The sequence below is a fragment of the Triticum aestivum genome, chromosome 5D, assembly GCF_018294505.1.
Source record: "Triticum aestivum cultivar Chinese Spring chromosome 5D, IWGSC CS RefSeq v2.1, whole genome shotgun sequence".
NCBI lineage: Eukaryota > Viridiplantae > Streptophyta > Magnoliopsida > Poales > Poaceae > Triticum > Triticum aestivum.
In genome coordinates, this window is record NC_057808.1 from 566,795,782 (window position 1) to 566,867,870 (window position 72,089).

General features: G+C 47.9%; 3 protein-coding genes across 4 annotated transcripts in view; 2 read left to right on the top strand and 1 right to left on the bottom strand.

The window, feature by feature from the left end:
* Nucleotides 1-15,556: 15,556 nt before the first annotated feature.
* On the top strand, nt 15,557-16,733 carry LOC123126294 (mucin-1). Its single transcript, XM_044546659.1, has one exon. The coding sequence runs from the start codon at nt 15,702-15,704 to the stop codon at nt 16,347-16,349; it is 648 nt and encodes a 215-aa protein (XP_044402594.1). The 5' UTR covers nt 15,557-15,701; the 3' UTR covers nt 16,350-16,733.
* A 4,913-nt stretch (nt 16,734-21,646) lies between these two features.
* LOC123123969 (muscle M-line assembly protein unc-89) lies at nt 21,647-43,046 on the bottom strand. 2 transcript variants are annotated; one of them, XM_044544635.1, is made up of 6 exons: nt 41,622-43,046; nt 39,854-39,938; nt 39,055-39,096; nt 38,871-38,939; nt 22,090-22,093; nt 21,647-21,657 (listed from the first exon to the last, which is right to left on the bottom strand). In XM_044544635.1, exons 1-4 carry the CDS (start codon nt 42,939-42,941, stop codon nt 38,878-38,880), a joined length of 1,509 nt encoding a protein of 502 aa, XP_044400570.1. In that variant the 5' UTR covers nt 42,942-43,046; the 3' UTR covers nt 21,647-21,657; nt 22,090-22,093; nt 38,871-38,877. The 2 variants fall into 2 exon arrangements, with proteins under 2 accessions (XP_044400570.1, XP_044400569.1); XM_044544634.1 differs by lacking the exons at nt 21,647-21,657; nt 22,090-22,093 and having other exon boundaries at nt 38,564-38,939.
* A 25,412-nt stretch (nt 43,047-68,458) lies between these two features.
* LOC123123970 (derlin-2) overlaps nt 68,459-72,089 on the top strand; it is a 4,170-nt gene continuing 539 nt past the window's right edge. Inside the window, exons 1-5 of the mRNA XM_044544636.1 lie at nt 68,459-68,765; nt 68,907-69,006; nt 69,767-69,981; nt 70,136-70,219; nt 71,255-71,308. Coding sequence (XP_044400571.1) covers nt 68,667-68,765; nt 68,907-69,006; nt 69,767-69,981; nt 70,136-70,219; nt 71,255-71,308 — 552 coding nt within the window. The 5' untranslated portion in view covers nt 68,459-68,666. The remainder of the gene's footprint in view (nt 68,766-68,906; nt 69,007-69,766; nt 69,982-70,135; nt 70,220-71,254; nt 71,309-72,089) is intronic.

The window sequence follows — 72,089 nt, forward strand, 5'->3', positions numbered from 1 at the left end:
GGCTTTTGAGCCAGCCAAGAGGTGTAGCTATGGTTCGAATACGACCAAGCCCCCAAGTGACTTACTGTCGTGGCTTTTGAGCCAGCCAAGAGGTGTAGCTATGGTTCGAATACGACCAAGCCCCCAAGTGACTTAATGTCGTGGCTTTTGAGCCAGCCAAGAGGTGTAGCTATGGTTCGAATACGACCAAGCCCCCAAGTGACTTATATTGAATAGATAGCTGTAAACCGGATGTTGCTTCACAAACAGAATCCTCTGTGTAACCACTCATGATATGAGAAAAACAACAGATACCCCGCTTTAGCTGGGGCTCCGGTTTATTGCATTGATCATAATATATACATCATCAAAATATGTACATGATAGGAGCCTATGGCTCAGGTGTAGTACGGCCGTAGATGAGCTATGTTCCACGGCCGGATCGTCTCCTCCTCTGACTTGCGTGAGTCTTTATGCTCTCGAACATCAATGAGGTAATATGATCCGTTGTTCAGATTCTTGCTGACCACAAAGGGCCCTTCCCAAGGCGGGGATAACTTGTGCATATCGGTCTGATCTTGGATAAGCCGGAGCACTAGATCGCCTTCTTGAAAAGTTCTGGTTTTAATCCGGCGACTGTGATAACGCCGCAGGTCTTGCTGATAAATAACCGAGCGAGCTGCCGCTACGTCCCGTTTCTCATCCAACAGGTCCAACGCATCCTGGCGTGCTCTTTCATTATCTGCTTCAACATAAGCTGCCACTCGAGGTGAGTCATGACGAATATCACTTGGAAGGACAGCTTCCGCTCCATAAACCATGAAGAAGGGTGTATAACCCGTAGATCTATTGGGGGTGGTGTTAATGCTCCATAAAACGGAAGGCAGCTCCTCAACCCAACAACCCGGTGTCCTCTGCAAAGGAACCATAAGCCGGGGCTTGATCCCCTTCAAGATTTCCTGATTAGCTCTCTCCGCTTGACCATTAGACTGGGGGTGGGCCACTGAAGAGATATCAAGACGGATGTGCTCTCTTTGACAGAACTCCTCCATAGCACCCTTGGAAAGATTCGTGCCATTGTCTGTTATAATGCTGTGTGGATAACCAAAACGGAATATCACCTTCTTCATAAATTGAACCGCTGTGGCTGCATCACATTTGCTAACTGGCTCTGCCTCCACCCACTTGGTAAATTTATCAACCGCCACCAAGAGGTGGGTCTTCTTATCCTTAGATCTCTTAAAGGGTCCAACCATATCAAGCCCCCAGGTTGCAAACGGCCAGGTAATTGGAATCATCCTCAGCTCCTGAGCCGGAACATGAGCCCGGCGTGCAAACTTCTGACAGCCATCGCACCTTTTGACCAAGTCCTCAGCATCAGCATGAGCCGTCAGCCAATAGAAACCATGACGAAAAGCCTTAGCCACCAAGGACTTTGAACCGGCATGATGACCACAATCACCTTCGTGAATCTCGCGTAAAATTTCACGACCTTCTTCAGGAGAAACACAACGTTGAAAAGCCCCTGAGATACTGCAATGATGTAGCTCGCCGTTGACAATAGTCATGGACTTGGAACGCCGGATTATCTGCCTGGCCAGAACTTCATCCTCTGGTAATTCACCCCGGTTCATATACGCCAAATATGGGATCGTCCAATCCGGGGTGACATGAAGCGCCGCCACCAACTGAGCCTCCGGATCAGGAATAGCTAAGTCTTCCTCCGTGGGTAGCTTGACCGACGGGTTATGCAAAACATCAAGAAAAACATTGGGCGGCACCGGTTTACGCTGGGAGCCCAACCGGCTTAAAGCGTCCGCCGCTTCATTCTTTCGCCGGTCTACATGATCAACCTGATAACCCTTGAAATGACCTGCAACAATATCCACCTCTCGACGATACGCTGCCATGAGGGGGTCCTTGGAATCCCAAGTACCAGAAACTTGTTGAGCCACTAGGTCCGAGTCACCAAAACATTTAACCCGGCTCAGATTCATCTCCTTAGCCATCCGAAGACCATGGAGCAGGGCCTCGTACTCAGCTGCATTATTAGTACAAGGAAACATCAAGCGGAGAACATAACAAAATTTGTCACCTCGAGGGGAAGTAAGAACCACTCCAGCCCCCGAGCCCTCCAATTGCCTGGATCCGTCGAAATGAATTGTCCAGTATGTGTTATCCGGTCTATCCTCCGGCACCTGCAACTCTGTCCAGTCATTGATGAAGTCCACGAGTGCTTGAGACTTGACGGCCGTGCGAGGCATATATTTTAATCCGTGAGGCCCAAGCTCAATAGCCCACTTAGCGACCCGGCCGGTCGCTTCTCTGTTCTGGATGATATCTCCCAAAGGAGCAGAACTGACCACAGTAATGGGATGGCCCTGAAAGTATTGCTTCAGCTTCCGGCTCGCCATAAAAACCCCATATACAAGCTTCTGCCAATGTGGATATCTCTGTTTTGACTCAATGAGCACCTCACTGATATAATAAACCGGCCGTTGAACCGGATACTCCTTTCCTGCCTCCTTGCGCTCCACCACAATAGCCACGCTGACAGCTCGAGCATTAGCAGCCACATATAACAGCAATGGTTCCTTGTCCATGGGAGCAGCAAGAACAGGTGGTTCGGCAAGCTGCCGCTTCAGAGCCTCAAACGCTTCATTAGCCGCATCACTCCAGACAAAGTTGTCCGTTTTCTTCAGCATTTGATATAAAGGGATGGCCTTCTCCCCGAGACGACTTATAAACCGGCTCAATGCTGCAATCCGGCCTGCAAGTCGCTGAACATCGTTGATGCACTTCGGTTTAGTCAGTGAAGTAATAGCCTTGATCTTCTCCGGATTAGCTTCAATGCCCCTGTTAGATACCAGAAAACCCAAAAGCTTGCCTGCTGGCACACCAAAAACACACTTGGCCGGGTTGAGCATCATCTTATAAACCCGGAGGTTATCAAAGGTCTCCTTTAAATCATCTATTAATGTTTCCTCCTTCCTGGACTTCACCATAATATCATCCACATAAGCATGGACGTTGCGCCCAATCTGGTTATGAAGACAATTCTGAACACAAGCTGATAAGTTGCATGGGCACTCTTGAGCCCAAAGGGCATAGACACATAGCAGAAGGCTCCAAAGGGAGTTATAAAAGCTGTCTTCTCTTGGTCCTTAACTGCCATCTTAATCTGATGATAACCTGAATAAGCATCCAGAAAACTCAAACGCTCACAACCCGCCGTAGCATCAATGATTTGATCGATACGGGGGAGGGCAAAAGGATCCGTCGGACATGCTTTGTTCAAATCCGTGTAATCTACACACATACGCCAGGTGCCATTCTTCTTAAGCACCAGCACCGGATTAGCCAACCACTCCGGATGAAAAACTTCAACAATGAACCCTGCCGCCAAGAGCCGGGCTACCTCCTCACCAATAGCCTTGCGCCTCTCTTCATTGAACCGGCGAAGGAATTGTCGGACCGGTTTAAACTTGGGATCAATATTAAGGGTGTGCTCAGCGAGTTCCCTCGGTACACCTGGCATGTCAGAAGGCTTCCATGCAAAGATATCCCGATTCTCACGGACGAACTCGATGAGCGCGCTTTCCTATTTCGGATCCAGATTTGCACTGATGATGAACTGTTTAGATGAATCGCCGGGCACAAAATCAACCATCTTAGTCTCATTAGCCGATTTAAACTTCAAGGCCGGATCATGCTTCGTGGTTGGTTTCTTCAAGGAAGTCATGTCCGCTGGATCAACGTTGTCCTTATAGAACTTCAACTCCTCTGCTGCACAAACCGACTCAGCATAGGCCGCATCACCTTCCTCACACTCCAAAGCGATCTTGCGGCTTCCATGTATTGTGATAGTCCCTTTATGACCCGGCATCTTGAGCTGCAGATAAACATAACAGGGTCGTGCCATGAATTTAGCATAAGCTAGCCGCCCAAACAGGGCATGATACAGGCTTTGGATTTTCACCACTTCGAAAGTCAATGTCTCTGATCTTGAGTCATACTCATCTCCAAAAGTGACCTCCAGAGCTATTTTACCAACCGGATAGGCTGATTGCCGGGCACCACACCATGAAAAACAGTGTTCGACGGTTTAAGATTCTTATCTGTCAATCCCATACGACGGAAGGTGTCATAATATAAGATGATGATACTGCTGCCTCCGTCCATGAGCACCTTAGTGAACTTATAACCTCCAACTTGAGGCGCCACCACCAACGCCAAATGACCCGGATTGTCAACCCGGGGCGGGTGATCCTCTTGGCTCCAGACAATAGGCTGCTCAGACCACTGTAAATAACGAGGCACTGCCGGTTCAAACGAGTTCATTGCTCGTTTATGAAGCTTCAGATCGCGTTTGCATAGGCTGGTGGTGAAAACGTGGTACTGTCCACCATTCAACTGCTTTGGGTGACTTTGGTACCCTCACTGTTGCTGCTGCGGTCCTTGTTGGCTATAACCACCCTGGTTGCTCTGATTTCCTTGATTGCCATGTCCGCCCTGATTGCCTTGGAATCCTGAACCGGGGTTGCCTCCTCCATAACCCGGCCCATAGGACCCGGGTCCTGAACCGCCGGATGGTCCATGATCATTCCAGAAGAGGTCTGAATTTTTGAATTCTCGCATGATATAACAATCTTTCCAGAGGTGCGTGGTCGGTTTATCCGGCGTTCCAGGATGCTTCAGGCAGGGCTGGTTCAACAGGTAATTCAGGCGCCCCGGATTAGGACCGGGCTCTGCCCTTCTCGGGGGCGGCTTTCCTTTATGACGCTGACCATTACCCTGTGTATTGGTGTTAGCCACAAAATATGAATTATGATCTGCCTTGCGCCTACCATTATTATTGTGGCCCGTCGGGTTATGCTGCTGCCCCTTGGCGTTGCCGCTCTTCTTTCCCTTCCCCGGCTTGTCATCGTCAGACTCGGGGTCCTTGGTACTATCAGAATCAGCATACTTAACCAGAGCAGCCATAAGTGTTCCTATATCATTGCAGTGACGCTTGAGCCGTCCCAACTTCAACTTTAAAGGCTGAAAACGACAATTCCCCTCCAATGTTATAATCGTCGAGTCGGCTTTGATGCGATCCAAAGAGTGTAAGATCTCTGAAACCCGGCGCACCCAATGGGTCGTTGACTCGCCTTCTCCCTGGACGCAGGCGGCTAAGTCCACAATTGACATAGGTTGCTTGCACGTGTCTTTGAAGTTTGCTATAAACCGGGCTTTCAACTCAGCCCATGTCTCGATGGAATTAACTGGTAAGCCTTTCAACCACGTGCGAGCTGTTCCATCCAACATCATAGTGAAATATTTCGCGCAGGCCGCTTCATCCACATCTAACATCTCCATAGACATCTCATAACTCTCGATCCATGACTCGGGAGGCAAATCAGCGGTGTAATTAGGCACCTTACGGGGGGCCTTGAAATCCTTGGGCAGCCGTACATTGTGCAAACCCGGGACGAGGCAGGGCACCCCCCAAGAGCTGAAAGTAAGGCCTTGCTCTACGGAAACCATCGGACGAGCCGGAGTGAGCTGACGGTCCTGCGCAGCTAACTCGGCTTCACGACGTGCTCCATTGTTCACCACATCCTGAGCATGCGCCCCACCACGCGTCGGATTAGGCCCTCGAGGAGCATCTCGGTTCCGCGCACTGCTTGACACAGCCAGTTCATCAATGTGCCTGCTATAACTCCGGCTCGGGCATGGGTTTGAGTGAATTCTGTCCCGGCTATATGAATAAGCCTGCTGTTGCATCATAGCCTTCTGAAAAGATCCCTAGCACGCCGCGTCTCAACTGCCGCTGGGGATTCACCCTTCATTGGGATAGCAGCTAATCGTGATGCGGCCGCGATCATATTATCCAAAGGGGTGGAGAAGTGACCCGGCGGTGCCGGTACAATCTGCAGCGGGTTATGGGTCCTTCGAGGGGGATCCGTCATCCGTGGCTGATCCGGTGCTCCGGTCCTCGGCGCCTCAATCCGGTTCACCATTGCCGGATTACTGGTTCCTGCTCCTGGCGTTCCAAAGAGATTCATTGCCTCATAAACCGGTGGTAGCCGTGACTGATGCCTTCTCCTTAACACGTCGTTTGAAGCGTTCTGATCCAACATGAGTCGATAATTTTCCGCCTGAATTCGTTGTGCTTGTGCCTCTAAAGCGACCCGCTCCTGAGCCATCCTGGTTTCTTCAGCCGCTAAGTCCTCCTTAGCTTGAGTTATCTGATCCTGCAGTTTCGCCACCTCCGCATTATGCTGATCTTGCGTTTCGGTGGTAACTTGTGTGGTCAGTAAGGCCGTCCAGGCGTCCAATAAATCGGACAAGATTTGGGCCGGCCGGCGCGCGGGGCCTCCCGATCCAGCTGCCGATCCGGAAATTATTGCTGCCGCGGTTGAAGATTGCAACGTGGGCTGAGTTCCAGCCATGAAGATCGCAACCCGGTTTGCTGGTTTAAAGGGGTCTGGAATGCTGTCGCAATCGGAATAGCCCCCAAACTGGCCATCTTGCAGTTGGTACAGTGACTCGGTCTCCCCGGTGGGCGACTCGTCATCTGAGTGGACGACGGTCTCGCCATCGGACGTCGGTTCAAGTTCCGCACCATTGATGAAGCCTACGAACGCCCGCTTCACGGCGGGCTGAACCCGGGCAGGGCTTGCACGCTGAGCCGTCTCGATGAGGTCGGTGCAGATGTCCGGCTCAGGGCCCGGTTCGCCAATCTTGCCGATGAAGACGTGAATTCCTCCAAAGGGGACCCGGTACCCGTACTCGATTGAGCCGGCCTCGGGGCCCCAGCCTACGTCGTCGATGTAGAGCTTGCCGCGACGACTCTTGGTGATCCGGCCCACGCGTATCCCTTGAGCCCTTCGAAATTGCCCTTCAAGAACTCGAAACCATCGCGCGATAGCCCCACGGTGGGCGCCAACTGTCGTGGAATTGTCACGGCAGATGTCCTAGTGAAAGGACTTAGTCGTGGAGCCATCGCAATGGGTTAGCTTAAAGGGGTTAAACCGGACAAGGGACACGAGAGTTTTATACTAGTTCGGCCCCTTACGATGAAGGTAAAAGCCTACGTCTAATTGTGATGGAATTGCTGGGGTCTCGATAATCAGGGAGCAAATATGCTTCGCCTGAGTCTTGAGTTGTTATCTGTCGTCCTTGAACCGCCGCCGGGTCGTGCCTTTATATACACAGGTCGACGCCCGCTGGCTTACAGAGTCCCGATGCCGGTTTATACACATACCGGCCCGGTCTCTACTTCGTCATACCTTATAATACAAGTCATGAATTACATGGCGGTTTAGAACTACAGGCCTTAATATACCTTTGAGCCTTGGGCCTTCAAGTCTCTGTAATAATCCGCTTTATCCTTGTATTCATGGGCTTTAAGCATAAACAATCCATTATGGGGATAACCCGGCTATCTCGGCCGGTTTACACCTAGTAGTAATATCCCCAACAGAACCAGTATCAAATACCCAGGCGCTACTATGAGCATTAGTAAGGTACACATCAATGACATGTATATCAAATATACCTTTCACTTTGCCATCCTTCTTATCCGCCAAATACTTGGGGCAGTTCCGCTTCCAGTGACCAGTCCCTTTGTAGTAGAAGCACTCAGTCTCAGGCTTAGGTCCAGACTTGGGCTTCTTCACTTGAGCAGCAACTTGCTTGCCGTTCTTCTTGAAGTTCCCCTTCTTCCCTTTGCCCTTTTTCTTGAAACTAGTGGTCTTGTTAACCATCAACACTTGATGCTCCTTCTTGATTTCTACCTCCGCAACCTTTAGCATTGCGAAGAGCTCGGGAATTTTCTTATCCATCCCTTGCATATTATAGTTCATCACGAAGCTTTTGTAGCTTGGTGGCAGTGATTGAAGAACTCTGTCAATGACACTATCATCAGGAAGATTAACTCCCAGTTGAGTCAAGTGGTTGTGGTACCCAGACATTCTGAGTATATGTTCACTGACAGAACTATTCTCCTCCATCTTGCAGCTGTAGAACTTATTGGAGACTTCATATCACTCAATTCGGGCATTTGCTTGAAATATTAACTTCAACTCCTAGAACATCTCATATGCTCCATGACGTTCAAAACTTCATTGAAGTCCCGATTCTAAGCCGTAAAGCATGGCACACTGAACTATCGAGTAGTCGTCAGCTTTGCTCTGCCAGACATTCATAACTTCCGGAGTTGCTCCTGCAGCGGGTCTTGCACCTAGCGGTGCTTCCAGGACGTAATTCTTCTGTGCAGCAATGAGGATAATCCTCAAGTTAGGGACCGAGTCCGTGTAGTTGCTACCATCATCTTTCAACTTAGCTTTCTCTAGGAACGCATTAAAATTCAAAGGAACAGTAGCACGGGCCATTTATCTACAACAACATAGACATGCAAAATACTATCAGGTACTAAGTTCATGATAAATTAAAGTTCAATTAATCATATTACTTAAGAACTCCCACTTAGATAGACATCCCTCTAGTCATCTAAATGATCATGTGATCCATATCAACTAAACCATGTCCGATCATCACGTGAGATGGAGTAGCTTTCAATGGTGAACATCACTATGTTGATCATATCTACTATATGATTCATGTTCGACCTTTCGATCTCAGTGTTCCGAGGCCATATCTGCATATGCTAGGCTCGTCAAGTTTAACCCGAGTATTCTGCGTGTGCAAAACTGGCTTGCACCCGTTGTATGTGAACGTAGAGCTTATCACACCCGATCATCACGTGGTGTCTCGGCACGATGAACTGTAGCAACGGTGCATACTCAGGGAGAACACTTATACCTTGAAATTTAGTGAGAGATCATCTTATAATGCTACCGACGTACTAAGCAAAATAAGATGCATAAAGGATAAACATCACATGCAATCAAAATAAGTGATATGATATGGCCATCATCATCTTGTGCCTTTGATCTCCATCTCCAAAGCACCGCCATGATCACCATCGTCACCGTCTTGACACCTTGATCTCCATCGTAGCATCGTTGTCGTTTCGCCAACTATTGCTTCTACGACTATCGCTACCGCTTAGTGATAAAGTAAAGCAATTACATGGCGATTGCATTTCATACAATAAAGCGACAACCATATGGCTCCTGCCAGTTGCCGATAACTATTACAAAACATGATCATCTCATATAACAATTTATATATCATCACGTCTTGACCATATCACATCACAACAAGCCCTGCAAAAACAAGTTAGACGTCCTCTACTTTGTTGTTGCAAGTTTTACGTGGCTGCTACGGGCTTCTAGCAAGAACCGTTCTTACCTACGCATCAAAACCACAACGATTTTTCATCAAGTGTGCTGTTTTAACCTTCAACAAGGACCGGGCGTAGTCAAACTCGATTCAACTAAAGTTGGAGAAACAGATACCCGCTAGCCACCTGTGTGCGAAGCACGTCGGTAGAACCAGTCTCATGAACGTGGTCATGTAATGTCGGTCCGGGCCGCTTCATCCAACAATACCGTCGAATCAAAGTAAGATGTTGCTGGTAAGCAGTATGACTATTATCGCCCACAACTCATTGTGTTCTACTCGTGCATATAACATCTACGCATAGACCTAGCTCTGATACCACTATTGGGGAACGCAGTATTTCAAAATTTTACCTATGATCACGCAAGATCTATCTAGGAGATGCATAGCAACGAGCGGGGAGAGTGTGTCTACGTACCCTTGTAGACCGAAAGCGGAAGCGTTTAGTAATGCGGTTGATGTAGACGAACGTCTTCGCGATCCAACCGATCCAAGTACCGTACGTACGGCACCTCCGCGATCAGCACACGTTCAGCTCGATGACGTCCCTCGAACTCTTGATCCAGTTGAGGCAGAGGGAGAGTTCCGTCAGCACGACGGCGTGGCGATGATGATGATGAAGTTACCGGCGCAGGGCTTCGCCTAAGCACTACGACGATATGACCGAGGTGTGTAACTGTGGAGGGGGGCACCGCACACGGTTAAGAGAAACTTGTGTGTTCTAGGGTGCCCCCTGCCCCCGTATATAAAGGAGGGGAGGGGAGGTCGGCCGACCCTCCTAGGGCGCGCCAGGAGAGGGGAATCCTACTAGGACTCCAAGTCCTAGTAGGTTTCCACCTAAGGAAGAGGGGGGAGAAGGAAGGGAGAGAGGGAAGGGAAGGAAAGGGGGTGCCGCCCCCTTCCCCTAGTCCAATTCGGACCCAAGGGAGGGGCGCGCAGCCAGCGCCTTGTGGCCCTTCCTCTCTTCCCACTAAGGCCCATGAAGGCCCATTAGTCCCCCGGGGGGTTCCGATAACCCTCCGGCACTCCGATAATTATCCGGTACCTTTCGGAACTCATCCGGTGTCCGAATGACATCGTCCAATATATCAATCTTTATGTTTCAACCATTTCGAGACTCCTCGTCATGTCCGTGATCTCATCCGGGACTCCGGACAAACTTCGGTCATCAAATCGCATAACTCATAATACAAATCGTCATCGAACGTTAAGCGTGCGTACCCTACGACACATCTTAGGTCAATAACCAATAGCGGAACATGGATGCTCATATTGGTTCCTACATATTATACAAAGATCTTTATCGGTCAAACCGCATAACAACATACGTTGCTCCCTTTGTCATCCGTATGTTACTTGCCCGAGATTCGATCGTCGGTATCATCATACCTAGTTCAATCTCATCACCGGCAAGTCTCTTTACTCGTTCCGTAATGCATCATCCCGTGACTAACTCATTAGTCACATTGCTTGCAAGGCTCATAGTGATGTGCATTACCGAGAGGGCCCAGAGACACCTCTCCGATATACGGAGTGACAAATCCTAATCTCGATCTATGCCAACTCAACAAACACCATCGGAGACACCTGTAGAGCATCTTTATAGTCATGCAGTTACGTTGTGACATTTGATAGCACACAAGGTGTTCCTCCGGTATTCGGGAGTTGCATAATCTCATAGTCTGAGGAACCTGTATAAGTCATGAAGAAGGCAATAGAAATAAAACTAAACGATCATAAATGCTAAGCTAACGGATGGGTCTAGTCCATCACATCATTCTCTAATGATGTGATCCCGTTCATCAAATGACAACACATGTCTATGGCTAGGAAACTTAACCATCTTTGATTAACGAGCTAGTCAAGTAGAGGCATACTAGGGACACTCTGTTTGTCTATGTATTCACACATGTACTAAATTTCCGGTTAATACAATTCTAGCATGAATAATAAACATTTATCATGATATAAGGAAATATAAATAACAACTTATTATTGCCTCTAGGGCATATTTCCTTCAACAGTGACCCCAAAGAAGAAGGACAAGGGACAGAAAGCGTCGACCCCAAAGAAGAAGGAGAAGAAGGGCGGCTAGGCGGCGGAGCCCGGATTCAAGAAGTAGGAGCCATCTGGCGAAGCGGGCAAGCCCAAGAAGACAAAGCAGCAGGCATCAGACGGGGAAGGAAGGAGACACCCAGCAAGAGGAAGCGTGACCATGCGTGGGAACCCCAGAAGGCGGCGAAGAGCGCGAAGAAAGCGGAAAAGGCCACACCCACCAAGAAGAAGCAGGCCTGAGAAGGCCGCGCCCACCAAGAAGCAGCAAGCGTTCGGCGGGGCGGAGAAGGCCACGCTAAGCAAGAGGAAGCATGGCGATGTGGAATCCCCAAAGGCGGCGAAGAGTGGGCAGAAAGGTTCGCTTGCGAAGAAACAGAAGGGCAAGGCGGTGGTGACACCGGCGGTGGCTACTGACTCGGGCACCTGCAGCTTCCTGATGTCACGGGTGCGGCTGCTGATGCGGGACAAGGACTCCACCATCCGATCGACTCCCTATGTTCCTAAATATAAGTCCTTTAGATATTTTAATATTGACTACATATGGAGCAAAATAAGTAAATCTACAGTCTAAAATATGTTTATATACATTCGTATGTAGTTCTTATTGAAATCTCTAAAAAGGCTTATATTTAGAGATGGAGGGACAATGAGACCGTCTTCCTCTCAAAAAGGACTCGGTACTACTTAGAAAAAGGTTAGAAGAAATTTACGGGGGAAGAAGTGGGCGGAGGAGAGGGGGAAGCGAGAAGGTGTGGTAGCCAAGCTGACGGAGAGGTTCGAGGACATCTTGGTGAAGAAGGAGGCATGCATGAAGCGCTCGGATATCAAGGAGGAGAGGAAGGCGGAGAGGTTCAAATTGTTGATGGAGGCAACTGACAAGAAGATCAAGCTTGATGAGAGAAGGATCATGATTGAAGAGAGAAAGGTCGCGCTCGAGGAAAAGAGGGTGAAGATCGCCGCCAATGCGGAGGACACCAGGATGTTGACCTTGAATGTCGACTCTTTGGATGTCGATGCATGAATAATCGTGTAATCGGTCCGCTACTAGATGTTGCAGCGGCAGATAGATGAGTTGGCGGCGATGGACTATGAGGACGCGGCGGAGGCTGCCTACGCGGCGGCGACGACACCACCTTGGTCGGGGAGCAGACGGCTTGGATTGCCGGTCCGGCAGGCAGAAATGCATGGACTGCCGGACTGATATTCTTTTGGATTCGGACATGTAAAATCTAAGTATACTTACCTCTTTTTGGTTGTGATCGGGCATGTGATCCGGCGCTTATGTGATCCGACGTGCTATGTGGATCGGAGCACATTTAAATTTGAATTTACTGACGGACATATACGGGATAGCTTCGAATGGCTGTCTCCTGCATCCGTGTCTCCGGCCGGTCCTCCTCTATCCGCGGACGAATGCGAGAGGAAATTTGCGGGTTACCGCTCGAGATGCCCTAAGTGCTTTGGATACTGCTAAATTCAACGCGTGCGTGCAAATTATGAGCGTCCCGACCTCTTTCTGTGTACAATGTGCATCCCTTTGCTTCTGTAGGGAGGATATGGTTTGCGATCTTTCCATTACCTTTCCTTTTTGCAGGGTAAAACACAGTTATCTTTCTCTTTATAACAAGTACTGCCTCCGTCCCAAATTTTTTGTCTTAAATTTATCTAAATACAGATATATCAAATCACGTTTTAGTATTAGATATATCTGTATCTAGACAAATCTAAGACAAGAATTTTGGGATAATTAGATTTATGCCCCTAGTTGTGTCCCACTCGTCTGTTTTACCCCTAATTCCCAAAAGTCACCGGTTCTATCCAAGTCACTTTGATCCTCTTATGCTTTTGCCCTTTGACCGTTTGACCGTCAGTTTGAAAACTTCATAACTAATTCATACAAAATCAAAAAAATGCAAATAAGATACCAAAATGTTCAGAAAAACATCACCTATATGTCAGTGTCATTTGCATTCATGAAAAAAGTGTTGGAAAGTGCACATCCGAGTTTTAGCTCTTTTGATACCACCATGAATAGTAAACTCTAAAAAATTCAAAAAAATTCAAAAAAAAAATATGGTGGCAAAGAACGACAAGTGTTCTAAGTGCTTGCCAAGTTTCATTAGGGAACGACATTCGTGGAAGTTGTGGCAAAAAAATAATCTATTTTGGAGTGCTGATTGTTTTTTTTTTTGCTGCGGCACCCACGAATGTTATTCCCTGATGAAACTTGGCAGGCACTTAAAACATTTGTCATTCTTTGCCACCAAATTATTTTTGAATTTTTTTAAACTTTTTTAGATTTTACTATTCATGGTGGTAGCATAAGAGCTAAAACTCGGATGGGCACTTTCCAACACTTTTTTCATGAATGCAAATGACACTGACATATAGGTGATATTTTTCTGAACATTTTGGTATCTTATTTGCATTTTTCTGATTTAGTATGAATTAGTTATGAAGTTTTCAAACTGACGATCAAACGGTCAAAGGGCAAAAGCATAAGAGGAGCAAAGTGATTTGGACAGAACCGGTGACTTTTGGGAATTAGGGGTAAAACAAACGAGTGGGACACAACTAGGGGCATAAATCTAATTATCCCAAGAATTTTAAGACGGAGGAAGTATAATGGGTGTACAACCATGAATTCGCCTTTGGTCACATGCTAGAGGATAGGCGTTAAGTTGTTGACAATTTTGGCTAGTGTTTCTAAGGAAATGCCAACATTTAACAATTTTTGGCTAGTGTTTGCTTAGAGGAATATCCAAAGACTAGAGCCTAACAAATCAGCTGCCAATTTATAAGGGTTCCCAAAAAAATTTGACTCCTAGTCTTTGATTTGAAGAATTGCCGAAAATTGGAGCCCAACAAATCGGCTGCCAATTTATTAGGGTTGCCAAAAAAAGTTGACACCAAACCAAGCAAGCTCTAACTTCTTTGGATATCCCCGCGTGCCCGGTTGAATTGCTGAATCTAAGTCGCTTGAGATTTTCTCGTGCCTCGAAAAGGTCGGCCAAAATTCATGGCATATGGCCATGTGCAATGATGAGCTGTTTGATAGACAAAATGTGGAGGCCTCACGCGCCTTGTGAGCCAAATTCAACCGAATTCCTTCAAAGCAAATCAAACTCACATGGCCATTGTTGAGCCTGGTTTACGCCGTCCCAACCGTCCACCTGTCCTTTCTTCCGCTACACTAGTGTTGGCCGTTGATGTTGTTTTTTCACTTCCTCAGGGAGTTTGATTTGTATCTCTTTCCATTCACATCATTTTTCCTTTTTGAGGAACCATTCGCTTCCTTTTACCATTACAAGCAAGAGGTGTACCGTACGATGCAGCGTGTTTTCTTTGGTCACGCGCTAGAGGATATATGGTAAGGGGTTGCTTTTGAAACCAAAAATTGGCAAATCTCGAACTTGTTAACATTTTACTATTTTGGCAAGTTGGTGGTGAGAAGAATTGCCAAAAAAAAGTTGGAGCCCAACTAATTAGCAGCCGATTTACCAGAGTTGCCAAAAAATTGTCCTCAAACCAAGCAACTATTTGGGCATTTTCCTGCTGATGTTGTTCTTCCAATTAGGTGTACGGAGATGAATGTCGCGCGGCCCCTTTGGCCACATGCTATAGGATAGACGGTAATAGGCTCAGTGAACTGGAGCCAAAATTCGGTAAAGCTCTGACAAAACTGTCAACATCCTACAATTTGATTAGTAGAAGATTTGCCAGAAATGCGAGCCTAACAAACCGGCTGCCAATTTTTTGACGTTGCCAAACCAATCAAGCTCTAAGTTCTTTTGGACACCAATAGATTCATCGCGTGTGTGTGTGTGTGTAAATTATGAGCGTCGCGACTCGAGTTTCGACTGGTTGAATTGTCGGCCCCGGTTCAAATTGTTGAATCTAAGTCGCCTAAGATTTCATCGTGCCTTGAAAAGGTCGACGCCCCGAGCCGTGCTATGCCTCGAGGTCCCAAGTTACTTACACATGGCGCAAGGTACGGTGAGCAGCAATGAGCTGTTTGAGAGGCAAAATTTAGAGGCCTCACGCGGTTTGTGAGCCAAATTCAACTGAATTCCTTGGAAGCAAATCAAACTCACATGGCCATCGTTGAGCATGGTTCACGCAATCTCAGCCGTACACGTGTCCTTTCGTTCGCCGCACTGGTGTCGGCCGCCGCTGATCCGTCGCAGTCAAACCAATGATCCACACCTTTCCTGCCACCGGCCGCCAACCCCAACGAACCACCTATATATCCGTCCTCCCCACCGCGCCACCAACCCAGCCAGCCAAACCTCGCCGCCGATCCCAGATCTGCCTCCCTCCGCCGCACCGGCTCGCCGCCACCGCCTCCTTCCCTCTCTCCCGATCTCAGGAGAGACATGATGGCATTGCCTCGCGCGGCCGCCCTGCTGCTCCTCCTCCTCGTGGTGGTGGTGGCGGCGCCGCTGCTGTGCGCCGCGCAGAGCCCCATCTCGCAGCCGCCGTCGTCCGGGGCGCCCACCGCGTCCCCGCTCCTCCGCCCCGACGCCGACTCCGAAGACGGCGACAACGGATCCGCTGTGCCCCCCTCCCTTGCCCCTGTCGCCGCGCTCTCCCCTGGCGAGGACAAGGCGGCGGCGGCGTCCCCTCCGGCGCCCACCGAGACGTCCCCCGCCGAGGCCCCCTCCTCCGCGCACTCGCCGGCGCCGTCGCCGTCCCTGCACTCGGCCGCCTCCGCCCCATCCCCCGCGCCCGCCGCCGACAAGGGAGGCGACGACGACGATTACAGCGGGAAGAAGAAGGGGCAGGCCCCGGCGCCCGCCCCGGCGGCGATGGAGGTGAAGGCCGACACCGGCGCCGAGGCCCAGCCGCAGAAGGGCGCGGAGGGGCGCGAGGAGATGAACGGCGGGAAGAAGGCCGGCGTGGTGGTGGGCGTGTTCTCGGCGGCGGCGGTGCTGTGCCTGGCCGGCGTGGTGTACCGGAAGCGGCAGGCCAACATCCGGCGGTCCAGGTACGCCGACTACTCGGCGCGCCTCGAGCTCGTCTGATCGGCGACCGCTCCGTCCGTCCGTCCGTCCGTCCACCGGAGATGAGCGCTACCGCGTATGGTATGGAGATCGACGACTGGAGATGCGATCCTGGCTCTGTGATCTGTCAATGTGGCCGGCCGGCAGGGCCACACACATACAGTATTATTTTGATATCTGTTACTCTGATTAATTAGATTCATGCATCTTCTTGGGGCTCGGAGATTATTACATAAATACTTATTCTTTGATTAGTGGGAGGTTGAGATGTATCGAGGAGAGCAATAACCATTGATGTGGTGGAAGAGAAAATGATACTGCTTACTAGTGTTTGTTCTCTCTTTTTTGTATACTACAGATACAGATACAGAAATTACAGACATTGCATTATACTCTTTTTGACAATTTGTCACTGGTGGAGTACGAACGAACAATTATACACTGCATTTTGCTTGCCACTGGGGTTCAATTTGCTCCCAGATCCACAAGTTGAGCAGATCGGAACAGCAGTGGAGGTGGAGGTGGAGTTGGCCTATGCCATTCATCTTCAATCCATCTATCTGTCTGCATCCGCAGCTGCGTGGTGGTTGGCTTGGAGCATCTGGAGCCTGCTGAGATAACTGTGGACAGACTTGAATAATGAACCGAATGGATTTGTTTATTTTCTCGCTGTCGGTTGCCCGCCGCTCCGCTCCATAGGAATGAGGCCAACGTGACGCGTCGTCAAAGTGCAAAGTACGCACCTCTCGTCCATCCCGGCATTTCTACTCAAAGCGATCAAGCTGTTCCATTTCCTACTCTTTTGATTTGTGTTGTGTGTCTACCAAACTTTGCGCCTACATTACTACTCCCTTCGTTCCATCATATATCACGTTTTTTACACTACACTAACCTAGTGTCACACAACGTCCTAAATTATACTGCCTTCTACCTAGCTTATTTTGGTGTCAGCTGCGTGGTGGGAATGAGGGAGTACTTAGGGTCAGTTCTTTTGGTGTCTTCTACAATAAGCGCCTTCTACCTAGCTTATTATAGAAACCCAAACAATTTTTTTTATCAAGCCTAGTAATTAAAATTTGACTAGTAGGCGAAAATTTTGGTTGGGCTTCTAGAATAAGCTGGGTAGGGGGCAGCTTATTCTGGAAGCCAAAAAAACTAGCAAAAGAACTAGCCCTTAGAAAATTTATAGGCAAATTCGAAACTTCAAACGCCCATGGACACTGACCAGTCAAGACTTAAATTTGCTCATCTGCATCCGGATACATTATACTGGAAAATCATAAATCCATACAGAAGGATGCAAAGAAAAAAAAAAGTTATACATACTATGTAGATCAATTAGCCTAGTCCGCGTCCAAGATGTCCATCATCTGCGTGCTCGGTGCCGGGTACATGGGCGACAACCACAACTCTAACTCTTGTGGCGGCCGAAGAGGACATTGTTCGCCGCCCGTTTCTGTCAGATGAACCGCCGGTTGGCCTCCGCCTGCTCCATGCTAAAGACAGGAGCCCTCATTTCCGGAGGAGACGATCATCTGACCGCCGGGTTTCCGGGCGATTCCTCATGGAACCCCGACGTCAGTTCAACGTGGCAGCGTGTTCGGGTTCGTTCCATATTTGGACTTGATATGAGGGGTGTTGGTCAACCCAAACATTTGAGGCCTGTTTAAGGAGGCCGGCTGGGTTTGAGGGACGTTTGGAGCATCCGGCTGAGTACTACGTACTAGTTTTGGCGACGGAAGGAGTGATGGGTACAGGTGACCAACAAAACATTGCATGGACGAGGTGGGCCGTTGCTGGTCCTCTCCAGAACCAACCAATTCTTTCTGCCTGCCTGCCTGCCTGAGTTGACGTTCCATCTGGCAACCCATGCATACACATGCATATGTGACACGACACGAGCGGCGAAATGTCCTTTTTTTTTCCTTTCTCCGTCCTTGTGGCGGTTGCGCACGCACGGTGAGCTGTTTGTTGACTGTGCTGCCAACCCAACATTCAGGTCCGACTCTAGGACTAATCAAGTTGTATTCTACTCTACTCTACTCTACTCACGGGAAAGTGACAAATGCATGCAGACAGGCACCTTTGATACTCCCTCCGTCCGGAAATACTTGTCATCAAAATGAATAAAAGGGAATGTATCTAGATGTATTTTAATTTTAGATACATCTCTTTTTATCCATTTTGATGACAGTATTTTCGGACAATTTGATATAATCCCACAACTCTAGCTGTTGCGCGGCGTCGGCGAGGGACGGCAGAAGGCGTGCTCTAGGCATCGAGGCGTTGACGCTTCGCATAAACTCCGGCCGGCGCGCGCATCAAAGTAACCTCCTACGTTGAGAAGCATCACTACTCCTAGCCGGCATTCTACTGCAAGCAGAGCCAAGCCACTAGGGGCGTGTTTGGTTGCCTCTGTGCACGGCCAGAGCATCTCTAATAGATTCGTTCAAATTTTGACGGTTCAAAACCGAAGATGTAAAATTTGGACTGTCAAAAAATGCGTTTTGGAGCTCCGAAAAAAGGCCAACTCCAACAGATGGTCCAAATTCATGGTCCAGAAGAGCAACTCCAATAGATGGTCCAAAACCGGCCAGCAGCCGCGCGGCTGCTGTTCAGCCGTTGTCCAGCCACTGTATAGCCGCACATATTGTATAAAACATGTTTTAAAGCAACATAAAAAAATTCATGCCCACAATATCAAATTATTACATAGTTCTTTAGATCCGGGAGATGAAATGCAACACAAATACAACATAGTTTTGCACAATACAACATAGTTTTGAACAAACAAATAATGAATCTATGCGGATCTTTCGCCATGCCATTTCCAATGCTCTTCCATCAAATCTTTCTGGAGTTGGTCATGCATATCGGTGTCTCTAATCTTGCTGTACACCTTCATGAAACGTCTGGTGCGCTCCTGTTTGCGCATGGGGTTAACACGAATGCCCATCAACTGATAGAAGTTGTAATCTAAATTTTTTCCACGCTCGTTCTCAATGATCATGTTATGCATGATCACGCAAGCGGTCATGATGTACCAAGGGATCTTTCTCTCCGAATGAACGCACGACCATAAACGGAACCACCGTGCTTCGGTTTCTTCCTCTTGTGCATGGCCACTAGCATAGCAATCTCCTCTTCTTCATGCAAATCAAATTCCTCGTCCGACGATGAATCATCCATCAAAGAGGAGTCAACAGAGCTCATCTACAATTCACACAACAACCGTCAAACATACTATCCAATCCCAAGTTAAATCATCAAGTTTCGTCATTTGTTTACCTTGGGGAATTCCGTCGAACACCTTGTGCGCGCGGTGGAAGAAGATGGCCACCGGTTGGATTGGCTGCTGCGGACGGCTGCGGTCGGCTCCGGACGGCGGCGGTGATAAGAAATGAGCTTGGAGGCCGGCCAAGAGGAGCTCGGCGGGCGACGAAGAATAGTTCGGCAGCCGGGCGGAGGGCTGTTGGAAATATGCTCTAGAGGCAATAATAAATTGATTATTATTATATTTCCTTGTTCATAATAAACGTTTATTATCCATGCTAAAATTGTATTGATAGGAAACTCAGATACATGTGTGGATCCATAGAAAACACCATGTCCCTAGTAAGCCTCTAGTTGACTAGCTCGTTGATCAATAGATGGTTACGGTTTCCTGACCATGGACATTGGATGTCGTTGATAACGGGATCACATCATTAGGAGAATGATGTGATGGACAAGACCCAATCCTAAGTCTAGCACAAGATCGTGTAGTTCGTTTGCTAAGAGCTTTTCTAATGTCAAGTATCATTTCCTTATACCATGAGATTGTGCAACTCCCGGATATCGTAGGAATGCTTTGGGTGTACCAAACGTCACAACGTAACTGGGTGGCTATAAAGGAGCACTACAGGTATCTCCGAAAGTGTCTGTTGGGTTGGCACGAATCGAGACTGGGATTTGTCACTCCGTGTAAACGGAGAGGTATCTCTGGGCCCACTCGGTAGGACATCATCATAATGTGCACAATGTGACCAAGGAGTTGATCACGGGATGATGTGTTACGGAACGAGTAAAGAGACTTGCCGGTAACGAGATTGAACAAGGTATCGGGATACCGACGATCGAATCTCGGGCAAGTAACATACCGATAGACAAAGGGAATTGTATACGGGATTGATTGAATCCTCGACATCGTGGTTCATCCGATGAGATCATCGAGGAGCATGTGGGAGCCAACATGGGTATCCAGATCCCGCTGTTGGTTATTGACCGGAGAGTCGTCTCGGTCATGTCTGCCTGTCTCCCGAACCCGTAGGGTCTACACACTTAAGGTTCGGTGACGCTAGGGTTGTAGAGATATTAGTATGCGGTAACCCGAAAGTTTTTCGGAGTCCCGGATGAGATCCCGGACGTCACGAGGAGTTCCGGAATGGTCCGGATGTAAAGATTTATATATGGGAAGTCTTATTTTGGTCGCCGGAAAAGTTTCGCACTTTATCGGTATTGTACCGGGAGTGCCGAAAGGGGTCCGGGGGTCCACCAGCCCCGGGGGGCCACATGGGCTGTGGGGGGTGCGCCTTGGCCTATATGGGCCAAGGGAACCAGCCCCAAGAGGCCCATGCGCCAAGAGATAAGATAAAGGGAGAGTCCTAAAGGGGGAAGGCACCTCCGAGGTGCCTTGGGGAGGATGGACTCCTCCCTGGCCGCACCCTTCCTTGGAGGAAGGGCCAAGGCTGCGCCCCCCCTCTCCCTTGGCCCTATATATAGTGGGGGGAGGGAGGGCACCAGAAATCCAAGCCCTAGCGCCTCCCTCTCCCTCCCGTGACACCTCTTCCTCCCCGCTTGCGCTTGGCGAAGCCCTGCCGGGATCCCGCTACTTCCACCACCACGCCGTCGTGCTGCTGGATCTCCATCAACCTCTCCTCCCCCCTTGCTGGATCAAGAAGGAGGAGATGTCGCTGCTCCGTACGTGTGTTGAACGCGGAGGTGCCGTTCGTTCGGCGCTAGGATCATCGGTGATTTGGACCACGACGAGTACGACTCCATCAACCCCGTTCTCTTGAACGCTTCCGCTCGCGATCTACAATGGTATGTAGATGCACTCCCCTTCCCCTCGTTGCTAGATTACTCCATAGATTGATCTTGGTGATGCGTAGAAAATTTTGAATTTCTGCTACGTTCCCCAACAGTGGCATCATGAGCTAGGTCTATGCGTAGTTTCTATGCACGAGTAGAACACAAAGTAGTTGTGGGCGTCGATGTTGCCAATTCTTCTTGCCGCTACTAGTCTTATCTTGTTTCGGCGCCATTGTGGGATGAAGCGGCCCGGACCGACCTTACACGTACGCTTACGTGAGACAGGTTCCACCGACTGACATGCACTAGTTGCATAAGGTGGCTAGCGGGTGTCTGTCTCTCCCACTTTAGTCGGAACGGATTCGATGAAAAGGGTCCTTATGAAGGGTAAATAGAAATTGGCATATCACGTTGTGGTTTTACGTAGGTAAGAAACGTTCTTGCTAGAAACCTATACAAGCCACGTAAAAACTTGCAACAACAATTAGAGGACGTCTAACTTGTTTTTGCAGCATGTGCTATGTGATGTGATATGGCCAGAAGATGTGATGAATGATATATGTGATGTATGAGATTGATCATATTCTTGTAATAGGAATCACGACTTGCATGTCGATGAGTATGACAACCGGCAGGAGCCATAGGAGTTGTCTTTATTTTTTTTTGTATGACCTGCGTGTCATTGAATAACGCCATGTAAATTACTTTACTTTATTGCTAAGCGCGTTAGCCATAGAAGTAGAAGTAATCGTTGGCGTGACAACTTCATGAAGACACAATGATGGAGATCATGATCATGGTGTCATGCCGGTGACAAAGATGATCATGGTGCCCCGAAGATGGAGATCAAAGGAGCAAAATGATATTGGCCATATCATGTCACTATTTGATTGCATGAGATGTTTATCATGTTATGCATCTTATTTGCTTAGAACGACGGTAGTAAGTAAGATGATCCCTCACTAAAATTTCAAGAAAGTGTTCCCCCTAACTGTGCACCGTTGCGAAGGTTCATTGTTTCGAAGCACCACGTGATGATCGGGTGTGATAGATTCTAACGTTCGAATACAACGGGTGTTGACGAGCCTAGCATGTACAGACATGGCCTCGGAACACATGCAAAACACTTAGGTTGACTTGACGAGTCTAGCATGTACAGACATGGCCTCGGAACACAAGAGATCGAAAGGTCGAACATGAGTCGTATAGTAGATGCGGTCAACATGGAGATGTTCACCGATGATGACTAGTCCGTCTCACGTGATGATCGGACACGGCCTAGTTTGACACGGATCATGTATCACTTAGATGACTAGAGGGATGTCTATCTGAGTGGGAATTCAATAATCAGATGAACTTCATTATCATGAACATAGTCAAAAGGTCTTTACAAATTATGTCATACGCTTTAGTTCTACTGTTTAAGATATGTTCCTAGAGAAAATTTAGTTGAAAGGTTGTAGTAGCAATCATGCGGACTGGGTCCGTAAACTGAGGATTGTCCTCATTGCTGCACAGAAGGCTTATGTCCTTAATGCACCGCTCGGTGTGCTGAACCTCAGCGTCATCTGTAGATGTTACGAAACATCTGACATACACATTTTGATGACTGCGTGATAATTCAGTGCGTAATGCTAACGGTTTAAAATTGTGGCACCAAAGACGGTTTTGAAACGTCACCGAACATATGAGATGTTCCGAAGACTGAAATTGGGATTTCAGACTAGTGCCCACGTCAAGAGATATGAGACCTCTGACAAGTTTCTTAAGCCTGCAGACTAAGGGAGAAAAGCTCAATCGTTGAGCATGTGCTCAGATTGTCTGAGTACCACAATCGCTTGAATCGAGTGGGAGTTAATCTTCCAGATGAGATAGTGATGGTTCTCCATAATCACTGCCACCAAGCTATTAGAGCTTCGTGATGAACTATAAATATCAAGGATAGATGATGATCCTTGAGCAACTCGCGATGTTTGACACCGCGAAAGTAGAAATCAAGAAGGAGCATCAATTGTTGATGGTTAGTAAAACCACTAGTTTCTAGAAGGGCAAGGGCAAAAGGGATACTTCATGAAACAACAAATCGTTTGCTGCTCTAGTGAAGAATCCCAAGGTTGAACCCAAACCCGAGACTAAGTGCTTCTGTAATGAGGGGAACGGTCACTGAAGAAGAACTACCCTAGATACTTGGTAGATGAGAAGGCAGGCAAGGTCGACAGAAGTATATTGGATATACATTATATGAATGTGTACTTTACTAGTACTCCTAGCAGCACCAGGGTATTAGATACCGGTTCGGTTGCTAAGTGTTAGTAACTCGAAATAAAAGCTGCGGAATAAACGGAGACTAGCTAAAGGTGAGATGACGATGTGTGTTGGAAGTGTTTCCAAGGTTGATGTGATCAAGCATCGCATGCTCCCTCTACTATCGAGATTTGGTGTTTGCGTTGAACATGATTGGATTATGTTTATCACAATACGGTTATTCATTTAAGGAGAATAATGGTTACTCTGTTTATTTGAATAATACCTTCAATGGTCTTGCACCTGAAATGAATCTCGATCGCAGTGATACACATGTTCGTGCCAAAAGATATAAAATAGTAACAATAGTTCCACATACTTGTGGCACTGCCATTTGAGTCATATTGGTATAGAACGCATGAAGAAGCTCCATGTAGATGGATCTTTGGACTCAGTCGTTTTTGAAAAGATTGAGACATGCGAACCATGTCTATTGGTATATATGCATGAAGAAACTCCATGCAGATGGATCGTTTGGACTCGCTTGATTTTGAATCACTTGAGACATGCAAATCATACCACATGGGCAAGATGACTGAAAGGCCTCGTTTTCAGTAAGATGGAACAAGAGAGCAACTTGTTGGAAGTAATACATTTGATGTGTGCAGTCCAATGAGTGCTGAGGCATGCAGTGGATATCGTTATGTTCTTACTTCACAGATGATTTGAGTAGATGCTGAGTGTATTTACTTGATGAAACACAAGTCTGAATTATTGAAAGGTTCAAGTAATTTCAGAGTGAAGTTGAAGATCGTCGTGACAAGAGGATAAAATGTCTGTGATATGATCGTAGAGGTGAGTATCTGAGTTACGAGTTTGGCACACAATTAAGACATTGTGGAAAGTGTTTCACAATTAATACCGCCTGGAACACCATAGTGTGATGGTGTGTCCGAACATCATAACTGCACCCTATTGGATATGGTGCATACCATGATGTCTCTTATCGAATTACCACTATCGTTTATGGGTTAGGCACTAGAGACAACCGCATTCACTTTAAAAGGGGCACCACGCAATTCCGTTGAGACGACACCGTTTAGAGAAACCTGAGTTGTCGTTTCTTAAAAGTTTGGGGCTGCGATGCTTATGTGAAAAAGTTTCAGGCTGATAAGCTCGAACCCAAAGCGGATAAATGCGTCTTCATAGAATACCCAAAACAGTTGGGTATACCTCCTATTTCAGATCTGGAAGCAAAAGTAGTTACTTCTAGAAACAGGTCCTTTCTCGAGGAAAAGTTTCTCTCGAAAGAATTGAGTGGGAGGATGGTGGAGACTTGATAAAGTTATTGAACCGTCACTTCAACTAGTGTGTAGCAGGGCACAGGAAGTTGTTCCTGTGGCACCTACACCAATTGAAGTGGAAGCTTATGATAGCGATCATGAAACTTCGGATCAAGTCACTACCAAACCTCGTAGGACGACGAGGATGCGTACTACTTCAGAGTAATGCGTAATCCTGTCTTGGAAGTCATGTTGTTGGACAACGATGAACCTATGAGCTATGGAGAAGCGATGGTGGGCCCGGATTCCGACGAATGGCTCGAGGCCATGAAATCCGAGATAGAATCCATGTATCAGAACAAAGCATGGACTTTGGTGAACTTGCCCGATGATCGGCAAGCCATTGAGATAAATGGATCTTTAAGAAGAAGACGGACATGGACGGTAATGTTACCGTCTATGAAGCTCGACTTGTGGCAAAGAGTATTTTCACAAGTTCAAGGAGTTGACCACGATGAGATTTTCTCATCCGTAGCGATACTTAAGTCCGTCGGAATCATGTTAGGATTAGCTGCATTTATGAAATCTGGCAGATGGATGTCAAAACAAGTTTCCTTACCAGTTTTCGTAAGGAAAGGTTGTATGTGATACAATCAGAAAGGTTTTGTCGATCCTAAGGATGCTAAAAGGTATGCTAGCTCCAGCGATCCTTCCATGGACTAGAGCAAGCATCTCGGAGTCAGAATATACGCTTTGATGGAGTGATCAAAGTTTTTTGGGTTTATACAAAGTTTGTTAGAAACTTGTATTTACAATAAAGTGAGTGGGAGCGCTACAACATTTCTGATAAGTATATGTGAATGACATATTGTTGATCCGAAATGATGTAAAATTTCTGGAAAGCATAAAGGGTTGTTTGAAAGGAGTTTTTCAAAGGAAGACCTGGATAAAGCTGCTTACATATTGGGCATCAAGATCTATAGAGATAGATCAAGACGCCTGATGATACTTTCAAAGAACGCACACCTTGACATGATTTTGAAAGAGTTCAAAATAGATCAGCAAAGAAGGAGTTCTTGGCTGTGTTACAAGGTGTGAGTATTGAGTAAGACTCAAGACCTGACCACAGCAGAAGAGAGAGAAAGGACGAAGGTCGTCCCCTATGCTTTAGACGTAGGCTCTATAGTATGCTATGCTGTGTACCGCACATGTAGTGTGCCTTGCCATGAGTTGGTCAAGGGGTACAATAGTGATCCGGGAATGGATCACATGACAGCGGTCGAACTTATCCTTAGTATCTAGTGGACTAAGGAATTTTCTCGATTATGGAGGTGAAAAGGAGTTCGTCGTAAAGGGTTACGTCGATGCGAACTTTGACACTAATCCGGATGGCTCTGAGTAGTAAACCGGATTCGTATAGTAGAGCAGTTATTTGAAATGGCTCCAAGTAGCGCGTGGTAGCATCCACAAGATGACATAGATATTCGTAAAGCACACACGGATCTGAAAGGTTCAGACCCGTTGACTAATAACCTCTCTCACAAGCATAACATGATCAAACCAGAACTCATTGAGTGTTAATCACATAGTGATGTGAACTAGATTGTTGACTCTAGTAAACTCTTGGGTGTTGGTCGCATGGTGATGTGACCTGTGAGTGTTAATCACATGGTGATGTGAACTAGATTATTGACTCTAGTGCAAGTGGGAGACTGTTGGAAATATGCCCTAGAGGCAATAATAAATTGGTTATTATTATATTTCCTTGTTCATGATAAACGTTTATTATCCATGCTAGAATTGTATTGATAGGAAACTCAGATACATGTGTGGATACATAGACAACACCATGTCCCTAGTAAGCCTCTAGTTGACTAGCTCGTTGATCAATAGATGGTTACGGTTTCCTGACCATGGACATTGGATGTCGTTGATAACGGGATCACATCATTAGGAGAATGATGTGATGGACAAGACCCAATCCTAAGCCTAGCACAAGATCGTGTAGTTCGTTTGCTCAAGAGCTTTTCTAATGTCAAGTATCATTTCCTTAGACCATGAGATTGTGCAACTCCCGGATACCGTAGGAATGCTTTGGGTGTACCAAACGTCACAACGTAACTGGGTGGCTATAAAGGTGCACTACAGGTATCTCCGAAAGTGTCTGTTGGGTTGGCACGAATCGAGACTGGGATTTGTCACTCCGTGTAAACGGAGAGGTATCTCTGGGCCCACTCGGTAGGACATCATCATAATGTGCACAATGTGACCAAGGAGTTGATCACGGGATGATGTGTTACGGAACGAGTAAAGAGACTTGCCGGTAACGAGATTGAACAAGGTATCGGGATACCGACGATCGAATCTCGGGCAAGTAACATACCGATAGACAAAGGGAATTGTATACGGGATTGATTGAATCCTCGACATCGTGGTTCATCCGATGAGATCATCGAGGAGCATGTGGGAGCCAACATGGGTATCCAGATCCCGCTGTTGGTTATTGACCGGAGAGTCGTCTCGGTCATGTCTGCCTGTCTCCCGAACCCGTAGGGTCTACACACTTAAGGTTCGGTGACGCTAGGGTTGTAGAGATATTAGTATGCGGTAACCCGAAAGTTGTTCGGAGTCCCGGATGAGATCCCGGACGTCACGAGGAGTTCCGGAATGGTCCGGAGGTAAAGATTTATATATGGGAAGTCTTATTTTGGTCGCCGGAAAAGTTTCGCACTTTATCGGTATTGTACCGGGAGTGCCGAAAGGGGTCCGGGGGTCCACCAAGGGGTCCACCAGCCCCGGGGGGGCCACATGGGCTGTGGGGGTGCGCCTTGGCCTATATGGGCCAAGGGAACCAGCCCCAAGAGGCCCATGCGCCAAGAGATAAGATAAAGGGAGAGTCCTAAAGGGGGAAGGCACCTCCGAGGTGCCTTGGGGAGGATGGACTCCTCCCTGGCCGCACCCTTCCTTGGAGGAAGGGCCAAGGCTGCGCCCCCCCTCTCCCTTGGCCCTATATATAGTGGGGGGAGGGAGGGCAGCAGCAATCCAAGCCCTGGCGCCTCCCTCTCCCTCCCGTGACACCTCTTCCTCCCCGCTTGCGCTTGGCGAAGCCCTGCCGGGATCCCGCTACTTCCACCACCACGCCGTCGTGCTGCTGGATCTCCATCAACCTCTCCTCCCCCCTTGCTGGATCAAGAAGGAGGAGACGTCGCTGCTCCGTACGTGTGTTGAACGCGGAGGTGCCGTCCGTTCGGCGCTAGGATCATCGGTGATTTGGATCACGACGAGTACGACTCCATCAACCCCGTTCTCTTGAACGCTTCCGCTCGCGATCTACAATGGTATGTAGATGCACTCCCCTTCCCCTCGTTGCTAGATTACTCCATAGATTGATCTTGGTGATGCGTAGAAAATTTTGAATTTCTGCTACGTTCCCCAACAAGGGCTTGGTGCGGCAATCGTGCGGCCGGCGCAACGGCCGTGGACAGGCTCACGGCCGATGGGGAGGAGGTCGGCGGCAGCCTAAGACCTGGCGGAGGCCTACCGCGGCAGCCGGACCGCCTGAGGCGCCGAATCCCGTGCCGGCTGCCTCCCGATTCGGCGGCGTCCAGGCGGCTACGAGCCGGCTACCGGCGAGGGAGGCGACGGCGGCGACGGCGGCGGAGGGCGGCGGCGAGGATGTGGGGTGGTGGCGGCAGCGACGGCGAGGTTTTGGGCGGTCACGGCGGCGGATTCCGGCCGGCTGGTCTTCGCGCGGGTGGACGAGCGCGAACGGGAAAGGAAAGGAAGTGGCGGTTGGGCGTTCGCGGGCGGCGGCTAGTTTTGGACCAGATGCACCTCGTGATGTAAATTTGCACCGCAAGGTGTTGTATTTTACATCACGAGGAGGCCGCGGTCCATTTTTTTGCATATGGACCGTCTGTTGGAGCAGCGTTTTTTTGCCCGAGACGGTCCAAAAGTTAGATACTTTTACATTTGGACCATTTATTGGAGATGCTTTGAGAGGAGGAAAATGAGTCAGGCTGGGCAAGGCCTGATTACGAAAAAAACAAGGTAAAAAAGACATTGTCAAGTAGTTTGGTTGCCTACATATTCTACTGTAGAGTCTTGTCATCGTGATGCAATTTTCACCCTGCATTCTAGTGCAAGCCAAGCCACTTCTGATATGGGACTATACTATACTACAGTAGAATCTACGACCATGGTTATATTATGTGTAAATTGTTGTCTCTGTGTGACGCCCGGATAATTAAGCTACAGTAAAACTTTGTGAATAATGCCACGTCACCTCGATTACTGTTGCTAATATTGCGTTAGTTTGAAACCGATTCAAATTCAAATTCAAAATCAAGCGAACAGCAAAAGTTTTCAAATGCTAAAACAAAAATGTTCTAAATGTGTCGGATAAATCATAGGTAATTGTGGTCGCGAAACCAAACTTTGACGAAGTGTTTAAAGGCTCTACAATAATTAAAACAGTAGGTAAAACAATTAAATAAATACCTTTTATAATTAATATAACATTTAACTAATTTAATTTGGCATTAAACTTTCTATGGCCCTGGTCTAACATCATATGCTAATCTAGATGCTAAAGGTGTGTTTTAAAAAAAAATTAGATTCTAAACTATAAACAGAAAAAGAAAAGTAAAACAAAACAAAACAAAGCAAAAAAAAGAAGCAAGACCCCCCCTCCCCTGGGCCGTTCGGCCCAGCAAGGCACCAGGCCATTAGGCTAGCCCAGTCGCGCCCCTGCATAACCCCCCACCCCGCAACCCTAGCCCACTACACCCCGGTTCCCCCACGATCCCCCACTCTCCCTCGTTCCCTCCCCACGGTCCGTCACCCACGAAGACCACACACACACGCATACGCACGGAGGAGGGGCGCCCCTGTTCGCTCCCCTCCTCTCGGAGCGCCCGCGCCCGAGGACAGTCGCCGCCCGCCGGCGCCGAGCGCCGCCCTCCGGCCTCCTCCTCGCGGCTCCCTTCCTCTCGCGCCTCCATGTCCTCCGACGCTGCCGCCCTGTCGCCCGACCCTGATGCATCGCCGCCCCGCCGCGCCTTCGTCCTCCTCCATGGCGTCGCCTCGCTGGACGCCCCCGCCGCCTCGACGCGCCGGACCCCGTCGCCTCGCCTCCTCACCTCTCCCTCGTCGGCTTCGTCGAGCCTCGCCGACCCGTTCGACTACAATGGGGGTGAGCCCCATCCTTCCTCTCCCCTGCGCACCGGCCGCGCTCGAAAGCCGCACGCCCCGCAACCCGCACCGTGCGCCCTCCCGTGCCATGCGTGTTGTGGCCACGCACGCAGCCCCTCGCCCCTGCCACGTCCTTGGTTGCCTGCAGTCGCGCCCGTCACTGCCTGCCTCGCCCAGGTCGGGCGCTAACCGCGCCCAGCGCGCGCCTAACCACGCCGGCCTGAGCTCCCGCGTCTGCGGCGCCGTCGCTGCTGCCGTTTGCCCCGCATGCCCCCGCCCTCTGCCCTGCTCCTGCTCCTTGTCGCTCTTCCCCAACCGCGCCCGTGCCTCATCTGGTCGGCGCCGTGACCGCCGGCGCGCCTCTGTGTGCGCTCGTGCGTGTGCACGTCGGTCGCTGGTGGTTGGCTAAAGCCACTGTCATGTGCCCCCCCTCACTAATTAGCCTGCTTAGGTTAACTAAAAATTATTGAAGTTAATCAAAACCCATTGTGTCACTGACAACATGGCCCCACTTAGTAGTTATTCTAAATAGATTAAATAAACACTGCTTAAATTAACTCTAATAAACACTGACTCAATGACAGCCGGGACCCATATAAACACTATTTACCTTTTGACTAGTCAAATGTTGACTGGGTCAACTCTGCTGACTGGACCACTCCTGGACCCCACTGGTCATACACTCAGGCTAGTATAGAGCTAGGTGACAAATGTTTTTTCTGTTTTTTAATAATCTAGAAAAACATTAAACTTTTAAAATTAATATAAAATAATCCGTAACTCGGATGAAAATGTTTTCTACATGAAAGTTGCTCAGAAAAATCCAACGAATCCGGACACGCGGCCCGTTCGCCCGCCACACATCCCTAGCATAGCAAACACGCAATTTTCCCCCTCCGGTTCACCTGTCCGAAAACGCGAAACACCGGTAATACTTTCCCGGATGTTTCCCCCATTTGCCGATATCACCTACTACCGCGTTAGGGCACATCTAGCACCGCGTTTGTCATGTTATGCTTTGTGATGCTTTGATTTCTCTGTTATTTATTGTGTTCCCCCTTCGTTACTTCTTTCCGGTAGCCCTGAGACCGATGTCGGTACCCCTGTGATCGACTACATCGACGATGACCCCTACTTGCCAGAGCAACCAGGCAAGCCCCCCCCCCTCCTTGATCACCAGATATCGCCTATTCTTCTCTATACTGCTTGCATTAGAGTAGTGTAGCATGTTACTGCTTTCCGTTAATCCTATCCTGATGCATAGCCTGTCATTGTTGCTACAGTTGTTACCCTTACCTGCTATCCTACTGCTTAGTATAGGATGCTAGTATTCCATCAGTGGCCCTACACTCTCGTCCGTCTGCCATGCAATACTACTGTGCCGTGATCACTTCGGGAGGTGATCACGGGTATATACTATATACTTTATATACATGACACATGTGGTGACTAAAGTCGGGTCGGCTCGTTGAGTACCCGCAAGTGATTCTGATGAGGGGGCTGAAAGGACGGGTGGCTCCATCCCGGTAGAGGTGGGCCTGGGTTCCTGACGGCCCTCGACTGTTACTTTATGGCGGAGCGACAGGGCAGGTTGAGACCACCTAGGAGAGAGGTGGGCCTGGCCCTGGTCGGCGTTCGCAAATACTTAACACGCTTAACGAGATCTTGGTATTTGATCTGAGTCTGGCCATTTGGACTATACGCACTAACCAACTACGCGGGAACAGTTATGGGCACTGGACGTCGTGGTATCAGCCGAAGCTCTTCTTGACGTCAGCGACGGAGCGGCGCGCGCCGGATTGGACTGGAACGCCTGCTAGGCTAGGTCTGCTTCCGGCCGCGTACGCAATGTGCAGGTGTGCAATGGGCGATGGGCCCAGACCCCTGCGCGCATAGGATTTAGACCGGCGTGCTGACCTCTCTGTTGAGCCTAGGTGGGGCTGCGACGTGTTGATCTTCCGAGGCCGGGCATGACCCAGGAATGTGTGTCCGGCCAAATGGGATCGAGCGTGTTGGGTTATGTGGTGCACCCCTGCAGGGAAGTTTATCTATTCGAATAGCCGTGTCCCTCGGTAAAAGGATGACCCGGAGTTGTACCTTGACCTTATGACAACTAGAACCGGATACTTAATAAAACACACCCTTCCAAGTGCCAGATACAACCCGGTGATCTCTCTCTAACAGGGCGACGAGGAGGGGATCGCCGGGTAGGATTATGCTATGCGATGCTACTTGGAGGACTTCAATCTACTCTCTTCTACATGCTGCAAGATGGAGGCTGCCTGAAGCGTAGTCTTCGACAGGATTAGCTATCCCCCTCTTATTCTGGCATTCTGCAGCTCAGTCCACCAATATGGCCCTTTACACATATACCCATGCATATGTAGTGTAGTTCCTTGCTTGCGAGTACTTTGGATGAGTACTCACGGTTGCTTTTCTCCCTCTTTTCCCCCTTTCCATTCCACCTGGTTGTCGCAACCAGATGCTGGAGTCCAGGAGCTAGAGATCCCGAGGATGATTCTACATGGAGTTCGGCTTCGAGGAGTAGTTAGGAGGTCCCAGGCAGGAGGCCTTGCCTTTTCGATCGTTGCTACTTTTGTGCTAGCCTTCTTAAGGCAAACTTGTTTAACTTATGTCTGTACTCAGATATTGTTGCTTCCGCTGACTCGTCTATGATCGAGCACTTGTATTCGAGCCCTCGAGGCCCCTGGCTTGTATTATAATGCTTGTATGACTTATTTATGTTGTAGAGTTGTGTTGTGATATCTTCCCGTGAGTCCCTGATCTTGATCGTACACATTTGCGTGCATGATTAGTGTACGATTGAATCGGGAGCGTCACACTCTGTAAGCGGCGGCACCTCCGGACAAATCTGTTCTGACCGGTGCAGTCGGCGGTGGTGGTCATCTCTTCCGCCAGAGGTGGTCGGCATGTGGGTGGGAGATCGGATCTCGAGATTCGTTATCTTGTCCCGGTTACGAGTCGGGGAGACATAGTTGCCGGTGAAAACCGAGCCGTTGGCGCGCGATGACGGCATTTTGCACTGTTACCTTGATGAAGGCATCGTCGTGTAACTGTTATCGACTCACTCCTGCTGCTTCGGGGGCAACCCTAGGATATGGTCTTCCAGATCGGACGTGGCGGTACCACGGTGCCATTTCTCTATTGGGAGCATCGTTTGTGGAGCAGCGCTGGAGGACAGAGGCAGGAGGTGGAGCGGCTTTGTCTTGCATGGAGCTTCGGGGGCGTTGTCAAGTCATGTCTGGCTGACAGTGCCACGCTAAGTCATGCCTAGTTGGCAGGTGCTGCGCACGACAGATCTTCCAGAATCTTTGCGTTTGGAAGGACGAGCGCAAGGCGATGGCGCTGTTGGGCGCCGTGGTGGCGTCGACGGATGTGTGGACTGGCAAGGATGATGCGGATCTCTCTTCTGAAGATGGGTCAGTGGTCCGATGATGATGGCGGCTTGTAAAACATATGCATGTGGTGTGCGTTTTAGGTAGGCCGCATCGGCTGTTGGTCCCGATACGTTATGTGGATGGATCGGCGACGGCACCGGTTTTAGATATGATGAGTGAGAGCACTTCACATTATCGAGTTTGTAGGTATGAGAGGTGGCTTCAGATGGATTGATGTATGTTCCTGTCAAACATTTGTGAAATATTTAATAAAGATGACTACATGCATCGGTTGATGCAGAGGCCGGGGTTTAACCTCATTGTAAAAAATGGGTACTGATATGGGACTACTGATACGGCTCTGCAAGCCAAGCCACTGCTGATATGGGACTATACTAGAGTAGAATGTAGGACCACGGTTACATTATGATGCCGGCGTAGGAGGTGGAGTACCTTACTTACTCTGACGTAGTGTCAACGCCTGGAAGCCCTGCCCCGCCCCGAGCACACCTGCCGTCCGTCGCGGACGCCGCGCAACAGCTAGAGTCTGCATCCACTTGTCACTTTCCCGTGAGTAGATCCAGTAGTCGTACAAATTCAGTCGTCCCTGAACCGAACCTGCATGTTTGGCGGGCGTGCGTGTGTGCGCGCCAAACATTGATTCATGTGCGCAACCGCCACAAGGACTTTTGCCGCTGGTGTCGTGTCACATGTGTATGCATGGGTTGGCAGATGGAACGTCGACCAATCCTGAAAGAAACAAAGAAAGAAAGAAAGAAAAAAAGAATTGGTTGGTTCCGGAGAGGGCCAGCAACAGCAATGGCAAACATCTAGGAGTGGCCAATTTCCGTGTTTTCACCTTTTTGCCGTAAGTTTTGCCGGGTCTAACCCCCCACCCCTGAAAGTATTTCAGGATCGATCTGACCTTTTTGCTATCATCAGACTGGTCGACGGTAGGGTTGGACAGCCTACCGCCGTAAAGTTTGGCGATAGGCATGACGGCAAGCTGCAGACGGCCGTTTGCGCCCGCCTACGTGGCAAAGGCCCTTACCGCCAGGGTCCCTGATAGTAGGGCGCTCGATCCTACCGCCAAGAAAGCCTATCGTCGGGGACCATGGCGGTAAGCTGGTGGCCAGACATTGCAGAATCGCCCTGTGACACAACAAAACTGGAAATTCTACGGTAGCCACCCTACCGCCGGTGTCCTAAATGCATCATATAAATTGATTTCACCACAACATAATGCTGAACTAGTGTTTCAAAGAATGTGAGCCAATCCAACAAAAATACATGATTCCAACCAACCAAAATGAGGAGAAGTGAGGAGGTACCTTAGGTGATGAAAGTGCTTCGTATCCACCGGACAAATCTCAATCAAATGAAAGAGATTTGGGAGGCCCTTGAGTGAGGCCGCTGCCGTCCAAGCGTCGCTCCACTCCGCCTAAGTCTCGTGTGTTGGGAATCGTAGCATAATTTTAAAATTTTCCTACGCTCACCAAGATGCATCTATGGAGTATACTAGCAACGAGGGGAAAGGATTGCATCTACATACCCTTGTAGATCGCGAGCGGAAGCGTTCCAATGAACGTGGATGACGGAGTCGTACTCGCCGTGATCCAAATCACCGATGACCGAGTGCCAAACGGACGGCACCTCCGCGTTCAACACACGTACGGTGCAGCGACGTCTCCTTCTTCTTGATCCAGCAAGGGGAAGGAGAGGTTGATGGAGATCCAGCAGCACGGCGGCGTGGTGGTGGATGTAGCGGGATGCCGACAGGGCTTCGCCGAGCTTCTACGAGAGAGAGAGGTGTAGCAGGGGAGGAGGGAGGCGCCCAAGGCTGTTGTGCTACTGCCCTCCCTCCCCCCCCCTTTATATAGGCCCCCTGGGAGGGGGGGGGCCGGCCAGGGATCCCATCTGGATGCCTTGCCCCCCAAGGCAAGTGGGGCGCCCCCCCCCCCCACCCTAGGGTTTCCAACCCTAGGCGCAGGGGGAGGCCCATGGGGGGCGCCCAGCCCACTAGGGGCTGGTTCCCTTCCCACTTCAGCCCACGGGCCCTCCGGGATAGGTGGCCCCACCCGGTGGACCCCCGGGACCCTTCCGGTGGTCCCGGTACAATACCGGTAACCCCCGAAACTTTCCCGGTGGCCGAAACTTGACTTCCTATATATAATTCTTCACCTCCGGACCATTCCGGAACTCCTCGTGACGTCCGGGATCTCATCCGGGACTCCGAACAACTTTCGGGTTTCCGCATACACATATCTCTACAACCCTAGCGTCACCGAACCTTAAGTGTGTAGACCCTACGGGTTCGGGAGACATGCAGACATGACCGAGACGCCTCTCCGGTCAATAACCAACAGCGGGATCTGGATACTCATGTTGGCTCCCACATGTTCCACGATGATCTCATCGGATGAACCACGATGTCGAGGATTCAATCAATCCCGTATACAATTCCCTTTGTTAATCGGTATGTTACTTGCCCGAGATTCGATCGTCGGTATCCCAATACCTTGTTCAATCTCGTTACCGGCAAGTCTCTTTACTCGTACCGCAATGCATGATCCCGTGACTAACGCCTTAGTCACATTGAGCTCATTATGATGATGCATTACCGAGTGGGCCCAGAGATACCTCTCCGTCACACGGAGTGACAAATCCCAGTCTCGATCCGTGCCAACCCAACAGACACTTTCGGAGATACCCGTAGTGCACCTTTATAGTCACCCAGTTACGTATTGACGTTTGGCACACCCAAAGCACTCCTACGGTATCCGGGAGTTGCACGATCTCATGGTCTAAGGAAAAGATACTTGACATTGGAAAAGCTCTAGCAAACGAAACTACACGATCTTTTATGCTATGCTTAGGATTGGGTCTTGTCCATCACATCATTCTCCTAATGATGTGATCCCGTTATCAATGACATTCAATGTCCATAGTCAGGAAACCGTGACTATTTGTTGATCAACGAGCTAGTCAACTAGAGGCTTACTAGGGACATGTTGTGGTCTATGTATTCACACATGTATTGCGATTTCCGGATAATACAATTATAACATGAACAATAGACGATTATCATGAACAAAGAAATATAATAATAACCATTTATTATTGCCTTCAGGGCATATTTCCAACATCGTGCGACATATGTGCCACCGCCACGTCAGAGCGCGCACCAGGCCGCGCAGAACAACACCACCCCTGTGGCCCATCGCGCCATGCTTCGCCTGGTGCAGGGGCTAGGGCTGCTGGGTCCCAAGGATAAGATGGCGGCAAGGGCGGACGAGGCCCTCATCCACAGGTTCGACGAGGCACTCACTGACGACGACATCAATGTCGTCGCCAAGCTGACCAGGCTCAACAGGGACGCGCTACGGGTCGCGGTTAGCCTGGCAGGACCTGATGCTGCTGCTGAGGAGGCCATTGTGTAGAGTTGGGTTTAGTTCTTCTATATGTATCAGTAGTGGTAGGTGGTGTAGCTGGCGCCGTCGAGGTTTGGGGCCTATTGGTGGTCGGCGGCGTCCCCCGACAAGCTTGGATGTGTACTTGTCTATTTTTAGCGATGTTAATTGTCGAAGATTGTTATTACTGTCGAAGGAGATAACTGTGCCCAATGAATAGCACAACTTGTGCGATCTTGAGTTGGAATATGAGGGGTTTGAATTCACCCGCATCCGTTGTTAAAAAGAGAATTGCCCGAGCACAGGTGGTACTATCAATTTGCAATCCCACCCTCTAACGGTGCCATGTCAGTAGATCCTGGCCTAAAACAAGCTTAAGAGTAAAAAAGTCCGGGATCAAAGAGTTCATGGTACGGAGTTCCGACATTTGGAGGTCGGAGTTCATTTGCGACCGTGTCTACAACCACAAGCTTCATTTCAGACTTCACTCGTTATCTTACGGCTGGGGCTAAGGCCGTTGTAGACTAGGTGTAGGTGGCGGCCGAAATGTAGATTACAGTTTACAGTTCTCTCTGTTGTGTAATGTGTAGTGGAGTTTGCTCAAGCACATGCGCATCATCTCGGATATTCAGTTTGGCTCTAGGGAGCACATGCTTCTGCACCCTAGACGAAGCACCGCTATCCCATATGGCATGAAAATTGTCAAGCACACTTGCCACACTAGTATGAATATTTTCAAAAAAAAGTTCAGAATTTTTAAATTTTATTTCCTATTTATTTTGATTTTACTGTTCTATCAGGGAGCATATGCTACCCAGAATTATTTTCATTTTATGTTGGTTTTGCATAAAAAATATTATCGCTTAAGAGTTGGCCCCACCTTAAAAAAGGTTCGTCCTCCGCCACTGGTCACAATGCTCTTGTGATTAACTATGTTCATTGAACAACGTGTATATGTTATTTCAAACATGTTCTGACTTGTGACTCGAGCCTCCCATATTTGGGAAAGTAGCAGCCGACACCTTTGATGATTTGCTGCGAGTGTGGAGGACAATCTACTATCTAGTCTAAAAGCAAATTATTATAGTTATTTGTTGGTTGTATATTTCAAATCTACAGTGTCCTGCATTATATATTCATGACTCCATCTCTCAACGATCTTGATCGCAGTGTACCTCAAAGGATGTTGTTGTTGCCATGTCCCTGGCCTTGGAGGAGTTGTTGCTGCCCGACCCGACGGACAGAAGCTTCTCTCCTCAAGAAAAGCCCCCCCAAATTGAGAACTCTCTTAGTTGAACCTTGACCCTTCCCATAGGCATGTACACTAAGATTTTTGTCATTAGGAGTATTAGAGAGGCGGTTTTTCATACCTAACATCAAACTTAACTTTGTCGACTAGTTTCATCGGGGTGCTTAATTTAGATACAAACAGAACTTTTTTTTTTGCAGGGTACAAGCAAAACTTTCTCAAGTGCAGAGAAACCAAATCCACATACAGACATACTCAACATTTTTGTGTTATAAAGTATAAGTACATACTCTAACATGTACTTCGTCAAACGGATGTATATATTACGAAGCAGGTTCCAGCTAACAAAGCAAGTCGAATCCCACAAGACAAGACAGACACATCCAGATTTCGTTTCGGGACACAGCTTAATAAGTAAATAGATTCACAACAAGCAAGCGAGCAAGCGAGCGAGCTTCAGGTAATTCAGAGCAGACGCACATCAACAGGCATGCATGGCCACAAGGGTGGGTTGACAACATGAATGTGCTTCCCTTGCCCAAGGTGGATCCATATGGATACAACATAGTACATACATTCTCCATACATACGCTGGCTGGTCTCAACCTAACCTGACCTACTACACAAGAACATGGTGCACAGGATAGCTAGCACAAGACAAGACAACCTATGGCATGCGTGCGTGTCTCCCTCATGGTCTGCCTAGGACCGCTCCACCACAGCCTTGAGTGCATCTCCGGCTGTCACCCTCAGCGGCACGAAATCTGGACGCAAACACACACACAAATGTATGTCAGCGCCACCCAATCTTTGCCATATCCAAAAAACACACGCAGGCTTCCGCAGATTTGAACGGTAACATAGGGTAAGGAGCTTCACCTGATAGAAACTTGTACCGTTTCTCATTGCACACCTCCGTCGCTGAAAACATGAGTAGATGATACATTTCATGTCAATTAACAAGTACTACTGCTATAAGTAAAAAAGGAAGACGAAATAACAAAAAAATAGCCTAAATGGAAGGGATAACCAAAGAGGAGGGGTTTCAGTTATAGTTATAGTTGCCGTGGTCATGGGGCGATACATCCATCCTCCATCCATCAGGGAAGTATATGCATGTCTAGGACTTACTTAGATGAGTGGATGACAACTGATACGACGATTATCCATGTTTATATCAAAATATAACCACTTTCAGACTGCAGCCGCAAGGTTTCAACATGTTTCATGGGGTATATATATATTCCCCTACAGGAGCAGGCCCCATGGGTTTACATTTACTTGCAAGTTCAGATTTAATGATTTATCAACACCACCAGCTGAGGAAACGATGATTAACTTTAGGTTACTCATAACAAAATTAACAAAGAACCTTTCAATCTTTGGTATACAAGATTGGGCATCGAGCAGACACCGGTGTGTCTGGTAACTATGGTACTTCGGAAAACAAACTCTCGGTTTTGGTAACACAATATGTCCAATGTATCAAACACTAGGTTAAGCAAGTATAATGGCTTTCTTAACTAATTGGTATCATATCAAATGTATCCATTGTGTGGTCTAGAAAGGCTCTTTATTTCGCCATAAACCATCTTTCAGGCAGCATAGTCGATAAAAGGATAAAAGGGTTCCCAGAAAAGATAACTAAGAAGAACATAAGAAGGAAGAGCCAACTCACAAAGGTTATCGTAGGTAATTGACTTTTTGCGTTCCTTCAGGGCATTCTGATAAGCATCCTTCGCAAATGCCTCCAAGAATAACTCCTGCAGGTGCATGTGTAACATGAATATATATAATGTTTTTCAAAGCGGTGAATATATAACATGATAATACTATCCAGTTCAAGGTTCACTACATGTCATAATCACTGCATACCAAAAGAATGGCATCGGTCAATAAATACATGAAGGGAACTATGCAATCAGGCCACGCTTGTTATTATACCACAGTCAGCTTACAGAGGTCAACTTCCTCACCAATCTGCTATGCTGCAGGTACAGTTTAATCATGTTGAACCAAAAAAAACTTCATCTAGTGATCGATGATTGGATAATTACATATACCAATCAGGGGGGAAACCTCTACTTTGTGCATATACCAAACCAAAAAGAAATCCTCTATTGGTCAGTGAGTGAAGAATTACAGGACTTCCAACAGTTGGTGCTATGAACTTATGATCTCTTCAGCAGGACAAGAAAGTAAGAAACAAAATGAAATCGATGCGCGTTACAGAAGTCTAAGCACCAGAGTTCACTTGCCAGACTGGGGATCTGAAATTTGAATCAGTTGCATATACAGCTATCTTGTTTGGTGCTCGAAAAAAATTACAAGAACCAATTAAATTTTTGCTGGAAGACTAAACACCTGAGTTCGCAAGATAAAGAAAGAGAAATCATGAAGATTAATCAAACTCTTGGAGCAAGTAGAGGCAATGGGAGGTGAGCAGTCCAGTGACTATGTACTTGTGCATAGCTCTGTTGCTGCCTTGATTACGGACAAAACCACTACAACTGGTAGCATTAGCCAGCTTTCAGAACAATGGTGGCAGACTGGCAGCACTGCACAACTGTTGGGGTAATCTAGGATTTTTTCTACTCGTCTTTTGGATGATGGCTGAAGCTTAATATTGCCAGTGCAAATCTTACTACATTCAAATTAAATTTCAAAAACAAACGTTTCATCAACAAATTTAGCAAATCCATGACATTTATGAATTCACAAGAAACAATATGCTTAAGGTAAGCCTGGGAATATTAAGCTACATAATGAGCAATCTCATAAATTTAGCCCATCCATGAATGACTAACAATCACATACAAGTTCAGCAATAGCAGAAACAATCTGGAAATACAATACCATGTTACTAACACCGGTCATATTCTTCCATCCAAAAAAAGAACACCAATTTTTCTCTCTAGATAACACGGTTTCCTACCACTTCGACACGATATTTCAAGTGGATATGCTTGGGAAAAACCAAAGCGAAAACATGGACAAAATGTGCACATCTACAGCAGAAATAGACAGCACTATCTACAAATCACTGCAAAACATGCCAAGAAAGAAGTCCTCACAGTTCACTTGTCAGACAGGTTGGTACTGCTAGCAGCAGAAGTAGACACAGCTTACTATGTAGAAATTTGGCTCAGCACAAAATGAAGCTTTGACATCTCAGACAACTTTACACTGGAATATTGACTGACCAAGGGTAGAGACAAAGCATTCGACAGTGAGAGCACCACAGACAACTCATCGAACACCTTGCGGGCACTGACGGGCTGATAGCACGACCAATCTAAATCTTGCTAGCTAGCATAGATTCCACCCTAAATCATGGCATTCTGATAGACTGGCATCAAGCTTCAGTCATGAAATTTCTTATTGCCAACACAGATCGCTGCATAACTTGCATTTTTCAGAGTAAAAAGCGGGGGAAGAAGTAGTACCGAGGCCTTGTTGACGAGGAAGACGGTCTCGTTGTTAGATCGGATGGTGGCGTCCTTGTCCCGCATCAGCAGCCGCACCCGCGCCATCGGGAAGCTGCAGATGCCCGGCTCGGCGGCCACCGGCGCCGCCCCTGCTGCCTTGTCCTTCTGTTTCTTCGCAGGCGAAGAGCCATTCTGCTCGCTCTTGGCCGCCTTTGGGGGTTCCAGATCGCCATGCTTCCTCTTGGTGGGCGTGGCCTTCTCCGCCGCGCCGGAGGGCTGCTGCTTTTTGGCCGGTGTGGCCTTCTCCGCCTTGCCGGGGCTTTTATTGGCGCTCTTTGCTGCCTTCTGGGGTGTCTTGCTGGGCGTGGTGGCCTTCTCAGCGCCGCCGGAGGAGGCCTGCTTCTTCTTGGTGGGCGTGGCCTTGTCAGCTTTCTTGGCCGCCTTCTGGGGTTGGGGTTCCCCGGCGTCGTCGCGCTTCCTCTTGCTGGGCGTCTCCTTGGCCGCCCCGTCTGACGCCTGCTGCTTCGTCTTCTTGGGCGTGGGCTTGGGCTTGGGCTTGCCCGCTTCGCCGGACGGCTCCTGCTTCCCGGATCTGGATCCGGGCTCCGCCGCCTCGCCGCCCTTCTTCTCCTTCTTCTTTGGGGCCGCCGCCGTGTCCCCCTTCTCCTTCTCCTTCTTCTGGTTCGCCGGCTTGTCCCCCTTCTCCTTCTTCTCCGGGGGCGCCGCAATCTCCCCCTTCTCCTTCTTCTTCTTCTTGGTAGCAGCTTTCTCCCCCTTGTCCTTCTTCTCTGGCACCGCCGCCGCCTTGTCCCCCTTGTCCTTCTTCTTCGGCAGCGTCGCCGCCTCCTCCCCCTTGTCCTTCTTCTTCGGGGTCGCCGCCTTCTCCTTCTTCTCCGGGGACGCCGCCATCTCCCCCTTGTCCTTCTTCTTATTGGTAGCAACCTTGGCCCCTTTCTCCGTCTTCACTGGCGCCGCCGCCTTCTCCATCTCCCCCTTCCCCTGCTTCTTCGGGGTCGCCGCCTTCTCCATCTCCCCCTTCCCCATCTCGCTCTTCCCGGGCTCCGGAGCAGAGCCCTCGCCGGACCCGGCGGGGGCGGGGACCTTGTTTGGCCTCCCGGGCCCGCGCTTGGAGCCGGGGCTTGCGGCGGCGGCGGGGACGGGGTCCTTCTTAGGCCTCCCAGGCCCGCGCTTGGCAGTGGAGCCGGGGCTGGCGGCGGCGGGGACGGGGTCCTTCTTAGGTCTGCCGGGCCCGCGCTTGGCAGCGGAGCTGGGGATGACGGCGCTCTCCTCGCCCTCGGAAGGCGCGGTGCTCACAGCCGCTGGCTTCTTCCCGGCCATGGCCGCCTATCTCTCTCCTCCTCCCTCCGCCGCCGCCCAAACCCTCGGCGAGAGCTCTATGTGGAGTTCAAACTGTTTCGGGGCCGCGCGGAAGCTTCGCGAACCGACGGAGAAATGGGCGCTTTTTTTATATATATTTCGCCGCTATTTTTTTTAAATAATACATTTTTTTAATTACAGAAATATTACGCGAAAGAAAGAAATTTCAAAAATAATACACCGTCGGCCCGCTGCAGGCCGATCGGCTAGCAGCAGGCCCAATCGGCCCACAGCAGGCCGACTGCAGGCCCGGCTGGCACGCGGCGGCCTGTGGTTGGTCGGGCCACGTCGCGCGAGGGGGAGGCAGTGGGCTGTCGGCTTGTGCGCCCCTGTCGGCCTACCGCCCGCCGATCGGCCAGCTGCTGGCCGACAGGGGGCTGTAGCCTGACACGCTGGCCGGCCCGGCCTTATCCTCTCTTTCCTTCCTCTCCTTCCTCCATTCTTCTTCTCCCGTTCATTTCTTCTGTGTTCTTTCTTCTCCTCTCTCTACAGAAAAATGGCACCCATTTGTGCACCTAAATGAGCTACATTTTCGCGATTTTGGCACCGTGAATGGGTTCAACTCATTTAGGGTAGCCAAAAGAGGTGTCGATCTACTGACGGGGTAGCTCGTGGTGGTCGTGGTGAGCATTTTGGTGGAGGTGGTGGTGGTGAAGTTGTGGCAATGTGGTGGTGGTGAAGTTGGATGGTCATGGTGGTGACGGGGTAGCTCGTGGTGGTCGTGGCTGTTGTTCGTCGTGCTTCGTTGGAGCCGGAGCACCGGCAGTTTTTCGTTCGTCGTTCGTCGTTCGTCGTTCGCACGCACGCTTCAAGAGTATATTTCAGCCCACATTTTATTTTTTGTAGGTGCTCCGGTAGTATACGTAAATATTGTTATTTGCCCCGGTAGTATAAGTAAATATTTGTGTGCGATTATTGTTATTTGGCCCGGTAGTATACCGCAATATTTTTTTTGGCCCGGTAGTATACGTAAATATTGTTATTTGCCCCAGTAGTATACGTACATATTATTCGTTCGCACGCACGCTTCGTTCGATGTGAAATAAAATTTGTGTATGATTATTGTTATTTGCCCCGGTGGTATACGTAAATATTTGTAGTTGCTACGGCAAATTTTCGTAATATAGTTTTAGGTGTGTGAATTGTATTAGTTGTTAGTGGGGATAATAAGTTGTTGGTTAATACTTGACACGTACACAGGTGCGTGATAAGAAGTTTGAAACATGAATAAAAAGTTCAAAAGAAGAGACAAATATTTTTAAAATTGATTAAAATTAAAAATACATCAACATAGGCCTATTTATAATTGAAATAAAATGAATTAAAAGTTCAAAAGAAGAGACAAATATTTTATAATTGAAATAAAATGAATTATCATATTTGTCGGTTATATTATTATTATTATTTGAGGCCTATTTATTATTAGTAAACATGGGCCTATTTATTATATTATTATTAAAACAAGAGTCAAGCAACTCATCATAATCGTCAACATAGATTAAATTATATTGATCGTGAAATTTACTATGGTCCTGGTAATATATAGACATGTCTAATACTTGTATTTCGTTGTTGAAAAAAATAGGTGAGTCGAGATGTCCGATGTAGTGAAGTTGAGATTTTACTATGGTCCTGGTACTGTCCAAACAAATGAGTTGGGAGCAGATCTGAGTGAATTTACTCACATAGAGGTGGCAATCAGCGCACCACAAACATGGTCTGTTAGTCAGTTGAAAGAATGGATTGCGGCAAGTTTAGGTCTTGATACTGAAACACACACCGTCGGTGTTCATGCATTGTGGACACGGTCAAGTTCAAAAATTTACTTTTATTTGAGGCCAATAGAGGGAGACTCCGATTGGGTGCGGTGGTTACAAGGTTGTGAACGAAGGGGATGCAATCCTGTTGCTTTAGTGCTTCCCGTCGTGAAGGAGGTCACTGCACATGAAGGCGAGGGTGGCTACGAAGGACAGAGCAGTCAGGTAGAAGGAGGAAATGCTTATGGTTACGAACAAGGACAGAGCAGTCAGGTACAAGGAGGAAATGCTTATGGTTATGAACCAGGGCAGAGTAGTCAGGTAGAAGGAGGAAATGCCGATGGTGATTACAATGGCGAGGTGGACGCTGACGAGGTAGATGGGCACATGCAGAACCAGATGGAAGAAGAAGACACCGATGTTGAAAGGGGTCATGCCGATGATTCTGACGAGTCAGATGAAGAAGAAAATGCAGAGGAGGTCCCGAATCCTGCATGGTGGAATCATGACTTATCATCTGCAATGACCGTGAATGATGGACATGATTCAGCCTGGCAATATCACCAGAACAATATTGCGACGGGTGCTATGTATCCGAACAAGCAAGCCCTGAAGGATGCAATAATTAATTGGGCAATGTCCACGCAAAGGGTTTTCAAAGCTGAGGTGTCCAGTCAGAAATTCCTGATAATGGTATGCAAGAACGCAGATTGTCCCGCAAGGGTGCACGGCTTTCTCCCTAAGTATGGCACAAGTTGGGTGATAAGTGACTTAGTTAATCACACTTGTCTTATTCCGTGCATCCCTCAAGATCATGCCAACCTTTCATCCACGCTTATTGCTCGATTGTTTTACGATGAGATAGTGCAAGGCAAAGCTATGGAAGTGAAGGCAGTCCAGACAAAAGTCTTCGCCTGGTTGAAGTACAGAATTTCTTATGGCAAGGCTTGGAGGGCTAAGCATGCAGCGCTTGAGAGGAGATTTGGTTCTTATTTTGATGCATATGACTCTGTTGTCCACCTCCTCCACACCCTGCAGCAGCGGAATCCAGGCACCTATATCGATATCCAAGACATGTTCATGCCAGAGTTCCCAACTGTGAGGGTGTTGCATCGTCTCTTCTTCTCTTTCGGTGTATGCATCGAAGCTTTCAGGCATTGCCGACCGGTGATATGTGTTGACGGTACTTTTCTCACAGGCAAGTACAAGGGTCAGATCCTGACAGCCATAGGTCAAGACGGCCAAAATCAAGTCGTCCCACTAGCATTTGCTTTTGTGGAGAGTGAGAACATTGAAAGTTGGACATGGTTCTTCAGGCAGTTGAAAATATCAGTTGTAAAGGAGAAGCCCAATGTGTGCATCCTTCATGACAGGCTTGAAGGTATACTCAGTGCGATAAGGACACTAACAAACCCAGGCCCTGAGGAACAAGTTCCATGGCAGGACTTGCAGAGCCGTTGGTGCATGCGCCATCTCGGGGCTAATTTCTTCTCGCAGTTTAGAAATAAGAACCTGATGAATCTGTTCAAAAAACTCTGCAAGCAGAACCAGTTATGGAAGTACAATTTGATACGCGACAGACTTAATGTGTGCACGCAGAGACACGTGAGGGACAGGAAAGCTGCAAGAGATGCAGCGGTGAGGGCACATGTTGAAGCAGTAGCTGCACAGTTGGCAACAGGAACAGCGGCCGTGGAGGAGGAGGCTGTTGGGCTATGTGACCTGCCAGGCTTTAACCCACCTGGTACTAGGAGAAGGCTCGGGAGGTCCATTAAAACCTTCGAGCAGTGGATAGAGTATGAGCCTCTGGAGAGGTGGTCTTTGCTACATGACACACATGGAGCAAGGTACGGTGTCATGACAACGAACCTCGCGGAAACATACAACTTTGTCCTCAGAGGAAACCGTGCATTGCCACTTACAGCCATCGTTGAGGGTATTTTCTATGGCACCGTCAAGTATTTCAGAGACAGACGTCAAATAGCAGAGCAACATATCTTGAACAACCCAAACACATGGTACTGTGAAAGAGTCACGAAGTACATGGACAACAAGATGCAAAAAGCTAGGTCACACACTGTAGTCGCCATCGGTAATCAAGAAAGAAGGTTTGAGGTCCGCTTAGCCAACAACAAATTCGGATGTGCAAATGAGTTGAGGACGCATGAGGTGAAAATTGGCAATGAAGCCTGGCCAACGTGTGAGTGCACATGCAATAAACCGAAATTGCTTCACCTACCTTGCTCACATGTACTTGCTGCTTGCGGGCAGCTTGGAATGGACGCAATATCGTTTGTGTCTCCATATTTTCTGAAAGAGGCTGTCCTCAATACCTGGACAGGTGAGCTGATGGGTTTTCGATCAATGGGTAATTTCAACAGCGTCAACCCCGCCGAAAGGCGTTACATTCCAAACCCAGAGCATATGCGTACAAGTAGAGGCAGACGGCAGTGTCAGCGCATCCGAAATGATATGGATGAATCTGAAGCAGGAGGTCCGACTAGGCAATGCATTCTATGCAATGAATTTGGCCATAGGGACACTAATTGTCCCACTTTCGTCACTGGGCATGGACGAGGCAACCGGGGAAGAAGAGGAGGTAGAGGCAGTAGAGGAGTAAGGGCGAGAGGAAGAAGCTAAGCTAGCACTAGTTTGTTCTGAATTTGTATTAAGTGTGGTGTGGCACTATGTTCTGAATTTGTATTAAGTATGGCACTATGTTCTGAATTTTTATTAAGTGTGGCACTATGTTCTGAATTTGTAATAAGTGTGACACTATGTTCTGAATTTTTATTAAGTGTGGCACTATGTTCTGAATTTTTATTAAGTGTGGCACTATGTTCTGAATTTTTATTAAGTGTGGCACTATGTTCTGAATTTTTATTAAGTGTGGCACTATGTTCTGAATTTTTACTAAGTGTGGCACTATGTTCTGAATTTTTATGAAGTGTGACACTATGTTCTGAATTTTGTATGTGTAGGAATGTCGGGATTGTGGTTGCTGAATGGGGACATTGATAGGGGTCATCGTGCTGCGATATGGTATGAGCGCAAGCTTGAGCCTCTGGTCACTCGCACTCCTAAGGAAAACTGGAAGATACACTCAGGATGGCTTCAGCGGTACGTGATTTATTAATTTGCACACTGACATGCATATTAATGGTTGAAATGGGAGGCACTAACTGAAAATTTCTCTGATGAAGGTTGAAATGGGCCGGCCTTTTACCTTTCGCGCGTCTGATTGAGTCTATCCCGGGTGAGAAACGCCTAGCCATCGATGGGTCTTTGCTGAGCTGCTTAGTGGACCGTTGGAGGCCAGAGACCCACATGTTTCACTTCAGATGGGGAGAGATGGCTCCTACTCTGGAGGATGTGTCACTTTTGCTCGGACTACCGTTGGCAGGTCATGCCGTAGGACCGTTGGACGCACCGGCTGGTTGGGAGCGAGCTCTTACAGAACGTTTTCATGGTGTTTTTCCGGATGCTCCGGATCCGGTATGGGAGCATCACGGACCTAAGTATGAGTGGTTGCTAAATTTCCGGGTAATTTCCCCTACCTATTATCGTCAAGATATCGTGCATAAAGTTTTACATAAAATAATTGCGGCTTACTAAAACTTTCCCTTCGCTTAATGCAGATCCAGAACTTCCGGGCGCCGTTGACTGCGGAACAGATCACTCGGAGCCTGGAGGCCTATTTACTGTGGCTTTTTGGCAAGGTGATGTTCACGGAGAACCATGTCACCACTATTAGCGCCCTCTACATCCCTATGGCACTCGAGATAGCGAGCGCTCAGACGGCGGATCAGATCAGACAGAGGAGTTGGGGTTCGGCGGTCTTAGCGGCTACATACCGAGGTATGTGCAACGGTTGCCAGCTTACATCGAGAAAGCCAGCCCTTCTTGGATGCCCTCTATTCCTACAACTGTGGTCGTGGGAGAGGTTCTCTATAGGGCGACCAGATGTACGTGTTCATGAGCCTATAGACGCCATGTTTGATGTTGACGGCATCGACATGCCTACTTTCGGCCTGTGTTGGACTCGTCGCGAGGTATGCACCGTGTTGTAGTTTAATGCAACTTTTTCTGCAGAAGAGATAGTTCGATGCTAGCGGCTACTAACTTTTCTTCTCTGCAGAGACGCTTTGCTAGTGATCAGACCAGGAAGGCATACACAGCATTGAACGAGCAGTTCGATGCGTACACCGGGGTCATCTGGCAGCCCTACACGGAAGCAGCCATACAAGCGAGATACCCTGCTGGTATGTCTGTGCTATGCACAAGGGACCGAGATTACTGGATGACAAAATCTAAGATCATCTTCGATGTCTTCGTCGAGGAGATGGCACAACAGAGGGTTATGAGGCAATTTGGTCTTCTGCAGTTGGAGCTACCTCCCCCTATAGAGAACCTGCTGCCAGCACACATCCACAGGTATTAACCAGTTTTTCAATGTTGCATTATCTTTCATAGTACTCCATTCGAAGCTTTAGGTAATTGTTGAACACACACCACAATTTTAGGACGACAAGGAAGGGCATGAACAGGACAACTGCTGACTGGCAAGTTAGACTAGAGCCGTATGTTATAGAATGGGAGACAGCAAACACAAATCTATGGCACGAGAATCACAATTTCGATCTCGATGAATTCAATCTCTATTTGCGGCGCTACATGACCGGAACACGGTTACGCATTGTTGAGTACTCCCACCCAGAGGAGATACCGGATCCTACTCCGTCGGATATGTACCCGAGCTATGATACTTCCGGCTCTAGGCAGTACGCGGTAAGATATATTTTCTTTACGTAATGTTGTCACATACTTTGACGTGCAAGAGACAGACATTAATTAATCGTCATGGAAATTTGCAGGCTACCTTGACACGCGAACTCTACGACGACGTGACCACCTTTGGACGATCACTATCGTCTGGACCTCTTCTTCACCATCGTCCAGTGGTACAGCCCTTCTTGGAAAGAATTCAGAATAAGATACGGACTGTGTACGAGGCTATCACGTGCACCCGGAGAACCGATGTTGTTCAGCACCAGCAGGAGCAGCCGCGTCACTCCATGCACCGACATCAACCACGTCCACGTCTAGCACCTCAGCCGACAGCCAGGCCACCCCGTCCTGACCAACCTGGCAGTTCTACGTGGCACCCGCAGCACTATGGTCCCACGTCGAGCTTCGTGTTTTCTCCACAGCCACAGCAACATGGTCCCTCGTCGAGCTTCGTGTTTTCTCCACAGCCACAGCAGCACGGTCCCACACTCACAACATACAGCATGAAAACTACATGAAGTCATCATCGTCATGCTCGATCGATGCAGAAACCTTGCCCTTCGATGATGAATATCCCTTTCCCGCCATATGTTCCCGCCAACTTTTTCCCGCCACCCGTTTCCCGCCACCCGTTTCTCGCCACCCGTTTCCCGCCACCCGTTTCCCGCCAACCCTTTTCCGCCTTACCGCAGTCGTTCTTTCCCGCCATTTTCTCCTCTCTACCTATAAAACCCCCTTCAGACGGAGCTGGATAAGCATTGCAGTGTGGTGGTGAAGTTGGGGCAGTGTGGTCGAGGTGAAGCTGTTGTTCGTCGTTCTTCGTTCGAGCCGGAGCACCGGCAGTTTGGTGGCCGCCATTCATCGTTCTTCGTTCGCACGCACGCTTCAAGGGTATATTTCAGCCCACATTTTATTTTTCGTAGGTGCTCCGGTAGTATTTGTTAATATATTTAGATGTCAACTAATTAGTTGTATTAGTTGCTCCGTTAATATTCTGTAATATATAGCTTGATAATATATAGACATGTCTAATATTTGTTAGTGGGGATATTAAGGGGTAGGTTAGGTACTCAATGCGATTTGTGTGTTGCAGATGGCTAAGGGTACTCAGTGGGTGCTTAGCCCTATTGTTCATGTCCAAGGCTTTTCTCCAACTGTTGTGCAAGTTAGTGAAGTGGACATCACTTTTGATTGGTTGAAGACTACATTCATGTTGAAGCAAGGGTTGAAGGAAGACGATTTTGTGTACTACGTCAGCAGGAAGCAGTCAGATGGCCCTGGGGAAAGAAAATTGATTGACATAACTGATGATGGCAAGATTCAAGAAATGTTGAGCGAATGGGAATGGAAAAGGGTTGTTGAGTTGCATTGCTACAGGAAACCGAGTTATATGTGATGAATTTGTCATTCCAGATCCGCCTCCCCGCCAGGCCAGACGTCGTCACTGACGCTCCTATCTATCAGTAGAGACATTACCATCTATTTCTGTGTCAGAATTATGTCTATTCTATGTATGAGACAAATGACTGTACTTATGTACGAGACATATGCCTACTCTATTTTAGTACTCTGTTATCGGAACTACAAGATCATATTTAGATACAACATAATATTCATACAACGAGACATTACAAACAACTAGATAGAACTACATCTAAATTAAATGGCACGTAACTGAACTCACAACATACAACATAAAAACTACATGAAGTCATCATCATCATCCTCGATCGATGCAGAACTCTTGCCCTTCGACGATGAAGAACTCTTGCCCTTCGACGATGCAGAAACCTTGCCCTTCGATGATGAAGAACTCTTGCCCTTCGACGATGCAGAACCCGGAAGCGGCGACATGAAGATATCATCTTCGTCCTCGCTCTCCTCAGTCCATAAACATGGATTATTTGCTGCAATCCTTCTGAAAGTTTCACTCTTCGGCACCACTACCTTCTTCCACCTGTCATGCAACCTAAGAAGTTCTTTACGTACCTCCTCATAGGTCCTTTCAGGCCACCCAGACCTACGTAATTGGTGAGCCAACTCATTCATTATGGTGTCACTGCCGGTGAGTGTTGGAAATATGCCCTAGAGGCAATAATAAATGGTTATTATTATATTTCTTTGTTCATGATAATTGTCTATTATTCATGCTATAATTGTATTGTCCGGAAATCGTAACACATGTGTGAATACATAGACCACAAAGTGTCCCTAGTAAGCCTCTAGTTGACTAGCTCGTTGATCAACAGATAGTCATGGTTTCCTGGCTATGGACATTGGATGTCATTGATAACGGGATCACATCATTAGGAGAATGATGTGATGGACAAGACCCAATCCTAAGCATAGCATAAAAGATCGTGTAGTTTCGTTTGCTAGAGCTTTTCCAATGTCAAGTATCTTTTCCTTAGACCATGAGATCGTGCAACTCCCGGATACCGTAAGAGTGCTTTGGGTGTGCCAAACGTCACAACGTAACTGGGTGACTATAAAGGTGCACTACGGGTATCTCCGAAAGTGTCTGTTGGGTTGGCACGGATCGAGACTGGGATTTGTCACTCCGTGTGACGGAGAGGTATCTCTGGGCCCACTCGGTAATGCATCATCATAATGAGCTCAATGTGACTAAGGCGTTAGTCACGGGATCATGCATTGCGGTACGAGTAAAGAGACTTGCCGGTAACGAGATTGAACAAGGTATTGGGATACCGACGATCGAATCTCGGGCAAGTAACATACCGATTGACAAAGGGAATTGTATACGGGATTGATTGAATCCTCGACACCGTGGTTCATCCGATGAGATCATCGTGGAACATGTGGGAGCCAACATGGGTATCCAGATCCCGCTGTTGGTTATTGACCGGAGAGGCGTCTCGGTCATGTCTGCATGTCTCCCGAACCCATAGGGTCTACACACTTAAGGTTCGGTGACGCTAGGGTTGTAGAGATATATGTATGCGGAAACCCGAAAGTTGTTCGGAGTCCTGGATGAGATTCCGTACGTCACGAGAGGTTCCGGAATGGTCCGGAGGTGAAGAATTATATATAGGAAGTCCAGTTTCGGCCACCGGGAAAGTTTCGGGGGTTACCGGTATTGTACCGGGACCACCGGAAGGGTCCCGGGGGTCCACCGGGTGGGGCCACCTATCCCGGAGGTCCCCGTGGGCTGAAAGTGGAAGGGAACCAGCCCTTAGTGGGCTGGGGCGCCCCCCTTGGGCCTCCCCCCATGCGCCTAGGGTTGGGAACCCTGGGGGGGGAGTTCCCCCTTGCCTTGGGGGGCAAGGCAACCCCTTCCCCCCTTGTGGCCGCCGCCCCCCCCTTGAGATCTCATCTCTTGGGGCCGGCGCCCCCCCCCCCGGGGGGCCTATATAAAGGGGGGGAGGGAGGGCAGCACACAACAGCCTTGGGCGCCTCCCTCCTCCCCTGCAACACCTCTCTCTCTCTCTCGCAGAAGCTCGGCGTAGCCCTGCGGAGACCCGCTACATCCACCACCACGCCGTCGTGCTGCTGGATCTCCATCAACCTCTCCTTCCCCCTTGCTGGATCAAGAAGGAGGAGACGTCGCTGCACCGTACGTGTGTTGAACGCGGAGGTGCCGTCCGTTCGGCACTCGGTCATTGGTGATTTGGATCACGACGAGTACGACTCCGTCATCCACGTTCATTGGAACGCTTCCGCTCGCGATCTACAAGGGTATGTAGATGCACTCCCTTCCCCTCGTTGCTAGTATACTCCATAGATGCATCTTGGTGGACGTAGGAAAATTTTAAATTATGTTACGATTCCCAAAAGTGGTATCATGAGCCAGGCCTATGCGTAGTTACTATGCACGAGTAGAACACAAAGCAGTTGTGGGCGTTGAGTTTGCCAATTCTTCTTGCCTCTACTAGTCGTTTCTTGTTTCGGCGACATTGTAGGATGAAGCGGCCCGGACCGACCTTACACGTACGCTTACGTGAGACAGGTTCCACCGACTGACATGCACTAGTTGCATAAGGTGGCTAGCGGGTGTCTGTCTCTCCTACTTTAGTCGGAACGGATTCGATGAAAAGGGTCCTTATGAAGGGTAAATAGAAATTGGCAAATCACGTTGTGGTCATACGTAGGTAAAAAACGTTCTTGCTAGAAACCTACAAACCACGTAAAAACTTGCAACAACAATTAGAGGACGTCTAACTTGTTTTTGCAGCATTTGCTATGTGATGTGATATGGCCAGAAGATGTGATGAATGATATATGTGATGTATGAGATTGATCATATTCTTGTAATAGGAATCACGACTTGCATGTCGATGAGTATGACAACCGGCAGGAGCCATAGGAGTTGTCTTTATTATTTTGTATGACCTGCGAGTCATTGAATAACACCATGTAAATTACTTTACTTTGTTGCTAAACGCGTTAGCCATAGAAGTAGAAGTAATCGTTGGCGTGACGACTTCATGAAGACACAATGATGGAGATCATGATGATGGAGATCATGGTGTCATGCCGGTGACGAACATGATCATGGTGCCCCGAAGATGGAGATCAAAGGAGCATAATGATATTGGCCATATCATGTCACTATTTGATTGCATGTGATGTTTATCATGTTTTTGCATCTTATTTGCTTAGAACGACGGTAGTAAGTAAGATGATCCCTTATGATAATTTCAAGAAAGTGTTCCCCCTAACTGTGCACCGTTGCGAAGGTTCGTTGTTTCGAAGCACCACGTGATGATCGGGTGTGATAGATTCTAACGTTCAAATACAACGGGTGTTGACGAGCCTAGCATGTACAGACATGGCCTCGGAACACACGCAATACACTTAGGTTAACTTGACGAGCCTAGCATGTACAGACATGGCCTCGGAACACGGAGGACCGAAAGGTCGAGCATGAGTCGTATAGAAGATACGTTCAACATGGAGATGTTCACCGATCTTGACTAGTCCGTCTCACGTGATGATCAGACACGGCCTAGTTAACTCGGATCATGTTTCACTTAGATGACTAGAGGGATGTCTATCTGAGTGGGAGTTCATTGAATAATTTGATTATATGAACTTAATTATCATGAACTTAGTCTAAAATCTTTACACTATGTCTTGTAGATCAAATGGCCCACGCTATCCTCAATTTCAACGCATTCTTAGAGAAAACCAAGCTGAAAGATGATGGCAGCAACTATACGGACTAGGTCCGGAACCTGAGGATCATCCTCATAGCTGCCAAGAAAGATTATGTCCTAGAAGCACCGCTAGGTGAAGCACCAATCCCTCAGAACCAAGACGTTATGAACGCTTGGCAATCACATGCTGATGATTACTCCCTCGTTCAGTGCGGCATGCTTTACAGCTTAGAACCGGGTCTCCAAAAACGTTTTGAGAAACATGGAGCATATGAGATGTTCGAGGAGCTGAAAATGGTTTTCCAAGCTCATGCCCGGGTCGAGAGATATGAAGTCTCCGACAAGTTCTTCAGCTGTAAAATGGAGGAGAATAGTTCTATTAGTGAGCACATACTCAGAATGTCTGGGTTGCACAACCGCTTGTCTCAACTAGGAGTTAATCTCCCGGATGACGCGGTCATTGACAGAATCCTTCAGTCGCTTCCACCAAGCTACAAGAGCTTTGTGATGAACTTTAATATGCAGGGGATGGAAAAGACCATTCCCGAGGTATATTCAATGCTGAAATCAGCGGAGGTGGAGATCAGAAAAGAACATCAAGTGTTGATGGTGAATAAAACCACTAAGTTCAAGAGGGGCAAGGGTAAGAAGAACTTCAAGAAGGACGGCAAGGGAGTTGCCGCGCCCGGTAAGCCAGTTACTGGGAAGAAGCCAAGGAATGGACCCAAGCCTGAGACTGAGTGCTTTTATTGCAAGGGAAGTGGTCACTGGAAGCGGAACTGCCCCAAATACTTAGCGCACAAGAAGGCCGGCAACACCAAAGGTATATGTGATATACATGTAATTGATGTGTACCTTACCAGTACTCGTAGTAGCTCCTGGGTATTTGATACCGGTGCGATTGCTCATATTTGTAACTCAAAACAGGAACTGCGGAATAAGCGAAGACTGGCAAAGGACGAGGTGACGATGCGCGTCGGGAATGGTTCCAAGGTCGATGTGATCGCCGTCGGCACGCTACCTCTGCATCTACCTACGGGATTAGTTTTAAACCTCAATAATTGTTATTTAGTGCCAGCTTTGAGCATGAACATTGTATCTGGATCTCGTTTAATTCAAGATGGCTACTCATTTAAATCCGAGAATAATGGTTGTTCTATTTATTTGAGAGATATGTTTTATGGTCATGCCCCGCTGGTCAATGGTTTATTCTTGATGAATCTCGAACGTGATGTTACACATGTTCATAGTGTGAATACCAAAAGATGTAAAGTTGATAACGATAGTCCCACATACTTGTGGCACTGCCGCCTTGGTCACATTGGTGTCAAGCGCATGAAGAAGCTCCATGCAGATGGACTTTTGGAGTCTCTTGATTACGAATCATTTGACACGTGCGAACCATGCCTCATGGGTAAGATGACCAAGACTCCGTTCTCCGGAACAATGGAGCGAGCAACCAACTTATTGGAAATCATACATACCGATGTGTGCGGTCCAATGAGTGTTGAGGCTCGCGGAGGATATCGTTATATTCTCACTCTCACTGATGATTTAAGTAGATATGGGTATGTCTACCTAATGAAACACAAGTCTGAAACCTTTGAAAAGTTCAAGGAATTTCAGAGTGAAGTCGAGAATCAACGTGACAGGAAAATAAAATTCTTACGATCAGATCGTGGTGGAGAATATTTAAGTCACGAATTTGGTACACACTTAAGGAAATGTGGAATAGTTTCACAACTCACGCCGCCTGGAACACCTCAGAGAAATGGTGTGTCCGAACGTCGTAATCGGACTCTATTGGATATGGTGCGATCTATGATGTCTCTTACCGATTTACCGCTCTCATTTTGGGGTTATGCTTTAGAGACTGCCGCATTCACTTTAAATAGGGCACCGTCTAAATCCGTTGAGACGACACCGTATGAATTATGGTTTGGGAAGAAACCTAACCTGTCGTTTCTAAAAGTTTGGGGATGCGATGCTTATGTCAAGAAACTTCAACCTGAAAAGCTCGAACCCAAATCGGAAAAATGCGTCTTCATAGGATACCCTAAGGAAACTATTGGGTATACCTTCTACCTCAGATCTGAAGGCAAGATCTTCGTTGCCAAGAACGGGTCCTTTCTAGAGAAGGAGTTTCTCTCGAAAGAATTGAGTGGGAGGAAAGTGGAACTTGATGAGGTGATAGTCACCCCTTCCGAACCGGAAAGTAGCGCAGCGCGGGAAAATGTTCCTGTGGTGCCTACACCGACTGGGGAGGAAGTTAATGATGATGATCATGAAACTTCAGATCAAGTTACTGAACTTCGTAGGTCCACAAGGACACGTTCCGCACTAGAGTGGTACGGCAACCCTGTCCTGGAAATCATGTTGTTAGACAACGGTGAACCTTCGAACTATGAAGAAGCGATGGCGGGCCCGGATTCCGACAAATGGCTAGAAGCCATGAAATCCGAGATAGAATCCATGTATGAAAACAAAGTATGGACTTTGACTGACTTGCCCGATGAGCGGCGAGCCATAGAAAACAAATGGATCTTTAAGAAGAAGACGGACGCAGATGGTAATGTGACCATCTACAAAGCTCGACTTGTCGCTAAGGGTTATCAACAAGTTCAAGGGGTTGACTATGATGAGACTTTCTCACCCGTAGCGAAGCTGAAGTCCGTCCGAATCATGTTAGCAATTGCCGCATGCTATGATTATGAGATATGGCAGATGGACGTCAAAACGGCATTCCTTAACGGCTTCCTTAAGGAAGAGTTGTATATGATGCAGCCGGAAGGTTTTGTCGATCCTAAGAATGCTAACAAAGTATGCAAGCTCCAACGCTCAATCTATGGGCTGGTGCAAGCATCTCGGAGTTGGAACATTCGCTTTGATGAGATGATCAAAGCGTTTGGGTTCACACAGACTTATGGAGAAGTCTGTGTTTACAAGAAAGTGAGTGGGAGCTCTATAGCATTTCTCATATTATATGTGGATGACATACTATTGATGGGAAATGATATAGAATTCTTGGAAAGTATAAAGGCCTATTTGAATAAGTATTTTTCAATGAAGGACCTTGGAGGAGCTGCTTATATATTAGGCATCAAGATCTATAGAGATAGATCAAGACGCCTCATTGGTCTTTCACAAAGTACATACCTTGACAAGATATTGAAGAAGTTCAATATGGATCAGTCCAAGAAGGGGTTCTTGCCTGTATTGCAAGGTGTGCAATTGAGCACGGCTCAATGCCCGACCACGGTAGAAGATATAGAAGAGATGAGTGTCATCCCCTATGCCTCGGCCATAGGGTCTATTATGTATGCCATGCTGTGTACCAGACCTGATGTAAACCTTGTCGTAAGTTTGGTAGGAAGGTACCAAAGTAATCCCGGCAAGGAACACTGGACAGCGGTCAAGAATATCCTGAAGTACCTGAAGAGGACTAAGGATATGTTTCTCGTTTATGGAGGTGACGAAGAGCTCGTCGTAAAGGGTTACGTCGACGCTAGCTTCGACACAGATCTGGATGACTCGAAGTCACAAACCGGATACGTGTATATTTTGAATGGAGGAGCAGTAAGCTGGTGCAGTTGCAAGCAAAGCGTCGTGGCGGGATCTACATGTGAAGCGGAGTACATGGCAGCCTCAGAGGCAGCACAGGAAGCAGTCTGGATGAAGGAGTTCATTACCGACCTAGGGGTGATTCCCAATGCGTCGGGCCCGATGACTCTGTTCTGTGACAACACTGGAGCTATTGCCCTTGCGAAGGAGCCCAGGTTTCACAGGAAGACCAGGCATATCAAGCGTCGCTTCAACTCCATTGGTGAAAGTGTTCAAAATGGAGACATAGATATTTGTAAAGTACACACGGACCTGAATGTAGCAGATCCGTTGACTAAACCTCTCCCTAGGGCAAAACATGATCAACACCAGGACGCAATGGGTGTTCGATTCATCACAATGTAACTAGATTATTGACTCTAGTGCAAGTGGGAGACTGTTGGAAATATGCCCTAGAGGCAATAATAAATGGTTATTATTATATTTCTTTGTTCATGATAATTGTCTATTATTCATGCTATAATTGTATTGTCCGGAAATCGTAATACATGTGTGAATACATAGACCACAAAGTGTCCCTAGTAAGCCTCTAGTTGACTAGCTCATTGATCAACAGATAGTCATGGTTTCCTGGCTATGGACATTGGATGTCATTGATAACGGGATCACATCATTAGGAGAATGATGTGATGGACAAGACCCAATCCTAAGCATAGCATAAAAGATCGTGTAGTTTCGTTTGCTAGAGCTTTTCCAATGTCAAGTATCTTTTCCTTAGACCATGAGATCGTGCAACTCCCGGATACCGTAAGAGTGCTTTGGGTGTGCCAAACGTCACAACGTAACTGGGTGACTATAAAGGTGCACTACGGGTATCTCCGAAAGTGTCTGTTGGGTTGGCACGGATCGAGACTGGGATTTGTCACTCCGTGTGACGGAGAGGTATCTCTGGGCCCACTCGGTAATGCATCATCATAATGAGCTCAATGTGACTAAGGCGTTAGTCACGGGATCATGCATTGCGGTACGAGTAAAGAGACTTGCCGGTAACGAGATTGAACAAGGTATTGGGATACCGACGATCGAATCTCGGGCAAGTAACATACCGATTGACAAAGGGAATTGTATACGGGATTGATTGAATCCTCGACACCGTGGTTCATCCGATGAGATCATCGTGGAACATGTGGGAGCCAACATGGGTATCCAGATCCCGCTGTTGGTTATTGACCGGAGAGGCGTCTCGGTCATGTCTGCATGTCTCCCGAACCCGTAGGGTCTACACACTTAAGGTTCGGTGACGCTAGGGTTGTAGAGATATATGTATGCGGAAACCCGAAAGTTGTTCGGAGTCCCGTATGAGATTCCGTACGTCACGAGAGGTTCCGGAATGGTCCGGAGGTGAAGAATTATATATAGGAAGTCCAGTTTCGGCCACCGGGAAAGTTTCGGGGGTTACCGGTATTGTACCGGGACCACCGGAAGGGTCCCGGGGGTCCACCGGGTGGGGCCACCTATCCCGGAGGTCCCCGTGGGCTGAAAGTGGAAGGGAACCAGCCCTTAGTGGGCTGGGGCGCCCCCCTTGGGCCTCCCCCCATGCGCCTAGGGTTGGGAACCCTGGGGGGGGGGAGTTCCCCCTTGCCTTGGGGGGCAAGGCAACCCCTTCCCCCCTTGTGGCCGCCGCCCCCCCTTGAGATCTCATCTCTTGGGGCCGGCGCCCCCCCGGGGGCCTATATAAAGGGGGGGGGGAGGGAGGGCAGCACACAACAGCCTTGGGCGCCTCCCTCCTCCCCTGCAACACCTCTCTCTCTCTCGCAGAAGCTCGGCGTAGCCCTGCGGAGACCCGCTACATCCACCACCACGCCGTCGTGCTGCTGGATCTCCATCAACCTCTCCTTCCCCCTTGCTAGATCAAGAAGGAGGAGACATCGCTGCACCGTACGTGTGTTGAACGCGGAGGTGCCGTCCGTTCGGCACTCGGTCATTGGTGATTTGGATCACGGCGAGTACGACTCCGTCATCCACGTTCATTGGAACGCTTCCGCTCGCGATCTACAAGGGTTTGTAGATGCACTCCCTTCCCCTCGTTGCTAGTATACTCCATAGATGCATCTTGGTGGACGTAGGAAAATTTTAAATTATGCTACGATTCCCAAAAGTGAGTTCGTCCCATGGAACTATCCTATTATCCATCCTGAAATCGGTAGCTAGCCTCAGAAGAGTCTTGCTCATCCCAGGGTGAAAACTACGATCGAAAGGATAATGGGACATCTCAACTACACTACACTGCAATGCTTATCTACCTCCGTCTGAAGGGGGTTTTATAGTTAGACAGGAGAAAATGGCGGGAAAGCGAGCTCCAGTATGGCGGGAAATGGGTGGCGGGAAAAGGGTGGCGGGAAAGAGTTGGTGGGAAATGGGTGGCGGGAAATGGGTGCCGGGAAACGGGTGCCGGGAAACGAGAGGCGGGAAAGGGTTGGCGGGAAATGGGTGGCGGGAAAGGGGTGGCGGGAAAGCGAGCTCCAGTATGGCGGGAAATGGGTGGCGGGAAACGGGTGGCGGGACAGAGTTGGCGGGAAATGAGTGGCGGGAAACAGGTGCCGGGAAACGGGTGGACGAGTGGCGGGAAAGGGTTGGCGGGAAATGGGTGGCGGGAAAGGGGTGGCGGGAAACGGGTGGCGGAAAAGGGTTCTGCGGAATACGTCAAAGTTTTACAAAATAAACAACCGATCGTTCAAAAAAAATGCTAGCCACGCACCAGTCGGCCCACTGCAGGCCTATCGGCCAACTGCAGGCCGACTGGGCCTTATCTGGTCGCCGACAGCCCAATCGGCCAGCAGCAAGCTGATGGGCCACCAGTCAGCCTGCTGTGGGCTGACTGGGCTCAGTCGGCCTGCAGCGGGCCGACGGTGTATTATTTTTGAAAATTCTTTTTTCAGCGTAATATTTCTGTAATTTACAAAAAAAAAATGTATTATTTAAAAAAATTTAGCTATTTCGCCACGGCTACGGTTGTTTCCACAGACCAAACCCAACGGAATTTGTGTTTCAAAACAAACGGCCACGTCTCGAATGGGTTACCATTTCAGAGGTTTGGTTTACCTGCATGTGAATGTGGTGTGCTTGAAATTTGTAAATTAGAGATTTTTCGCGTCACGTATGTGGCTTGGCAAAAGTTTGTCGGTTGTGTTCATTCGATTGGATGGTTGACTAGGACGAGGCCGGCTCGCACCTTTATAGTCGCGGCTGTGCGACCGAGCCAGACCCGACCCCGACCCCGCTCGCCTTCTTCTTCCTTTCTTCCTGCTCTCTGCCTCGCCGTCGCCTGCGCCCGCCACCGCCGGCCGCCACACCACGCCGCCGCAGCCATGGTTCTGGAGGACGAGAGCAACGATGACAACTCAAGCCTCCCGTACATGTACTCCGAAACCTCCACCGATGGGCTGAACCAGGTAAGTTACTCCATTGGAGCTAGGGTTAGGGTTAGGTTTAGAAAATTTGGGGATTTTTGTGTGTAGGTGGTCTTTGTTGTGAGGATTTCGTTTGATTTGCTATGTCCTCGTGCTGTGCTTTTGACTGTGCAGGTGCCTTTCTCACTTGAGGACCCGGATTACAAGGGCCTTGAGCTAGATCTGATGGCGTTCTGCGAGAAGCATGGGAAGCCATGCTGGAATTTTGTCTATTTTGGGCCAGCCCAATAGCAGTTTCAGAAATTCCTAATAAATCATAGAGGCCCACGCAGCCCATTCATGCAAGGCAAAAGGTGGAACTAAAGTTTAGTCCCACATTTCTAGTTTAGAGGGAGTTGGACCTCTTTATAAGGGAGGTTCTTTCCCCACATGTATGAGCATGAGAACAAGAGGGACATCCACGCGCACTCCTCCTCCACCACCCGCCTCGCCTCATCACGACGCGACGCGACGCGGGTTGCGGGAATGAGCCGAGCCGATGTCTAAATTTTTGCCACGCACTACGGGTATACGAAAGGTCAGACGGAAGCTAAAAAGATTTTTGTGATAGTGGAGTTTGAATGCGAACGGTATAGCCCTTCGGCTGCTGGCTGTTCGCTTCACGGACGCCCCGGACTCCGACGACTACTTCCCTGACGTCGACAACCTCCTCGACGATATGGCTACCGAGGACACCGACCCCAAGTCCAGTGCTACTGTTGCTGCTGCTGTCCCGTACGTGTTCATGTTTTTCCTGTTAGAGGTTCTGCTACAGTTCATTGTTCTAGTCTCTGCCCTAGACATGATAGGTTCTACTTCGTATATGCCAACTTGGTCTACTTTCTGCTCTAGAGATGTTCAGTTCTAGTTTATATTTGCATATGTTATTTACCTTCTCTCTGTCAGATCGCATGACTTGCTTTATCTCTGCTATTTTAGTCATGCTTTATCTAGTATTTCCGTTAATAAAATCATATGATAAATTGCTCATATTTCCAACAATCCAAAAACCTTATTATAGGCAATTACCCCCAAGTGGTTTTGCTGCTTCCATGAGACCTCCTATGTTTGAGGGTATCCACTATAAGAGGTGGCGCGTGAGAGCAGTCTTATGGTTTCAAACCATGAGTTGCTATGACGCCGCTCTTGGCAAACCTGAAGGAGAGCAAGATGCTCAACAGGCACAAGCTTTTCAAAAGATGGATACCCTGTTTAAGGCTGTTCTCTTGAGTGTTCTTGGTGAGAACATAGTTGATGCTTATGCGTCAATTGATAATGGAAAAAATATGTGGGACGCACTCGAGGCCAAGTTTGGGGTCTCGGATGCTGGCACTGAGCTGTACATCATGGAGCAATTCTATGACTACAAGATGACTGAAGAGCGCTCTGTGGTTGAGCAAGCTCATGAGATACAGTCATTTGCTAGAGAACTTGAGCACTTCAATTGTATCCTACCGGACAAGTTTATTGTCGGAGGTATCATCACTAAGCTTCCTCCCACGTGGAGGAACTTTGCTACCTCACTGAAGCATAAGAGGCAGGAGTTTTCCGTTCCGGATGTCATTGGTACTCTTGATGTGGAAGAAAAGGCGAGAGCAAAGGACAACCGTGCTCGAGGTATTGAGGGAGGTTCTAGTGCCAATCTGGTACAGAAGAAGAACTTCTAGCCCCACAAGTTAAAGAACAAGGGCAAGTTTGATGGTAAAGCAAAGTTTGATGGGAAGAACAAGGCTGTGCAGCACACGAACTTCAAGAAGAAGAATGACAAGAAGAAAGGTGTTTGTCATGTGTGTGGGGATCCTGATCATTGGGCTCCTAGTTGCCCTAATCGCTATGACAAGCGTCATCCTGGGAAAGGCGGCAAGACCGCTAATGTTGTCATTGGAGACACTGACATGAAGGATGCTGGGTAGGGTATATTTCCCACTATTCTTTCAGTATGTCATTCTCCTGATTGGTTGATTGACACGGGTGCTAATGTGCATGTATGCGGTGATATTTCCATGTTTTCGTCTTATCAGACCGCAGGGACTTCAACCGTGCTGATGGGCAACGGTTCAAGTGCTTCTGTTCATGGTGTTGGCACGGTCGATCTGAAGTTTACTTCGGGGAAGATCGTGCGGCTGAAGAACGTGCATTATGTCCCCTCCGTCAATAAAAATCTTGTTAGCGGATCTCTTCTGTGTAGAGATGGCTACAAGCTTGTCTTTGAGTCGAATAAATTTGTAATTTCCAAGTATGGAACCTTTGTTGGTAAAGGCTATGAGTTAGGAAGCCTGTTTCGTTTATCCTTATCAGACGTTTGCAATAAAGTTGTTAATCATGTTTGCAACAATAGTGAATCAAATGTGTGGCATTCACGTCTCGGTCATGTTAATTTTGGTTGCATGTCGCGACTAGCGAAGTTAAACTTAATCCCTAGTTTCACCACTGCCAAGGGATCTAAGTGTCAAGTGTGTGTGCAAGCTAAGCAACCTCGTAAGTCTCATGTGACCGCGGAAACAAGAATAGGTGCGTTTCGCCTCCCGTCGCTGCCCTCTCGCCTCCTTCTCTTGCACCTATAAAAGGGAGGTCGCTCCTCTCAGAGAGACGCACCAGAACTACTTCCTCCTCTCGCCATCGGTTCCTGAACACTGCGCTGCTGCTACGATCTTCCTCATCCCGGCTTGCGGCATGCACCGTAGGTCGGGACAGTAGGCCTCTGAAACCGCACCTCTTTGAGTTATGTACGGGAGAAGGGTGATAAGGTTTTTGGGGAGCGCTCTGCGCGACTACTGACTTCTTCGTCACGGACGCCCCGGACTCCGACGACTACTTCCCCGACGTCGACAATCTCCTCGACGACATGGCTACCGAGGACACCGACCCCAAGTCCAGTGCTACTGTTGCTGCTGTTGTCCCGTACGTGTTCATGTTTTTCCTGTTAGAGGTTCTGCTACAGTTCCTTGTTCTAGTCTCTGCCCTAGACATGATAGGTTCTACTTCGTATATGCAACTTGGTCTACTTTCTGCTCTAGAGATGTTCAGTTCTAGTTTATATTTGCAGATGTTATTTACCTTCTCTCTGCCAGATCGCATGACTTGCTTTATCTCTGCTATTTTAGTCATGCTTTATCTAGTATTCCGTTAATAAAATCATATGGCAAATTGCTCATATTTCCAACAAGCCATCAGAGAGGCTTGTTGCGTTTGAAGGAACAATGACTGGGAGAAGGTTCTTAGCATGTGCAGAGCCGGTATTTTTCTTGCCTTGGTGATTAAGCACTGGATGTGTTCATTGAAAGTGGCAGAGTCTTGTTTGCCACCTGTGATTCAGTTATGTGCATGCTAAATTTGTTAGTCATATGTGCCCTACTGTAGTGCTCATTGTGGGAATGCTCATTATTAAGTTCAGTGGACTGCATTTCTGCTAAAATATATGCTCCTGTTGTGTGCACATGCTATTTATTTACACTTCTTTCCAAATGCAGTGTTGCTCAATATTAAGTTCAGTGGAGCTAGTTAGTAACTATTGCTTACTGCAGTAGGTAGTCTCATTAGCTAGTTTGTTGCTGCAGGCTAGTGTAGCGTATTTAGCTGGGCAAAGTAGTTCACATTGTATTGCTTGTTACTGTTGACAGTAGGTAGTCTCAATGGTAGTGCACATTTAGGATTCCATATATTAATGGTCAATTCTTAGCAATTGTTGTTGCTTAGCACATGGCTGCTTAGCAACTGCTAAGTTGAATGGAGTGTTACTCTGCTGCCTAGTAAATATATGCTCCTGTTGCTAAGTTGAATGGATTGTTACTCTGCTGTTTGCTAAATATATTGATCATCCATTGTAGGATTGCATTAATTTATTTTATAATGTGCTCCTGTTGCTTAGCAAATGGCTGTGCAAATTCAGCTAATGTCAGTGCCAACATTAGGTACTGCCATGAACTAACTGTTGTTAGTACTCTTAGTAGTTGTATTGTACTAAATTTTGCCCTTCTAATTTTTTCAGGAAGGTCGGAATTGTGGGTTTGTTCAGTGGGTTGATGAGCAGTGGCCCCCAACAATGGAGAATGCATTATTGAACCTTTGGTCAATGGTTGAAGAGAGCAAGTGTGCTGGGGTGAATGATAATCTTGAAAGTGCTTTAACTATTCACCAGTTGACAGAAGAAAAGAAAAAGCTGGATGCAGACTATGACAAGTTAGTGAAAGATGTGCATCAACTTGTGGATATGCAGGAGGATAGGGTTGTGGATTTCAGTTATCTGCAGTCCAACATCACATATCAGCAACAATGCAGAGCTGAGTTGGTTGCTGGTATGAAGACAGAAATGGCAAAGAAAGATGCAGCTAGTGCCTTCTTAGGTCTGTCGAGGTCGTGCTTGGGGTGGGAGACGACGACGCCCTCCTTGTCCTCAAAGGATGTAGGGCTCACCGCAGGCGTGCTTCTTCCCATTCATGCCTCTCTTCTCCTCTAGCCAGCCACCACCGCCACCACCCAAACCCTCGCTGTGAAATTTGGAAATGCGGTCATTGGAAAGTTAACAAAATGTTTCGGGTGGAGGGCTTTTGCCTTAAATAATGCACATATAAGTCCTATGTCATTGATTTTACACGAAGATTTATCCTAATGTTTTCCAGACTCACCGTTTTTGTGCTTGCAAAAATTTGGTCATTTTCAAGCTTCTAAATCTCAAAATTAAACTACGTACTTGTATTTAATTCTCACACAGATCCTGTTGGTCGAAGTGTGCAAGTGTGTGCTTTGCGAAAAGAAATATAGAGTGATCTATATGATTTTTGATTTTGTTAACCACATGTCCCATGCGGACATGCGGTGAATATAGAGTGATCTGCACTATATGTGTATGGGTGCTTTTAGGGTCGAGACTCTGATTATAACTAAAAGATGCCCCGAAGGCCGTTGAGACGGTGCAGGTCGGCGCTAGATTAAAAATGTAAATATTGAAATTGTAAATTTACGTGCCCCGAAGGCTGTTGAAGCGGTGCAAGTCGGCGCTTTAGCAATGATCAAAGATAATAAGTTGCTTTTTTCTTCTATGGATATGGATGTTGTGACTTATTATTTTGCTATTTGTATAAACACCGTTTGGTCATTCATAGCACTAGCACATTTGTACACTACTTTATTTGAAACCATGGGTTTCTAATGGACTGAAAAGCTGCATTAATCAACAAAAGTTGTACCAACTAGTCCACAAAAGGATCTCTAACAAAAAAATATTACAAACGAGTCCTTTGATTATGCACAAAGATCCTCCAATAGGGAGCTGGAAAAGTATCAGGTCCCTACGCCATTGTCGATGTCGTTGAACTGGATCTGCCATCTCCGGCGAACTTCGCCTTGTCATCATGCCTTGAACAACGGTCAACATCTTTTGCCAAGGAAGGTGATTTAGGCCTCCAACTTTTGGAGGTTGAAAAGAGAGACAAAGGGACCGACAGCAGGCCACCGAGTGGTCGGCCATCAACCCTCACATGGATGAACGCCTGGCCTCTAAGCCTCGTCGACCTCTAGTTTCGGCGCAACAACTCTTGCACCCCCGGATCCCTAAGATAGGCACCGAGGCACTGCTTCCCCCGTGAATCGACAACCCAGGTGCTCTGCGCACCTTCGTGGGTGTTGCTTCCTTCCATTGGAAGTTGGTTGGCCCGATTGAAATTCAGGCGCCTGATGTCTAACTAAAGTGAAATAATAATTGGGAAAAACCTTGTGCATCGCGAGTTAGTTCAGGATACTGAATTCGGGTGGCCAAGATGGAGTCCTATGGCTGGCACTACTATTGCAGGACTAAAGATGCAAACCGCACACCAGAAACTTTTAAATCGATATCTTGTGTGAACTATTGTAAGATATCAGGAAGAAGGTGCAGTTCCTTGATCGGATGAATGCGGTGTGAGCAGACATGTAAGTTTTGCATGAATAAGGTAAGAGGGGTGCCACTATTTTCTAGCTGTGTTGTGTCCCGCTCCTCCTTCTTTCTAATAAGGATCTTTTGCTGTTTTTTGGAAGCATGTCTTGTGGAGGACGCTACAACCTTCTTCGAACCCATATGCATCTACTAAGTTGGTGAGGTTGTTACGGTTGCCGTTAGTAGGCGGCGGGGGAGCAAATCCGAGGCGATGAACGACGACGCGCTTTGCGGAATCAACTTCTCACATAAGAATTCAGAACGTGCTTTCCTGTTATGTTATCATGCCAATGCTAACATTAAGGATATACTTCAAATGGATTGCATGAAAACTAGAGCATTTTTTGGTGTGATCTTGAGATATGGAGGTCCTACGTCATTCTTTGCTTTAAACACCGCCGACCAATGGTGGAGCTACAGTTGTCGATAAATGGTCCACTCAACATTTTGCCGCGGATAAGTCCTAAGCCAGCACGCCTTTCGGCTACAAGGGCATTCCCGGGTTAGCATGTTCATGACTTACGCAATTTTTTTTTAAAAAAACTCATGACGTGCTCATTTTGTGGAAAAAAAGAGTCGCGGCATGCTTTACCATATGTCTTTGCACTATGGCTCATAGTTACTATACATAGGAGTATCATAATTTCCTTCACCGGATGGGGACCTCAAAGAGTCCCAAAACAAAAAAGATAGTAGTACAAGTGGCGGCAGCCGTGGCCTGGAAGTCCAGTCTGGCAGGCAGCGGGCGACGCCCACCACCAATGTCCGACGTGTTCCTCCGACGTGGCGCCGTCCCATTGGGGCACTGCACGTCACCGCCACCGACGCGGCGGCCCCGCCCACAGGTTACTCCCACGGGCCCCCACATGCCAGCCACACGACCCAGGCTCCTCATCCACTCCGAAGCAGAAGAAGAGAAAAAAAAAACGAGAAAGAGATCGAGACCACGCCGCAGTCCCTCTCCACCCTCCTTCCCCATCCCCGTCGTCGCTCTTCGATCCCGCCGGCGATTCCGTAGACGAGCGGCGAGAGGCGAGTAGCAGAGCGAGCGGGGAAGCTAGGGTTTCGGCGTGTGTGTGCGGGAGGGGAGAAGAGGAGCGGGGATGGCGCAGGCGGTGGAGGAGTGGTACCGGCAGATGCCCATCATCACGCGCTCCTACCTCACCGCCGCCGTCCTCACCACCGTCGGCTGCACCCTCGAGGTACAAGTCCCCTCTCTTCCGCCACCCCCTGCGCCCACCGCGGGGGGCGGGGCCTCTGGTCCTTCGCGGCGCGATCTGGTGCTTCTGCTGCTGAGTCGAGTTGATGACCTAGTGATTGATTGATTGGTTGATTGATTGCAGATCATCTCGCCCTACCACCTCTACCTCAACCCCAAGCTGGTGGTGCAGCACTACGAGATCTGGCGCCTCGTCACCAACTTCCTCTACTTCCGCAAGATGGGTATGCCTTCTATCCCTAGTCCAGGTTGCAAGGCGATGTGAAATTCAGTAGGCAGGCATGGCGTAGGGCTAGGTTTGCCGAGGCTGCGTGGATTCGTTGCGTACATGTCACTCCATTTGCAACATACGTACTGATAAAAGCGGCACCAGGGGAATTCACTTCATGTGCTCCGATAGTACGGCTTGCCGAGTCTGCGAATCTGTGGCGCAGTGAGATATGAATGGCTAGAATATATAGGTTTTCGGTACGTGACGACGCCAATCGGCGAAGGCTTGTTCACTTTACATGCAGCTGAGCTGCTACTGCTTCCCTTATGTTTTGTGGCCCTGGATGTGCATATGGCAATTTGGTGCATTGGAAACGGACATGGCCTGCTTGTTTGTCGTGTTGCGTAAGCTGCCGTATCAAAGTCAACACGAAACGATAAGCAGGGATTTGTAAAGTTAATTTTGCGCGCTTCAAACAGTAACGGAGAATGGGTAATGATGAGTTGTCCAATATAATATGTTGCCATGAATGAGCAGAATCTAGATTGCGTTGAGTATCCGACATGTAGAGTCGTTTTCTCGGATACATTACTAATTTGTCTGTGCTGATGCTAAACGCAAGTGCTTACGTGTTCCTAGCTTGTTGCACGTGTTTGATTCACATTACTCTTTGGATATAAACTTTCTGTTATCATATCATTTATGGGATAAAAGTTTATGTATATCTGAAGCCCTTCACTCTTATCACTGAACCTGGTTACTCTTGTTTCCAGATTTGGATTTTCTGTTCCACATGTTTTTTCTTGCGCGCTACTGCAAACTTCTCGAGGAGAACTCATTCAGGGGAAGAACGGCTGACTTTTTCTACATGCTCTTGTTTGGTGCTACTGTCCTGACTAGCATCGTTCTGATTGGTGGGACAATACCTTACATCTCTGAGACGTTTGCTAGGATTCTGTTCCTCAGCAATTCATTGACGTTTATGATGGTATGAGATCAATTTAAAGGCTTCAAGCATTTACTATTTTCTATAAAAAGTTGCCTATGCTAGGACACATAGTAGAGAAGTCCTGTCCTTCAGAATTGTCCTTTTTGGGTGCCTGAGGCAGAACATTAGTAATACCCCTGATATGGCATGGCAGGTTTATGTCTGGAGCAAGCACAATCCCTTCATTCACATGAGCTTCTTGGGTCTGTTCACCTTCACTGCTGCCTACTTACCTTGGGTAAGTGTTGTACCTGTCCACTTGATACTCCTCTAAAATTACTTATTTGATGACGAGTGTAGGCATGCAAATTGATATTTCTTCATGCCTGAGAATTGATTCACCAGACCTGAGATCTGTATATAGGCATGGGGGAAATCACTTTGTAATGACTTTGACAAGCTTATGCATATAAAAACTGATAATTTTTCATGCCTGAGTATTGATGCACAAGATCTGAGATCTGTATATCGGGGAATGCATAACTTATTGTAATGACTTGAAAACCCTATCTGGCGGGTACATGTATCGATTCAGGCTGTTTTATTTTCAAGACAAAACATTTACGAACTTCTTTTCTTTGCCTCCTCGGTGTTCACAGTGTATGTAACTAACTATAGGTTTTGGCTTAAAAGAGGGCCTAGTGTACTGGGAGTAGAGATGAATTTCATGGGAAAGGGCTGGATCTTTCCTTTACTATGGATTGGAATCCTTGCGTTCTAAATGGGGCGAGATGCAAGATAGAGTGAATGAAGTAACATTTTAGTTCATTTAGTCATCATGGAATAAATCCTGGATAGATCATGTATGAGTAAATAAATACTGGAAGGTGTATGTGAGGTAGCGTGTGATAACTCTGCATAGAAAATGTAAATTAACGAGCATAGAGAATGTAAAATAGCTAGTTATATTCTGGAAATTAACGAGCATAGAGAATGTAAAATAACTAGAGAGAATTGGACTAATCATTGGTCCTCTAACTCCAACCAGGCAAAACCTAGCCATTACTGGGTGACTTGTAAACTGCTGTGTAATATGCACAGTTACAGTAGGAAGACACTTGGCTATCTGTCCATCATATGGATGGCACATCACTGTTGGAAAACATGACAAACTGAATAAACTGCCACATTTTGCTCTCGTACTGTTCTCCTGTGATCCTTACTTGGTCATCTCATACCATGACTGGCAAAATTAGTGAATTTCTTTATTCATGTTATATTATTATATCAGAGATTAAAAACAGTGGTCTGAACTGTTTCTCTTAACTTGCAGGTCCTTCTTGGCTTCTCTATTCTGGTGGGGAGCAGCACATGGGTTGATCTTTTGGTGAGTTTTTCTTAACTGATGAATTTCAGAGTAATGGCTGCAGTAGCGATTTTGTTAGTGTTTATGATTTTTTTTTCTGCTCATGTAAGCCATTGATTGCTAACTGACTGAACAATATTTAGGATTAGCTGTTAATGCCTATGGCAGGGGGTGATTTTTGAGACTTTTTCCTCTAGACAAACAATTCATTAGTTACATTGCATATCTCACTTTGCTTGGCATTGGGTACTAACAAAATGGGCAAGTAGCCATGCCAGCAACATGGTAATTGTTGTTGATGGATGCCTGATCTAGTCAGCTACCACAGTTGCAAGCAGATTTTTCTTTGCTTGTGGTCTATAAACTGCAGATCTTTCTCTGCATCCTGAGAACCTATCATCTGTAATGTTGTAACCACTCAATATATCTCTTTAGCCGCTCTGCCTAAAGGGTGCCATACTTGGTTTTTAGCCAAAGTTTGGTCGACAGTATAGACATACCTTCCCTTGTCCCATGGTTGTCCAAAACCTGATGATGGTTTTAACCAGCTAACCGGGTGACACTGGACAGTTTTGAAAGTTTGAACATGGTTCACATCTACGGAATGAGGCTACTGTTGTATGGATGCTGCTAGTGCTACAAGCCTGCAAATCAACCATTAGAGATCGTGGTTGGGATTTTATGGACTGTTCATTTTGGTCGATGTAGATGCTAAGAAAGTGGAATTGCTGTTACTATGCTGGCTGGCTGGCTGGCTGGCCAGCTTCTTCTCTGACTTGTTTGCCTTTCCCACTGCTCACAT

Excerpts from the sequence above, each read along its gene's own strand:
- LOC123126294 (XM_044546659.1), top strand. The coding sequence starts at position 15,702 with ATGATGGCATTGCCTCGCGCGGCCGCCCTGCTGCTCCTCCTCCTCGTG.
- LOC123123969 (XM_044544635.1), bottom strand. The coding sequence starts at position 42,941 with ATGGCCGGGAAGAAGCCAGCGGCTGTGAGCACCGCGCCTTCCGAGGGC. Across the intron at positions 39,939-41,621 it reads TCCTCGTCAACAAGGCCTCG|GAGTTATTCTTGGAGGCATT; the intron begins GTACTACTTCTT and ends ATGCACCTGCAG. Across the intron at positions 38,940-39,054 it reads ACGGTACAAGTTTCTATCAG|ATTTCGTGCCGCTGAGGGTG; the intron begins GTGAAGCTCCTT and ends GTTTGCGTCCAG.